Below are 72,089 nucleotides of genomic sequence, written 5' to 3' on the forward strand. Positions count from 1 at the left end.
GGACACACTAAACACAAATGCTTCGTTTGTAAAGTATGTCTGACTGTTTGAGTCTGCCCCTGGCTATCCGCCAATAAATTAATAAATTAATAAATTGTGCCGTCTGGTTTGCTTATTAAAATACATTTGAAATGGTTTATACTTGTACTTTTACTTTTGATACTTAAGTACATTTTTGCAATTCCAGTTACATTTGATACTTAAGTATATTTAAAACCAAATACTTTTAGACTTTTACCCAAGTAGTATTTTACTGGGTGACTTTCATTTTACTTGAGTCATTTTCTATTAAGGTATCTTTACTTTTACTCAAGTATGACAATTGAGTACTTTTTCCACCACTGGTTATAGATTGTTCCTGGTTTTGTCTAGATGCAAGCTGAAGAGCTCCTGATGGGGGATTTGCTGTTGTTAACTGATGTCTGGTCACATTCTACCTTTTGTTTCCCCGGTGAAGAATACTTTCGTTAGGATCATTTAGAACTCTGGCCTTTAATCCTTAAGAGTCTATTGAAGCAAACGTGCATCAATCTAAGTAACATAATAAAAATAATCCCCATCAAATTCCGTCAGTTTAAGCTAGAGATACACTACCGGTCAAAAGTTTTAGAACACCTACTCATTCAAGGGTTTTTCTTTATTTTTACTATTTTCTACATTGTAGAATAATTGTTACTACATCAAAACTATGAAATAACACATATGGAATCATGTAGTAACCAAAAAAGGCACACCTTCATGTCTTAAAGTAATGATGGACTGTCATTTCTCTTTGCTTATTTGAGCTGTTCTTGGCATAATATGGACTTGGTCTTTTACCAAATAGGGCTATATTCTGTATACCCCCCTACCTTGTCACAACACAACTGATTGGCTCAAATGCATTAAGAAGGAAAGAAATTACACAAATTAACTTTTAAGAAGGCACACCTGTTAATTTAAATGCATTCCAGGTAACTACCTCATGAAGCTGGTTGAGTGAATGCCAAGAGTGTGCAAAGCTGTGAGCTACAGTGGTGTTTGTCAGACCATGAGACATTCTGAAAGTCAGAACGTCTGTAGCATCCGAATGGTTTGGCCTACAAACTAATATGACCACTCTATTGAAAGATGAGTCGCTTACGAACACGTTTTTTAAGAACGGGACTAATCTGAAGGTAAAATTAATGAGAGTATTGAGGTAGTTTTGTGCCCACCGAAAAATAGGTTAAATACAGTATGTGTCCAAAACAGAAAAATATTTCCGGAGCTTTCTTATATGTCCTAGATATAGGACAGACGCTTCAAAACCTTGTTCCTTATGACGTCTTTTTATGTGTGATCATTTATATGAATGTGGTCCTCTGTAGCTCAATTGGTAGAGCATGGCGCTTGTAACGCCAGGGTAGTGGGTTTGATCCCCGGGACCATCCATACGTAAAAATGTATGCGCACATGACTGTAAGTCGCTTTGGCTAAAAGCGTCTGCTAAATGGTATATTATTATTATTCAATACATTTCTATGGGCTATAATAGTAAAGGCTAAATTCAATATTCTTAGACTTTTAGAGGTTAAGGCGGGACAGCGTGTGTTCATGGTCAGAGTGTTAAGTCGTGGATAGATAGCGAGCTGTGTTTCTGCTGCTCTGGCTGACCTTACACACCTGAAAGAGATGCCAACTTCCAGGCCTTGTCAGAGAAGGGACATTTAAATGTATTTAGCCAATCTGCTATATACCCTCCGCATGATTCTACCACACCGCACTCATTCCCATCTCAGTTAAGCCTGCTCAAGATTAAGAAATATCAAATCAAGAAGAAAACACATGCAATAAACTGTAGTAGGGTACAGAACTGTGTGTGTGTGTGTGTGTGTGTGTGTGCATGCGTGATCCTTCAGCCCCTCTTCTATGATCACTACCTTTGTAGTTAGATAATTATCATGCTGCACAACCAGGGGGGTCTCAGACACAGCTTGACTGAGGTGAAATATTGTGTAATGGTCAAGTGTAATGGATACCTGTACTTCTTATAGCCCTCACATGGTGTGTCAGGCAGGATAGCATGATGAAACCGTCAAGAAACTAGCTACAGTTGATATACATAAATCAAACAAAACATGGTTTTCTCCTTGGAAAGTCTGCTACCAGTGGGATTTCAGTGTTTCCACACATCCCATCCACCTGCAGGTAGAGGAAAATTATCATACATCTGGAAAAACCTATCGTCATCAAAATTTAAACAGAAGGAAAGGTGCAGCTCTATATGAAGATAGCGAAAGTTTGAAATAGAAAGATAAAGACAAAATCAAAGCACGATAACTTGAGAGGCTCTCGCCAAGAAGAGTCCTGATGTTGGCTGTGATTTAATGAGTCTCTACACATCTCTTATTTCACATCTCAAATTTTTGTTGTGTTATTATTGTGTATCCTTTAAGAACAGGTGTGTGTATGTCTGTCGTTGGGATATTTGTAGGACCATGACAAGGCAATGCCCTAACAGATCTATAGTGTGCGGAGAGGCTGCCCTGTCTAATCCCCTCACACACACACAAAAACACTATAAATACATTAAGGTAGTTGACGTCAGATGGCACTCCAAAAATGAGATAAAAAAGTAGCCTTACCTTTCATCTTTTCATCTGATGTCAGAATAATGATGAGGATGGTAATACGTGAGCGCTGGTCATTTTCTTTGCATCAGAATAAACGTCTGCCTGCCTGCCTGTCTATCTATAAGGGAGAGAGAGTGTGTGTGTGTGTATATGTGTATCCTTCAAAGCAAAAATCTGCCTCAGCTAGTTTATTTCTGCTGCATGCTATCCTGAATGCATGCAGCTACACCCTATACACCTCTCCATTCTCTCCCCTCCCTCTTTCCTTAACTCTGACCAGCTCCAGAACCCTTCCTCAGGCTCCCCTCATCCCCCTCTATAATCACTGGCTGTTCAGCACTTTTTCCTCTGTGAAATGCTTTTGCTTTGAGAGATAATCCTAAACAGAGTTACCTGGGATTCAGATAGTTCAGGAACAGGGTTCTAAGGTTTCTATCCTCCAGGTTTCAATGGCCAGTAGATATCCCACCGCTCGCTTTGTCGCTCAGCAGTTTCCTGTGTGTGTACATATTTAAACAGTTGTGGGGCACTGGCCTGAATTTAGTTGGCTAGACAAAAACATTAAACTCAACTTTCAGTGCTCCTGTTAATTTATTTCACCCATCACATCCGGTTTTCTTATGTGTGTTTATCATTGACATCATCATTGTTATTTTAATCATCAACATCATTGTCATCGCATTGTTATGCTCATCATCTTCATCATCACAATCATTTTGTACAGGACCAGTAGGCTCATTGAGTTGATTTCCAATCTGCTTATTAACAAGGCTACACTCTTAGAAAAGATGTGTTGTTGAACAACACAATTTACAGTGAGGGAAAAAAGTATTTGATCCCCTGCTGATTTTGTACGTTTGTCCACTGACAAAGAAATGATCAGTCTATAATTTTAATGGTAGGTTTATTTGAACAGTGAGAGACAGAATAAATAAATAAAAATCCAGAAAAAAGCATGTAAAAAATGTTATACATTTATTTGCATTTTAATGAGGGAAATAAGTATTTGACCCCTCTGCAAAACATTACTTAGTACTTGGTGGCAAAACCCTTGTTGGCAATCACAGAGGTCAGACGTTTCTTGTAGTTGGCCACCAGGTTTGCACACATCTCAGGAGGGATTTTGTCCCCCCAGATCTTCTCCAAGTCATTAAGGTTTCGAGGCTGATGTTTGGCAACTCGAACCTTCAGCTCCCTCTACAGATTTTCTATGGGATTAAGGTCTGGAGACTGGCTAGGCCACTCCAGGATCTTAATGTGCTTCTTCTTGAGCCACTCCTTTGTTGCCTTGGCCGTGTGTTTTGGGTCATTGTCATGCTGGAATACCCATCCACGACCCATTTTCAATGCCCTGGCTGAGGGAAGGAGGTTCTCACCCAAGATTTGACGGTACATGGCCCCATCCATCGTCCCTTTTGATGCAGTGAAGTTGTCCTGTCCCCTTAGCAGAAAAACACCCCCAAAGCATAATGTTTCCACCTCCATGTTTGACGGTGGGGATGGTGTTCTTGGGGTTATAGGCATCATTCCTCCTCCTCCAAACACGGCGAGTTGAGTTGATGCCAAAGAGCTCCATTTTGGTCTCATCTGACCACAACACTTTCACCCAGTTCTCCTCTGAATCATTCAGATGTTCATTGGCAAACTTCAGACGGGCCTGTATATGTGCTTTCTTGAGCAGGGGGACCTTGAGGGCGCTGCAGGATTTCAGTCCTTCACGGCATAGTGTGTTACCAATTGTTTTCTTGGTGACAATGGTCCCAGCTGCCTTGAGATCATTGACAAGATCCTCCCGTGAAGTTCTGGGCTGATTCCTCACCGTTCTCATGATCATTGCAACTCCATGAGGTGAGATATTGCATGGAGCCCCAGGCTGAGGGAGATTGACAGTTATTTTGTGTTTCTTCCATTTGCGAATAATCGCAACAACTGTTGTCACCTTCTCACCAATCTGCTTGGCGATGGTCTTGTAGCCCATTCCAGCCTTGTGTAGGTCTACAATCTTGTCCCTGACATCCTTGGAGAGCTCTTTGGTCTTGGCCATGGTGGTGATTTTTGGATCTGATTGATTGATTGCTTCTGTGGACAGGTGTCTTTTATACTGGTAACAAGCTGAGATTAGGAGCTCTCCCTTTAGGAGTGTGCTCCTAATCTCAACTCGTTACCTGTATAAAAGACACCTGGAAGCCAGAAATCTTTCTGATTGAGAGGGGGTCAAATACTTATTTCCCTCATTAAAATGCAAATCAATTTATAACATTTTTGACATGCGTTTTTCTGGATTGTTTTGTTGTTATTCTGTCTCTCACTGTTCAAATAAACCTACCATTAAAATTTAGACTGATCATTTCTTTGTCAGTGGGCAAATGTACAAAATCCGCAGGGGATCAAAAACTTTTCCCCCTCACTGAATGTATAATGTCTAGTCTGACACATGTTGTGTCAGTTCTTGCAATTAATGTGTTAAAAGCTGAAAACCATACAACACACCCTAAATGTGTTATATTATTGACCAATCACATTGCGGCTCTGACCTCATTGTGCATCTATGCCACGCCCCCACACTGTGGCCCACATGCAGCACACTGAAGTTCAACTGACAGCCTGGAGTAAGCCAGCTACCAAGAGGAATATGAAACAAGAACAAGGTAACTCTTTATCAGAATGAGGTGAACATTTGATAAGGCTAATGTTTTAGCCCTGTTTTATAAAAATATTAGGTGTCTCAGATGAATTTCAACCTGTCTTCCTCCATAATGCACTAGCAGGTAGGTTAGCCAAGTTAGCTAGCTTGATTGGACTGTTTGACTGGCACCGATACTCTCATAAATGTGAGGCTGACACAACTTGGCTAACTCTCAATAAGTATACATTTCTGAGGCGTCCCAGTAAATGTATTTTAATAGCTTTACTTTCATTCTTGTCTGAAGGTACTGGGACTTATCTAGCTAGCTTGGTAGCTAGCTAGCAACATGATGAGGAACAGAGCTGCATGTGTCTCAAATCAAATTGTATTTGCCACATGTGCCGAATACAACAGGTGTAGACATTACTGTGAAATGCTTACTTACAGCCCTTAACCAACAATGCATTTATTTCTTAATAAAAAAGTAAAATAAAACAACAACAACAAAAAAGTGTTGAGAGAAAAAAAAGAGCAGAGGCACCGGCTAGTTGAGGAAGTTGAGGTAATATGTACATGTGGGTAGAGTTAAAGTGACTATGCATAAATCATTAACAGAGTAGCAGCAACGTAAAAAGATGGGGTGAGGGTGCAAATAGTCTGGGTAGCCATGATTAGCTGTTCAGGAGCCTTATGGCTTGGGGGTAGAAGCTGTTGAGACGCCTTTTGGACCTAGACTTGGCGCTCCGGTACCGCTTGCCGTGCGGTAGCAGAGAGAACAGTCTATGACTAGGGTGGCTGGAGTCTTTGACAATTTTGAGGGTCTTCCTCTGACACTGCCTGGTATAGAGGTCCTGGATGGCAGGAAGCTTGGCCCCAGTGATGTACTGGGCCGTACGCACTACCCTCTATAGTGCCTTGCGGTCGGAGGCAATTATAGTCCACAATTATCTCCTTTGTCTTGGTCACGTTGAGGGAGAGGTTGTTATCCTGGCACCACACGGCCAGGTCTCTGACCTCCTCCCTATAGGTTGTCTCATCGTTGTCGGTGATCAGGCCTACCACTGTTGTGTCGTCGACAAACTTAATGATGGTGTTGGAGTTGTGCCTGGCCATGCAGTCATGGGTGAACAGGGAGTACAGGAGGGGACTGAGCATGCACCCCTGAGGGGCCCCCGTGTTGAGGATCAGTGTGGCAGATGTGTTGTTACCTACCCTTACCACCTGGGGGCGGCCCGTCAGGAAGTCCAGGATCCAGTTGCAGAGGGAGGTGTTAAGTCCCAGGATCCTTAGCTTAGTGATGAGCTTTGAGGGCACTATGGTGTTGAACGCTGAGCTGTAGTCAATTAATAGCATTCTCACGTAGGTGTTCCTCTTGTCCAGGTGGGAAAGGGCAGTGTGGAGTGCAATAGAGATTTCATCATATAATATAATATGCCATTTAGCAGACGCTTTTATCCAAAGCGACTTACAGTCATGCGTGCATACATTTTTTGTGTATGGGTGGTCCCGGGGATCGAACCCACTACCTTGGCGTTACAAGCGCCGTGCTCTACCAGCTGAGCTACAGAGGACCACATCCGTGGATCTGTTGGTGCGGTATGCAAATTGGAGTGGGTCTAGGGTTTCTGGGATAATGGTGTTGATGTGAGCCATGACCAACCTTTTAAAGCACTTCATGGCTACAGATGTCAGTGCTACGGGTTGGTAGTCATTTAGGCAGGTTATATTAGTGTCCTTGGGCACGGTCTGCTTGAAACATGTTGGTATTACAGCCTCAGTCAGGGACATGTTGAACATTTCGGTGAAGACACTTGCCAGTTGGTCAGCACATGCTCGGAGTACATGTCCTGGTAAACCGTCTGGCCCTGCGGCCTTGTGAATGTTGACCTGCATAACCCTCCCGTTGTCCTCGTATTCTGTACACACGCCATCCCACCCGGGTCTAACTGTCCTGTTTTGACTTAAGGCCCAATTGGAACAGGTGGGACAGTATGCATGCGAACAGCCTCTGCAAATGTATTTGTTACACCTGGAGCACACAGTGTGTGTTTTACAGTCCTTCTTTGTTGGGCAGATCTGACACCTCTTCCTCTTACTCGCCCCAGCTGCGGGGGCTGCAGCGGGGGCTGCGTCCAGACCATCGGGTTGATCTCGAGATCGGGCCCTCTGCTGAACAGCTTTGACAACCACCGCAGACGCTTCCGTGCGAGGGAGTTGAGCCCTTCTTTGGATGAGGGGAGTCACAAGTGCCTTTCCCAGCTGCTCAAGGAACACCCTCCTCTTGTTGCGCTTACCAGCCTTCCAGCCCGGGTTGGTCTCTCTCCATATCACAAAGGCATTGTAGGAGGACACGTCGATGATGTTGTGGACGACGACCAGGGGCCAGCTGCGGGTCATCGTCCGGCAGCTGTACGTTCCAATGACCTTATCCAGGTTGTCCACTCCTCCTTTGTTGCGGTTGTAGTCTAGTATGATGGCTGGCTTCTTGTCCTGGCGCCAGCTGATTTGAGCCTCTGTGTGCAGTATGCTCAGGAGTAAGACGTTCTTGTTTTTATTTGGGAGGTAGGACACTAGAGCGGTGATGCACGTGAAGGTGAACTTGGACGATAACACCCGTCTGTCCTTTGAGGCAAGCAGTGCCGGAGGGAGCTCGGGCTTGTTCTTTTCGAACCATGCCAACCATGGTGACGTTCCTCCTCAGGAGCTGCCATGCCAGTTCATAAGAGGTGAAGAAATTGTCACACGTGACATTGTGGCCACTACCGAGTCCCTGTGTACAGGCGAGCACAACCCGCATGCCCTGGTTCTTCTCTGGAGCTCCGCTGGTGTCATTCCCGGTGTACACTTGCATCTTCCAGGCGTAGCTGGATTTGGAGTCGCAGGCCACCCACAACTTGATCTCGTATTTGGCTGGCTTGCTGGGTACGTACTTCCGGAACGGGCAACAACCTTTTAGGGTTTATTTGTTTGTGTGTGTTTTTGTTTGGAGGAGAACATAAACCCCCCCCCCCAAAAAAAAAGAACTTAGCACATTGCCCTGGTGCAAATTACACGCTATTTGGTGTGGTGTTTTATTTATTTTTATTTTTACTACACATGTGCCAAAATAATGACTTGTACACCCCACCTCTGAATGGAACCAGTTGCTCGTCCACCGTCACTTCGGGCCCGGGGTTGTAGAGGTACGGCAGCCGCTCAACCCACGTGTCCCAGACCTCTCTTACAGCTGCCAGTTTGTCAGTGGCGCGTCTCTTAGGTCTGGTCTCCCGGTCGTCGAATCGAAGGAGTCTCGTAAGTGTGAAACACTTTGAGCGGCATGGTGGCACAGAAAATGGTCCTCCCGCTCTCCGCGTCCCACAGACTGGCTGCTGCCTCGCCTCGGGACCTGTACACGCCGGCTAGGATGAGCAGCCCCACGTAGGCGCGCAGTACGGTGCCGTCCATCTCTTTCCAGCCGTCTCTGTATTTTCGAACGCCCTCCAGATTTGTCATCTCCAGGACGATGTCATCTATTGCCGTTGTGACAAACAAGCCGAACGTAGAGACGATGTCGCGGGCCTGGCCGACGGCGTGCCACGTAGGCCCTGGCCTCATGTCCTCCGGCAACGGCCTATTACTTTCTGCCACACTGCCCCGGTTGTTGTCGTAGGCCACGGAGGCCCATTCGATTTGGTCATTTCTCGACATGAGTCTCTCTTTCCACTTAAGCCATTTCATGTTGTCGCTCTCCTCCATCTTCGTCTCCGTCTCCATCTTCGTCCCCGTCTTCACCTTGTCCTTCTCCTCGGGCTCCTTCTCCTCGGTCTCCTTCTTCGTCCGAGGTTGCCGCACCGTCCCCGTAGCCGTCCCTGTCGTCATCTGGAGTGTATTCCTTGCCGTCTTCTTCTTCTGACACATCCTCGGCTTCCTCTTCGCAGTCAGAGTAGTCTTCCTGGTAGTCATCGGCCAGGATCTATTCTAGGACCTGTTTGGCAATGAAACGAGTACTCATGGCTTTTGGAGGGGCACCTGCGTTGTGGGAGCGGTGGGCCCAGATTTACATTTACATTTTACATTTTAGTCATTTAGCAGACGCTCTTAACCAGAGCGACTTACAGGAGCAATTAGGGTTAAGTGCCTTGCTCAAGGGCACATTAACGTCATTTAGCAGACGCTCTTAGCCAGAGCGACTCACAAATTGGTGCGTTCACCCTATAGCCAGTGGGATAACCACTTTACAATTTGGGGGGGGGGGGTTAGAAGGAATACTTTATCCTATCCCAGGTATTCCTTAAAGAGGTGGGGTTTCAAATGTCTCCGGAAGGTGGTGAGTGACTCCGCTGTCCTGGCGTCGTGAGGGAGCTTGTTCCACCATTGGGGTGCCAGAGCAGCGAACAGTTTTGACTGGGCTGAGCGGGAGCTATGCTTCCGCAGAGGAAGGGGAGCCAGCAGGCCAGAGGTGGATGAACGCAATGTCCTCGTTTGGGTGTAGGGACTGATCAGAGTCCAGACAGGCCCAGACACAGGTCTGGGCCTGTCTGGACATGCTACCGCAACAATATTAAGTAGCTTGTTGTTTTCCAACAGCCTACCTGGCCACTGCACTCAGTGGTCTAGACCTCTGGCTCTTAGATATTCATGTCGCTCTACAACCTCTCGCTCTAACACATGTGTGGGTCATCCTGACCCTCACAAGGATAACGGGGAGGGTTAGATAGCCACGGGAAAGTCAATATGACCCCCGAGGACAGATGCGCTCATGTTGCTTTACAACCTCTCGCTCTAACACGTGTGGGTCATCCTGACCCAGCGAGGACAACGGGAGGGTTATAAGTCTTACTCACATCGGCTACGGAGAGCGTGACCACATAGTCATCCGGAACAGCTGGTGCTCTCATGCATGCTTCAGTGTTGCTTGCCTCGAAGCGAGCATAGAAGTGGTTTAGCTCGTCTGGTAGGCTTGTGTCACTGGGCAGCTCGCGGCTGTGCTTCCCTTTGTAGTCTGTAATAGTTTTCAAGCCCTGCCACATCCGACGAGCATCAGAGCCGGTGTAGTACGATTCAATCTTAGCCCTGTATTGACTCTTTGCCTGTTTGATGGTTCGTTGGAGGGCATAGCTGGATTTCTTATAAGCGTCCGGGTTAGAGTCCTGCTCCTTGAAAGCAGCAGCTCTACCCTTTAGCTCAGTGTGGATGTTGCCTGTAATACATGGCTTCTGGTTGGGGTATGTACGTACGGTCACTGTGGGGACGACGTCATCGATGCACTTATTGATGAAGCCAGTGACTGATGTGGTGTACTCCTCAATGCTATCTGAAGAATCCCGGAACATGTTCCAGTCTGTGCTAGCAAAATAGTCCTGTAGCTTAGCATCTGCGTCATCTGACCACTTTTTTATTAACCGAGTCACTGGTGCTTCCTGCTTTAGTTTGTGCTTATAAGCAGGAATCAGGAGGATAGAGTTATGGTCAGATTTGCCAAATGGAGGGCGAGGGAAAGCTTTGTATGTGTCTCTGTGTGTGGAGTAAAGGTGGTCTAGAGTTTTTTTTCCTCTGGTTGCACATTTAACATGCTGGTAGAAATTAGGTAGAACAGATTTAAGTTTCCCTGCATTAAAGTCCCCGGCCACTAGGAGCGCTGCCTCTGGATGAGCGTTTTCCTGTTTAGTTATGGCCTTATACAGCTCATTGAGTGTAATCTTAATGTAAATAGACAGCTATGAAAAATATATAGATGAAAACTCTCTTGGTAAATAGTGTGGTCTACAGCTTATCATAAGGTACTCTACCTCAGGCGAGCAAACCCTAGAGACTTCCTTAGTATTTGATTTTGTGCACCAGCTGTTGTTTACAAATATACACAGACCGCAACCCCTTGTCTTACCGGAGTCAGCCATTCTATCCTGCCGATGTAGCGTATAGCCCGTTAGCTTATGTTGTCCATGTCGTCGTTCAGCCACGACTCGGTGAAACATAAGATATTACAGTTTTTAATGTCCCGTTGGTAGGATAAGGGTAATCGTAGGTCATCTAATTTATTTTCCAATGATTAAAGATTGGCTAATAGGATTGATGGAAGAGGCAGTTTACTCGCTCGCCATCGGATCCTTATGAGGCACCCCGACCTACGTCCACAATATCTCTGTCTCTTTCTCCTGGGAGTGACGGGGATTTGGGCCTTGTCGGGTGTCTGTAGGATATCCTTTGCGGCCGCCTCGTTGAAGAAAAATTATTTGTCCAATACGAGGTGAGTAATCGCTGTCCTGATATCCAGAAGCTCTTTTTGGTTATTAGAGACGATGGCAGAAACATTATGTACAGAATAAATTACAAATAACGCGAATAAACACACAATAGTACAATTGGTTAGAGGGCTGTAAAACGGCAGGCATCTTCTCCGGCGCCAAGACATCTGAGGTAAGTTTTCTGTACCTAAGCTAGCAGTTGGCTAATATTAACCAAAGTAAATGAGTGGGCAACTTTTCAGTTTTCCTCATGTTTTATTTTAAATACATTTTGTGTACATTTGTTTTCAGCCTGGAACTAGCATCTACTCCTCTGTACGGTGTGCCTTGGCCTTCCGAACAGAGCAGCCCGCCAGTATGTGAACGTTGCAAGGAACAATAATGTCACCATCCCCCTTGAGGATGAGGGTGTAAACTGCGCAATGACAAACTCTTCTAAATGTATTGGGTTAAAGCCGATTTATGGTCAAATCGTCATCTACATTATTTACGGCGATGAGGCCTCCGCAGAAGTCAGAGAATTCATACTTCTTGCTCTTCGGGGAGCTGTTATGCGCATCCAATAAATTGGTCTGCACCACTTAACGCACCACTCGTAGTGATTCAGGGCTAATCTCTATAGCCACCCAGCTAATTACGAGCAACTGGATATACGAAAAGAGTTGTTGGAGTCCATTTCCCGGTGCTTGGCCAAGATAACATTAAGTTAAATGGCGGCACCATTTTCCCACCTGCATCTCCACTTCAAACCTTCATTTATCTTTATGAGCTTGTCCCGCAACTGCCTCCACTTCTTGTGGCAAGCTTCCCATTCCCAATGGATGTGGTAAAGAGGTCAATGGAACTTGACCAAAACAATGGAAATGCCATGGAATCGCGATGGGGAAAGATGGCGTAGGGCCAGTTCCTAGCAGTGGGGGAAAGATCCTGAATCTCCTCATTGCACCCCAGCAAAATTAGTCTACGTTTAGGCTATTGTTTATATGTGTATTTCACACTATGTTGAGACAAAAAGTGGAGTATAATACTTGTATGGATGTCAACCCCAATACATGTTCATGTCATTGTCATCAATCAACTGCATTACAGTTAAAAACGACTTTGACTACCACCACCGATTTTCTGTACGCTAGCTATGTTACCAGCTTATACGAAGGTGAGTTAGCATTTAGCAGTGACTTCTTCTAAACCTGAAAAGGGACAACTTCTAAATGTTATGCAGCAAAAACAGCCAAATATATCCAAATCTGACTTTAGTAACCACATAGTGGGCCTGTTACAATACATCCATCATGACGGATTTGACGAATGTCCACTTTGTTAGATCAGATTTGTTGAATGTGCGCCAATCCAGTGTCCTTTTATCCCCCACAGTCTGCATTCCATTGACTTCTTTACCGCATCTATCCCCATTACCTCCCCGATTTCTTTCCAGGAGTTCAAACACATTTTAGTGTCTTTGAAATCCCTACACGAGGTATCATAAAGATGTTTATATTTGTGAACTTGTTCTGATAGCCTTCCATCAAAGTTCTGCATATTTGTTGTGAAGGAAGTTGTCAAGGAAGTAAGTTTGTGTTTATACAGGATGTACCGCCCCCACCTACCGTCAACCAATCACGTCAATGTGGAGTTATGCAGAGATCTCAAAATTTGGGAGGCGCACGGCATCGGCGTACGGAGCTCGATTTGGCCTCCACAAGCTTCCAGATGGCTACGCAATTGCGTCAAACCCTCCGTACGGAGCCTCCAGATTCGGATCAAGCATAAATCGTCTTTTAGCAATTTATCATACTCTATCCAACTTCAGTTCGTTCTCCTGTGTCCCGGGTACAACATTTTCTGAGTTAGTCTCTCTGGACTGCATATCTGACTGGCTGACATAATAAATAACTTGTTTGAAGTGTTTAAAAATGTGTTTCATGTAAGATTTTGTATATGGAGCACTGTATGAATTGAATAAATGACCAATGTTTTTTTAGACATGTCTTTCCCAGTCATTTACAGAATTGTAAAGTGGGTTTAAGTGGAGTATAACACAATGTGTAAAAAAAAAACTACAGATTTTGACCCACTCCTGTGTCTAGTTAGGGACGACAGGTGTTACTTTTAACGTAATCACTATGTTAAATGTGCCAACACGGTGATTGTTTTAAAAGTAACACAACGTGTCGTCCCTAACTAGACACATGAATGTGTGTAGTAAGGGAAAGCGATAGGGGGAAAGTGATAGTGGAGAACACACAGTCCAACCAACACAAACAGACTGCTGCTTTGTGCATGCAGCCACACTGCTCTCTCTGACCCTACTGTAGACTTAGCATTCAGCCCATAGCCACAGTCACACCCTGCCCCTCACCCATACACACACAGGCTGGAACGGCACAGCTGCCCTATCTCCACATGACAAACGTTGTTTACTGAGATCACAGAGGAGGCTAACACTGTAACAGCAGAGAAAGAGGAGTGAGAGAGGAGTGTGCGTGCTTGTGCGTATACGTGTGTGTGCACGACTGCATCTGTGTGTGTGTCATGTGAGTGTTTATTTTCCACCCTCTGTTATTTTATTTATTGTCCCTTGAAACCAGGGAGGAATGGCGTTCACCGCACTGGCTACTGACTTCTCTCACAGCGCTCTCTGTCTGCCGGCTAACCCTGGGCCTCACGCTTCATCACTGTCACGGCCTAAGAGCACCTCTGGGCCCAACATAAAATACAGCTGAGAGGAGAGTTAGAGCTCCATGCTCGCTTGCTACCTCAGACTAGCGTGGACAGACTGACCAATCTTCACACTCTCTACTTGTTCCGAGGCCCCTCCAGGACTGCAGGGAGCATCAAAGTTCACAATGTGGGTGAACATGATGGAGTGAGGTGAGACAGGAGGGAGAGATTAATAAAGAGGTGAGCTCCTGTGAGCAGTGGTGGGGGCTGGTAGGGAGGGCAGAGGTGGCTCTCAATCAATAGACAGCTATGAGCCTCAGATTATGGCTCTCTGCCAACAGTGATTATTAAGTCCTATAGTGGTAAAGGTAACAAGACTTATGGTCATGTGACTTCACTAATGTATAGATTAGGTCATTAGTGAACTCAATGTGAGTAATCAGGGTAATTTATCTCTATTAGCTTGTCATATGTCATTACCTCATCCCTTTGACTGAGTTGGAAAGGGCCGATCTGTAGGTCAATGAAAAGGCACCTTTTAAGATGATCTGAAAGGTAGCTCATTCTATACTCCCCCTCATTAGACTGGTTGCAGGGATTCTTAAGCGTGTCATCCAATTTGAATAAACGTTTAAGTTATTTTCTAATCTAAACTTCATTTCCACTTATTAGAATAATTCTAGAGAGATGAGGAGCCAGACGTCACGCCTGTCAGAACCAAGCCTCTTGAGTGTGTGTGTGTGTGTGTGTGTGTGTGTGTGTGTGTGTGTGTGTGTGTGTGTGTGTGTGTGTGTGTGTGTGTGTGTGTGTGTGTGTGTGTGTGTGTGTGTGTGTGTGTGTGTGTGTGTGTGTGTGTGTGTGTGTGTGTGTGTGTGTGTGTGTGTGTGTGTGTGTGTGTGTTGACAGATGGATGTCTTCCTTTTGGGCGGCAGGTAGCTTAGTGGTTAAGAGCGTTGTGCCAGTAACCGAAAGGTTGCTGGTTCTAATCCCCGAGCCGACTAAGTGAAAAATCTGTCGATGTGCCCTTGAGCAAGGCACTTAACCCTAATTGCTCCTGTAAGTCGCTCTGGATAAGAGTGTCTGCTAAATGACCTATTATTATTATTAATTATTATTTTGTGTTTAGAAGGAGAAAGAGAATACATCTTGGTTAAGTTCGTGAAGAGAATTGGAGATGAGGGAGGGAGGGAGGGAGGGAGAGAGAGCGGTAGAGACGAGAGAGTGAAATGCATTTTAGACATTAATAACAGTAATTAGTGTGTGATTGAAATGGACTAAAGGCTGCTCAAGGCATTCACTATGATTTAATAATTCACTGCAAATTACAAACTGCAGATATATTGGTGGGTCTGCTGCATTGTGAATGAAAACACTGTTTTGAGAGGTGATTTTGGTTTCTACATTGCAGCTATTTATACTGGTATGAATGAAGCTTAGTCATGCAGACTGTTGTGAATTATGCATCTATGAAATATATGATTGTGCCATTATTTACAATTGAATCAAATAAGTAGGCTAATGAATATATTGGCTAAGAGATTGGTGTAGTTTAAGTGGTTCTTTGAATATTGACTGGATAATATGGTAGACAGAGTAATTGGAGACAGAACCCAATTAGGTAGAAGTAATCAAACCATTCACACGACCACCTTAGACTTACAGTGGGGGAAAAAAGTATTTAGTCAGCCACCAATTGTGCAAGTTCTCCCACTTAAAAAGATGAGAGAGGCCTGTAATTTTCATCATAGGTACACGTCAACTATGACAGACAAAATGAGAAATCCAGAAAATCACATTGTAGGATTTTTAATGAATTTATTTGCAAATTATGGTGGAAAATAAGTATTTGGTCAATAACAAAAGTTTCTCAATACTTTGTTATATACCCTTTGTTGGCAATGACACAGGTCAAACGTTTTCTGTAAATCTTCACAAGGTTTTCACACACTGTTGCTGGTATTTTGGCCCATTCCTCCATGCAGATCTCCTCTAGAGCAGTGATGTTTTGGGGCTGTCGCTGGGCAACACAGACTTTCAACTCCCTCCAAAGATTTTCTATGGGGTTGAGATCTGGAGACTGGCTAGGCCACTCCAGGACCTTGAAATGCTTCTTACGAAGCCACTCCTTCGTTGCCCGGGCGGTGTGTTTGGGATCATTGTCATGCTGAAAGACCCAGCCACGTTTCATCTTCAATGCCCTTGCTGATGGAAGGAGGTTTTCACTCAAAATCTCACGATACATGGCCCCATTCATTCTTTCCTTTACACAGATCAGTCGTCCTGGTCCCTTTGCAGAAAAACAGCCCCAAAGCATGATGTTTCCACCCCCATGCTTCACAGTAGGTATGGTGTTCTTTGGATGCAACTCAGCATTCTTTGTCCTCCAAACACGACGAGTTGAGTTTTTACCAAAAAGTTATATTTTGGTTTCATCTGACCATATGACATTCTCCCAATCCTCTTCTGGATCATCGAAATGCACTCTAGCAAACTTCAGATGGGCCTGGACATGTACTGGCTTAAGCAGGGGGACACGTCTGGCACAGCAGGATTTGAGTCCCTGGCGGCGTAGTGTGTTACTGATGGTAGGCTTTGTTACTTTGGTCCCAGCTCTCTGCAGGTCATTCACAAGGTCCCCCCGTGTGGTTCTGGGATTTTTGCTCACCATTCTTGTGATCATTTTGACCCCACGGGGTGAGATCTTGCGTGGAGCCCCAGATCGAGGGAGATTATCAGTGGTCTTGTATGTCTTCCATTTCCTAATAATTGCTCCCACAGTTGATTTCTTCAAACCAAGCTGCTTACCTATTGCAGATTCAGTCTTCCCAGCCTGGTGCAGGTCTAAAATTTTGTTTCTGGTGTCCTTTGACAGCTGTTTGGTCTTGGCCATAGTGGAGTTTGGAGTATGACTGTTTGAGGTTGTGGACAGGTGTCTTTTATACTGATAACAAGTTCAAACAGGTGCCAGTAATACAGGTAACGAGTGGAGGACAGAGGAGCATCTTAAAGAAGTTGTTACAGGTCTGTGAGAGCCAGAAATCTTGCTTGTTTGTAGGTGACCAAATACTTATTTTCCACCATAATTTGCAAATAAATTCATAAAAAATCCTACAATGTGATTTTATGGATTTTTTTTTCTCAATTTGGCTGTCATAGTTGACGTGTACCTATGATGAAAATTACAGGCATTTCTCATCTTTTTAAGTGGGAGAACTTGCACAATTGGTGGGCTGACTAAATACTTTTTTTCCCCACTGTACTTACTGTTTCAATCAAACTTGTTAGACATAGGTAAAGCTCTGTCCAATCAGAATACAGATCATAAAATATTTGTGTAACACTGGCCCTTAATGTTTCAGCACTGGCTGCCGGCCTCCTCGCTTGGAGGCAGTTGAAAGATCTAAACGACAACGACCACATAAAAAAACTCATTCCTTTTTAATTTAGTCTCTGCTCTGTCCCCCCAAAAATGTCATCCTGAATCCAAAAAGCCATCCTTTTGAATATAAGATATTGAGATAAGGCTGCTTCCTACCATTTAACAGGGCTGGCTTGGAAGAATCTAATCAGTGGGGTACCAAGAAGTCAATCTCAGTGAAACCTTGTGGCAGAGAAGTAGGAAGATGTCCGTGTCACTGTGGCCTTATTAAACCACACAGCCCTGCAGTAATGGAGTTAGGACCGATAGTAAACCCAGCTTTTACTGTTCGGCTTGACTTTTATGTCTCCTGTGGGTGTGTCACCCTAAACACCTTCCCCCCAGAAACAATGGTGAGGAAGTGATGTCACATTGATAAAAGCTAGTCTGATTGTTGACCTGAATTTTTAACCACTATTAGACAATATCATGCATGATTAATGTTCCGTGACTGGAAAACCGCTGCTGTTAGTGCCCTCAAAGTGGAAAACGGAAATCACACAAGTCTTTTCTGACAGAGAATCACATTTGGCTCAGATCAGATCAGCCTCTTCTGAGCACTTTAATTTACAACTAAAATAAGGCCCACCTAGCAACAGTGGCAGCACTGCCTGCCTAAACAGAGAATTTAATTAAACTCAGTTACTGGGTACTCAACCATGCAAGATCTACCCCTCTATCCCTCCCTCTTCCACATCTCTCTCCTCGCTCTCTCTTTCTCTCTCAAAGTTTTGCCGGTAGCTTTTTGTCACCATCACAAGCAGTCTCCCCACTAATTCCACAGCATAGTTTGGAATATCCACCAAAACACATCGGTTACATTTTTTAAGTTTAAAGAAGTGAGATTTTTATTCACCCAAAGGATATTAAAGCTGGAATCCTTAATTGAAACAATAACAAAGCGGCCACCCACCTGTGTTTTGGTTAAAGCTGAGGGATGGGCCTGGAGAAACGTAACCACTCTCAAATTCAAAGCAAGACCTATAAGGACTGACCATCCATGATATCACAATTATAGTTTTAACCATGTTTTGAGGCTATACAGTGTTTGTTTACATTTAATTTGTTTACAAACATTGGAGTATGACAAGCTTATGTTTTGGTTTCTGATGAGATATGACAGTTGAACTAAGCTCATGAGGCATTTATTAGTTATTTTCTTCAAGAACCAATGGGTATACATCATTAATTAATAAGTCCAAAAATGGATGTAGCAATTAAGGATTCTAGCTTTAATATACAGTTCATGGTGCACATAATAATTTAATTTTTGCCAATTGATGAAAAGACTAGTAATGGAAAATTCAAGTATTACTGTAGAATATATACCTCAGAATATATTCCCCTTTATTCAGTATGCACTGTACCATTGTCACAGCCTGAATATTTATTTGGATTATCCCAACCACTTCAGCGTGGTATGCCGGTTTACATTGAGCCCTGCTCGTGCTTGGTGTTTCATGCTGGCTCTCATGTCTGGCTTTTAGTTGCAGGTGTTAGGGTTGCTTCTGTAGTGTGAGTGTACGTGTGAGGCAGATGCTCTCTGATCTTTGGTCCCTGCGTACTTTCGCAGTATGTATCCATGCCTGTGTTCCCGGGAGGCTTGTCAACATTACATCTCTGTTTACCCTGCCACTCTGCCCACACAATGAAATTAATTATTTACCAGAACCAATCAACACAGGGCTGCTCAGGCTTCCCACAATACAGCAGCATTGCTTTTAGCCAAGCCCTATTTATTATTTACATCCCAGGTTGACTTCCTCAGGCACACATAGAAAGACCACTGGCGGATTGTAATACAAACAAGTTCAAACTCCCAGCTGTCACTCAACGCTGTGTGGACATGCTCTGAAGTTGAAGATGTGTGGGTTTTTTATTCACTCACTTTACTTTTTCTCTTCTTTTACTTTCCTTAGATGAGTTTGATGACTAGGTTACCATTTGCCACAATATACAGTATTTCCCTCCATATACACAGAACAACTGTTTCCCACCTCAACACAACATTAACAATTTACTAAACAATGTAAAGATCTTTACTTATGGCATGACAGGAAACCTTGACACACTTTGTCTGTAGCAGAAGAAGCATCTCTCACAGCTAGGATCTTCTATGTGGTGAAGTATGAGTCAGTGTCGGCAGCATGATGGAGTTGGACTGAGGTAAAACTTACCTCAGGACAAATTTTATTAAATGGCCAGGCGCAGTCAGAGGCAGGAGACAGGAGAATAAACAACAAAGGACATCAATCTCTTCTAGCTATGGGAGGAGAAAGGAGTGTAGGGAACGGAGTGATCGAGTGAGGGATCCAGATGAGTGCTTGTGCAGAAACGTTGCGAGAAGAAGGAAGCAGAGTGTGAACAGAAATCGTTCCTGATGGAGAGCCAGACGCGATCACCAGGAAGGAACACAGGAGCCTCACTGCGGTGGCGATCTGCCTGCTCCTTCTGGCGGCAGACGGCGAGTTGGAGCCTCACATCCTCGGCGCGATGGAACCACTCGTCCACCGCAGGGGCATCGGTCTGGCTCGGGGTCCACGGCGGGCTGGTACACCAGAACACACTGGAAGGGAGACAGCCCGGTGGAGGAGTGACGAAGTGAGTTCTTGGCGTACTCCGCCCAGGGAAGTAACCGGGCCAGTCATGCCAAATAATGTTCCCCAGCCAAATAGTGTCCCCTCTGCGTCACAATAGGATTCGATAAACTATTAGTGTCCGTTGCTATATCAACGGTGTGATGACCTAATGATTTGAATTGTGGAGATCATTACAGCCTAAATGACGTTATTTTCAAGGCTGATTTCCGCGACAATTTCGCTTTTTAAACAAGTTTTGTTTAGCGAATAAAATTGTTAACATTACAACATTAAATCCATGTGTCACGCCCTGACTCAGGGGACTCTGATATGTTGAGTCAGGGTGTGTATATTCTTTGTTATCTAGATTATATGTTGTAGGTCTATTATGTGTAGATCTATGTTGGCTGGTGTGTTTCCCAATCAGAGGCAGCTGTAGCTCGTTGTCTCTGATTGGGGACCATACTTAAGCAGCCTTTTATAATATATAATAATATAATATGCCATTTAGCAGACGCTTTTATCCAAAGCGACTTACAGTCATGCGTGCATAATTTTTTTTTGTGTATGGGTGGTCCCGGGGATCGAACCCACTACCTTGGCGTTACAAGCGCCGTGCTCTACCAGCTGAGCTACAGAGGACCGCACTAGTGGGTTGTGGGATCTTGTTCCGTATAAGGTATGTTGTTTGTGTCTACCTTGGACTTCACGTTTCGTTTCGTTTATTGTTTTGTCAAGTGTTTATTAAGTTTAAATAAACATGTATGCATATCACGCTGCGCCTTGGTTCGACCAGTCCTTATACGAACGTGACAGAAGATCCCACCAGACCTGGACCAAGCAGTGTGCCGAGGAGGAGCAGAGAGGATGGACTTGGCAGGAGATAAGAGAGGATCTGGCAAGAAAGATGGAGGCCCTGATCAGGGTGGAGAGGCAACCCCAAGAAAAATCATTGCACCAAGCCAGTGGTGCGCGTCGCCAGCCCGGCCCGGCCTGTTCCTGCTCCTCGCACCAAGTCAGTGGTGCGCGTCGCCAGCCCGGCCCGGCCTGTTCCTGCTCCTCGCACAAAGCCAGTGGTGCGCGTCGCCAGCCCGGCCCGGCCTGTTCCTGCTCCTCGCACCAAGCCAGTGGTGCGTGTCGCCAGCCCGGCCCGGCCTGTTGCTGCTCCTCGCACCAAGCCAGTGGTGCGTGTCGCCAGCCCGGCCCGGCCTGTTCCTGCTCCTCGCACCAAGCCAGTGGTGCGCGTCGCCAGCCCGTACCGGCCTGTGCCTACTCCTCGCACCAGACCAGTGGTGCGTTTGTCCAGTCCGGCACGGCCCGTGCCCGTTCCACCGGTGCCTGATCCGGCACCGGTCAGCTGCTCCACTCCGGAGCCAGAGCAGTCTGCTCCACCGGTGCCTGATCCATCTCCGGTCAGCGGCTCCACTCCGGAGCCAGAGCAGTCCGCTCCACCGGTGCCTAGTCCAGCTCCGGTCAGCGGATCCAGTCCAGACCATGACGTCAGCCCCTCTCCAGGTTCGGGGTCTCCCACACCAGGGTCCAGACAGGGCCTGGCGTATCGTGGGAGGAAGGAGAGGGGAAGTAGCGCGCTGAGGTCCAGACCAGACCAGGGGCGCAACAGGGAGGTGGAGAGTGAGAGGTCGTCACGCCCCGAGCCGGATCCGCCTCCGGGGCGGAATGCCCACCCGGCCCCTACCCTGTTATGTTTATGTTGTGCGGTCGGAGTCCGCACCTTTGGGGGGGGGGGGTACTGTCACGCCCTGACTCAGGGGACTCTGATATGTTGAGTCAGGGTGTGTATATTCTTTGTTATCTAGATTCTATGTTGTAGGTCTATTATGTGTAGATCTATGTTGGTCGGTGTGGTTCCCAATCAGAGGCAGCTGTAGCTCGTTGTCTCTGATTGGGGACCATACTTAGGCAGCCTTTTGGCACTAGTGGGTTGTGGGATCTTGTTCCGTATAAGGTATGTTGTTTGTGTCTACCTTGGACTTCACATTTCGTTTCGTTTATTGTTTTGTCGAGTGTTTATTAAGTTTAAATAAACATATATGCATATCACGCTGCGCCTTGGTTCGACCAGTCCTTCAACGAACGTGACACCATGTCTTAAACGTTGCTACGTTTTGGAAATGGCAAAGAAAACTTGTAATCTGCTTGACACGTTAAAGTTACTTACCTTACAGATCATGAAGTCAGCTAATTTCCACTCCATTCATATGCAAATCCGTTTGATTCAAACACTGGCTTGTCTGGCTGTCATGGTTTTATTTTAACCTGCCCTTCCCTGGTCTACACTGAAATAATATAATTTCAGTAGTCCTGCGCCATGGTGGGCCTCTATTATGATTCATTTTTTTCTATCTCGCATAGCTCATTAGTACACCCTTGTGATTTAATATTTGTGTATCTATTGTAGGTACTCGGATACAAAAATGAATAATGTGGAACAAATAAATACCACCAAAGGATACCTTACAACTTACAGTAATGAACACCTTGTGAAACAGCTGTGAAAACCAACCTGCCAATATTTAACTTTCATATTTTTTGGTACAGTTGTGTCATTAATATATTTTCAGATTTTTTGTACACTCACATGTCAATCATAGACTAAAATACTGAATTCTGGTGTGTGGAATATTGAGGAGGTGGTTGCTGTGTGGGTGGGAGGTTCTGCCTGTCAATTGTTCTCAACAGGCAGCCAGTCTCGGAAGGGAGACTTGAAGAGGGAGACTGCAAAGTCCAGGCACTGCTGCTCTCTTTCTTCTGAGTGTTTGCAGTGCTAATGTTTTTAGTTAATTTGTGTATCTCACATATTATGTGCCCAGTATGATAGAGCAAGAAAACTTCCTTAGCAGATAATGACAACATGACAATAACAGTGGACTGCAAAAGTATTCACCTCCCTTGGTATTTTTCCTATTTTGTTGCCTGGAATTAAAATGGATTTTTGGGGGGTTTGTATCATTTGATTTACACAACATGCCTACCACTTTGAAGATACAAAATATTTTTTCTTGTGAAACAAACAAAAAACAGAAACCTTGAGCGTGCATAAACTTCCCTGTATTTAGCCCCATCCACTATTCCTTCAATTCTGACCAGTTTCCCAGTCCCTGCCGATTAAAAACATTCCCACAGCATGATGCCGCCACCACCATGCTTCACTGTGGGGGTGGTGTTCTAGGGGTGATGAGAGGTGTTGGGCTCCAGACATAGCGTTTTCCTTGACGGCCAAAAAGCTCAATTTTAGTCTCATCTGACCAGAGTACATTCTTCCATATGTTTGGGGAGTCTCCCACATGACTTTTGGCATGTGGGAGATGTTTTTTTTTGGTGCAGGTCTACAATTTTGTTTCTGGTGTCCTTTGACAGCTCTTTGGTCTTGGCCATAGTGGAGTTTGGAGTGTGACTGTTTGAGGTTGTGGACAGGTGTCTTTTATACTGATAACAAGTTCAAACAGGTGCCATTAATACAGGTAACGAGTGGAGGACAGAGGAGCCTCTTAAAGAAGAAGTTATAGGTCTGTGAGAGCCAGAAATCTTGCTTGTTTGTAGGTGACCAAATACTTATATTCCACCATAATTTGCAAATAAATTCATTAAAAATCCTACAATGTGATTATCTGGATTTTTTTTTCTCATTTTGTCTGTCATAGTTAACGTGTACCTATGATGAAAATTACAGGCCTCTCTCATCTTTTTAAGTGGGAGAACTTGCACAATTGGTGGCTGACTAAATACTTTTTTCCCCCACTGTAGATATATTGAAGCAACATCTCAAGACATCAGTAAGGGAGTTAAAGCTTGGTCGCAAATGGGTCATCCAAATGGACAATGACCCCAAGCATACTTCCAAAGTTGTGGCAAAATGGCTTAAGGACAACAAAGTCAAGGTATTGGGGTGGCCATCACAAAGCCCTGACCTCAATCCTATAGAAAACTTGTGGGCAGAACTGAAAAGGCGTGTGCGAGCAAGGAGGCCTACAAACCTGGACTCAGTTACACCAGCTCTGTCAGGAGGAATGGGCCACAATTCACCCAACTTATTATGGGAAGCTTGTGGAAGGCTACCCGAAATGTTTGAGCCAAGTTAAACAATTGAAAGGCAATGCTACCAAATACTAATTGATGTAAACTTCTGACCCCTTGGGAATGTGATGAAATAAATAAAAGCTGAAATAAATAATTCTCTACTATTATTCTGACATTTCACATTCTTAAAATAAAGTGGTGGTCCTAACTGACCTAAGAGAGGGAATTTTACTAGGATTATATGTCAGGAATTGTGGAAAACTGAGGTTACATGTATTTGGCTAAGGTGTATGTAAACTTCCGATTTCAACTGTAAGTAACGTTACAGTAGCTAGCAACGTCAATCTAAGAACAGCTTAAATTATTTATTCCTATTTATTTTCTTATATAAATACAAATCTATGGTAAAGAAAGAGTTTTCTCTTTCAAGTCTTTTCTGTCCTCTGAAGCAGCAGGTAGTCAGCAGGTTGTCACCATCAAAAACACGGCCCTTGGAGAGCAATTCTGAGGTAGTAATTTTGCGCGGACTGAGCGAGCGCTTACGAGGTGAAATAGAACTGTCCTCGTTCCTTTGCTACGAGGTCAAATAGAGCCAGTTAGCCTGCATAGCAATGGGCACTTTGGTCCATTATGTAATCCGGTCAGAATGTTGCAAGTTCTAGCAACAGAAGCTAGAACTCATCGAATCCCATTGTGACGCGCGGGGGACACTATTTGGCCGGAGGACACTATTTGGCATGACAGGCCCACTCCACCTGCCGGTCCTGACAGTGACTCCTCAGGAACCTCCTCAGCTCCTGGTTGGTCCTCTCCACCTGGCCGTTGGACTGAGGCCGGTACCCGGATTTGAGGCTGAACGTGACCCCCAGCTTCTCCATTAAGGCTTTCATATTCGTGATGTGAACTGGGGACCTCAGTCGGAGACAATGTCCTCCGGAAGGCCATAGTGCCTGAAGACCTGCAGGAACAATGCCTCAGCGACCTGGAGAGCGGTAGGGAGACCATAGAGAGGGATAAAAACAGCAGGATTTGGAGAATCTGTCCACAACCACCATAACAGTGGTGAAACCATCAGACAGGGAAAGATCAGTAACACAATCTATAGACAAATGGGACCAAGGCCGCTGAGGCATGGGGAGGGGAAGGAGTTTCCCCTGCTGGGGCGTGCCGGGGAGACTTGGTTTGAGCACATACGGAGCAGGAGTTGACCTAGCGGGCGACGTCCTGGCCAAGGTGGGCCACCAGTACTTAACGGAGATGGATTGAATGGTGCGGGTGATACCTTGGTGTCCAGCGGAAAAGGATGTGTGCGCCTAGGTCAATAGCCAATCCCTTACCGCCATGGGAACATAGGTGTGCGCCGAAGGACAGGTTGCAGGCGCAGGTTCCCTCTGCAGAGCCTGGCGTATGTCCAAAAGGAGAGGCGATGGAACTGAAGTTCCTAATGAAGCGGCGGTAGAAGTTGGCAAACCCCAAAAACCATGTAGTCCCTTTATGGTGGTTGGGACTGGCCATGACCTGACTGCATCTACCTTCCTCTCCTCCATAACTACTCCCTGTGGGCTGATCCGATATCCCAAGAACGAGACGGTGGCTTGATGGAACTGGCACTTCTCCACTTTGACTTACAGATGGTTCTCCAGGAGGCGTTCCAGGACTACCCGGACGTGGGCGATTTGCTCCTCCAAGGTGGCCGAGTAGATCAGGATGTCGTCGATATACAAGACCACCTGACGCCCAAGCATGTCCCATAACACCTCACTCACAAATGTCTGGAACACTGACGGAGCATTGGCTAATCCATAAGGCATCACCAAGTACTTATAGTGCTGAAGGCAGTCTTCCATTCATCCCCCTCCCAGATGCGGATCAAATTCTAGGCACTCCGCAGGTCCAGCTTGGTAAAAAAAAACGTGCCCTGCAGAGCTGTTCAATGGTGGCCGGCACCAACGGGAGGGGGTAGCGGTACTTGGTGGTGATGGCAATGAGACCTCTGTAGTCAATACATGACCCCCCCCCACCCCCTTCTTGGCCACGAAGAAGAAACTTGCCGACGCAGGGGAGGTGGATGAGCGGATGAAACCCTGTTGGAGAGCCTCCTGGACGTATTCCTCCGTAGCCTTGGTTTCAGCCACAGACAGGGGGTAGATGCAGCTGCACGGAGGCGCAGAGTCTGTTAGCAGGTCGATGGCACATTCCCAGGGGCGATGAGGAGGTAGACAGGTGGCGCGGGTCTTGGAGAAAACCTCCCGGAGATCCTGGTAAACCTCTGGGATGGCGGCCTGGAGGGCAACCACAGGACTCTCAACCAACGTGGAACCACATGGTAAGGGAAAGCAGGTCTTCCGACATCCGGGTGCCCAGGCCTTGATCTCCATCCTCGACCAGGAGATGGTGGGGTCATGGCATTGGAGCCACGGGAGGCTGAGGATGACTTTGTGTACGGGTGCCTGGATGATAAGGAAGGGAAGGTTTTCTTGGTGCTGGGGTCCCACGGTGATGGTGAGTGGTGCTGTGATTGTCCCAGATCCCAGTGGTCGGTTATCCAGCGCTTGAACCGGAAACGGAGAGGAGAGTGGGTATGATGTTATGTTCAGGGAGGAGGCAAGGGCCTGGTCAACAAAATTGCCCGCGGCACCGGAGTCCACTAGAGCTGTAGAAACAACACGAGGGACAGCTAGCTAGTGAAATCGGTGCTAAAAAGGGTTTGGTGGAGAGTGATGATGAAATACTCACACCTACCCCAGGAGACGGATGATCACGGGGCCATCCCTGCTCTAGTGGCTCTCGGGTTGGGATGTAGCGGAGAAGCTGGTGCCCCTCTTGACCACAATAGGGACAGAGCCCCTGCTGTCTCCGATGGCATCGCTCAGCCGCGGGGAGGCATGTGGCCCCTACCCATGGGTTCAGACTGACTCAGATCGGTCAACGAAGGAGGGAAAGAGGCGATGGGAGTGTCGACGCTCACAAACGAGGTTATCCAAACGGATGACCATCGCAATGAGTGCGTCCAATGAGAGGGTGTCGTCTCGGCATGCCAACTCCGTCTGGACCTCCTTGCGCAATCCTCTTCTGAATAAGGTGCGGAGCGCCGGCTCATTCCATCCGCTGGATACTGCCACTGTACGGAAGGTGAGGGCGTACTCCGCAGCGGTCTGGTCCTCCTGCCGTAGTTGGAGTAGGTGCTCACCCCCCTCTCTGCCCTCCGGTGGATGATTGAAGACTCCTCTGAACAGAGCCATGAACCTCCCATAGGAACCCAGCTCCTCCTCTCCCCTCTTCCAGACGAACGTAGCCCACTCCAACGCCCGCCCGGTCAGCAGGGAAATAACCATGGCAACCTTGGACTGCTTGGTGGTGGGGGCTCCCGTTTGATGAGAAAAAATGAGGGAGCACTGGAGGAGGAAGCCACGGCATTTGGATGGAGTCCCGTCATATTTGTCCGGAAGGGACAAACAGGCATCGCTGACCTGGGCAGACTGCTGAATGGGCTGGGGGGCTGGCTCGACTAATGGTAGAAGATCCTCCGCTCGTTGGGGGTGACGTCCCTCAAGGAAGATCTAGACGTTGAATAACGCAGAGGACCTCATCCATAGCTGTCCCCAGTTGCGCCAGCTGGTCGTGGAGTTGGCGAAGGAGGTCCCCTGTTCACCGACCATCTGGGAGATGTCTGACTGCTGCTTCCATTCTGTGAGGTAGTATTCTGTAACGGAGACGCAAGGAGTCAGGAAGCAGGTGCAGTCGGTGAGTTTAATAGGAACAAACATGGCATGAATACAAAACAGGAGTAGCATCTAAACATGAAAACAGGAAACAATACTACCTAATGGGTGATACAACGGAGTGCTAGATAAAGGGGAAGTAATCAGGGAGTCCAGGTGTGCCTCATGATGAGGCGCAGGTGTGCGTAATGATGGTTGCCAGGTATGCGTAATGATGAGTTGCCAGGACCGGTGGTTAGTAGACCGGCGACGTCGAGCGCCGGAGTGGGGGAGTGGGAGTAGACGTGACAGTAGGCTTGTTTACATTTTAAAAATATGATTTTTCTACCATGTACACTCTAGAATTAAAGGTGCTATCTAGAACCTAAAAGGGTTCTTCGGCCGTCCCCATAGGAGAACCGTTTGAAGAACCCTTTTTGGTTCTAGGTTGAACCCTTTTGGGTTCCATGTTGAACCCTTTCCACAGAGCTCTACATGGAACCCAAAAGGGTTCTACCTGGAGCCAAGAAGGGTTCTACCTGGAACCAAAAGGGTTCTCCTATGGAGACAGCCGAAGAACCCTTTTGTAACCTTTTTTTCCAAGAGTGTATATTTAATCAGTTTTGGGAAAGCAGTAAGAACTGGAGGTCCTCCTCTCCCATCTTCCTCTCAGAATGTTACATCTACAGTCAGCAGTCTGTCAGTTTCTAATGGACACATAGTGGACTTCTGCAGTCCCTGATGACTCACCATGTCCATAGCCAGCAATCTCTCTCTCAGTGGTCACACACACACGCACACATGCACACATTCCACTCTTATTTGCAATGCAGTAGCACTGTCTAGCATGAGGAAAAAAGTTACAATTTCAGGGCTGTCAAACTATCTGATGTTCTCACTTACTCATAATTCTAGAGAGGGAGAAAGGAAGGAGTGATCAACATGATGAAAACCAACTGTTCCTCCCATATGAAAACCTCTGAATCTCTGTCCCTGCAGCTCTCAACTTCCACACATCTACTTAGGATCTCATTAGAGACACATTGTTTGGATCAGCTCAAAACCACATGATTGATGATTCCATGAGTCCACATGCATTGACATGAAACCTGTTTTGGTCACGATGTATCACATATTACTATACTGGTTTAGGTGTAACATTTAGTTGCACCAGCTATGACATAATCTAAGTGCTATTATTGACATTTGTTGAGCTTTCTGGCCATGTTTGTTTTATAGGATGGAAAACTGCTTTGAGTATATGGTTTGTATAATAACTAGGGTCATATGAGCTCTGATGCTTGACTTGTCACTTGCCCCAACAATCACACAGATCTCAGTGTTTGTGTGTGTGTGTTTACTGTTTATATACGAGTTTAATCTCAGTCAGTATAGACAGTGGGGTGTGTGATGTGATTGGGCCTCGCAAACAAGAAGGCAGGTGTGTTCTCTCTCCTATCCATGGGCTGTGCTGAGGGGGAGACAGTGACCCCCGTGGAGAGTGTGTCAGACACACAGTTGTGTCCCGCTCTGAACCCCACAGACAGCACTCTGCTCTGATTACAATCACTAGCACTAATCACCCCAGCAACAGTGTGTTGGTGCAGTAGCAATAGCCTTCTCAATGGGGATCATCATAATCATAGTGTTAATTGTTGGCAGGTGGGTCAGATTGTACAGTACTTATTTGATTCTCTCTATGAGTTCGTGTGTGCTATTCAAAGTGAACATTTATATATTAGTGTATATGCAGGGACTGGGCCCCAAAGGTCTTCATTTTGTTGACTCAAAACAATTACAGGCAGTGATATTAGTATTAGACAGTGATAGTGTCCGTTAGGGTGTTATGTATCTTTTACTTGTAAATCAAGATAACTTATTCTCTCAGTAAAGAGTTTATATGCCTCTAAACTACAGGTATATCTCTATAGACTATCCTACTTGGTTTACTGTCAAGGTTGGCTATCATAACTCACAGCTAGCACCTGCCTGGCACATGGCAATTTGAGGCCCTCCTTTACAACGGAACAAGATACACATCTCAGGTTTTATGGGCAAACTCAGCGTCGTAACATTTTAATAATAATCGGTGGCATTCACTCAGAGCCTCTATCACAGAGAGTAATTAAAATGTTCCTTTTCATCAATGCTTGTTTTATGTCCTCGTTTGACACCAAAGGCAGTCAGAGCGCCTTCCCGGGAGTGCCCCACAGCAGCCGACCGAACACCTGGATATTGGATGTGGGATTGATTTCTCTGGGAAAGAGGGAAATCCTCTCGTCTCCTCACCTCGTCGTTCACAATCTGTTGTTCTCTCCTCAGACTCCCCGAATTGACAATAAATCAAATATTTTAATGAGTTTTCCCGGAGAATGGAGATCAGACAGAGAGGATTCTTGAAAATAGGTTATTTATGTAATTGCCCAAGGAGCCTGCATTTCACAGCAGCCTGGCAAGTAGTTAGGTATTCTTTATGATGGATCGGCATATTTACACAGTGGCCTCTGTATAATGATTAATGCAGGTGACTCAATGAGCTTTCGCCTATATCTAATCTCTCCCCCCCCCCCTCCCGGAGGAACTGAGCCCTAGGATCAGGACTACCTGGCCTGATGACTCCTGGCTGTCCCCAGTACACCTGGTCGTGCTACTGCTCCAGTTTCAACTGTTCTGCCTGCGGCTAGGGAACCCTGACCTATTCACCGGACGTGCTACCTTGTCCCGGACCTGATGTTTTTGACTATCTCTCTCTACCGCACCTGCTGTCTCGACCTTCTGAATTACTCGGCAATGAAAAGCCAACTGACATTTACTCCTGAGGTACTGACCTGTTGCACCCTCTACAACCACTGTGATTATTATTTGACCCTGCTGGTTATCTATGAAAGTTTGATCATCTTGAAGAACAATCTGGCCTTAAATGGCCATGTACTCTTATAATCTCCACAAGGGACAGCCAGAAGAGGACTGTTCACCGCTCAGAGCCTGGTTCCTCTCTAGGTTTCTTCCTAGGTTCCTGCCTTTATAGGGAGTTTTTCCTATCCACCGTGCTTCTACATCTACATTGCTTGCTGTTTGGGGTTTTAGGCTGGGTTTCTGTATAGCACTTTGTGACATCTGCTGATGTAAAAAGGCCTTCATAAATAACTGTGATTGATATGAGACAAATGTTTAATCCGGTTAAAATCGGTGTGCTTTTAATTATTAGCTGTTGACTGGTGAAAATATTGTGAGCCAAAGGCAATCTTTGTACTGTACTCATAAGCTCTGTTATTTTATCCCTTGCACTCCTGCTGAGGTCTGTAACGCTGCCTGACAGTTTACTGGAAAGAGACTCTAGCTCTTTGATTGAGCGCAGTGCTTTGACAGAATCTCTGTAGAACTTTTTCTCCTGTAGAGTATTGGGTCTGGTAATATACACTGAATAAAAATATAAACGCAACATGCAAAAATTTTAAAGATTTTACTGAGTTACAGTTCATATAAGGAAATCAGTCAATTGAAATAAATTCATTACGCCCTAATCTATGGACACATCAGCTTCGCATAGAGTTGATCAGGCTGTTGATTGTGGCCTGTGGAATGTTGCATCCCAAACATGCTCAATGGGTGACATGTCTGGTGAATGTGCAGGCCAAGGAATTGTGTACAGATCATTGCGACATGGGGCTGTGTATTATCATGCTGAAACATGAGGTGATGGCGACGGATGAATGGCACGACAATGGGCCTCAGGATCTCGTCACGGTATCTCTGGGCATTCAAATTCCCATCAATAAAATGTAATTGTGTTTATTGTCCGTAGCTTATGCCTGCCCATACCATAACCCCACTACCACCATGGGGCACTCTGTTCACAACGTTGACATCAGCAAACCGTTTGCCAATATGACGCCAAACACGCTGTCTGCGATCTGCCCGGTACAGTTGAAACCAGGAGTCATCTGTGAAGAGCACACTTCTCCAGCATGCCAGTGGTCATCGAAGGAGAGCATTTGCCCACTGAAGTCAGTTACGACGCTGAACTGCAGTCAGGTCAAGCCCCTGGTGAGGACGACGAACAAGCAGATGAGCTTCCCTGAGACGGTTTCTGACAGTTTGTGCAGAAATTATTTGGTTGTGCAAACTCAGTTTCATCACCTGTCTGGGTGGCTGATCTCATATGATCCCGCAGGTGAAGAAGCCGGATGTGGAGGTCCTGGGCTGGTGTGGTTACACGTGGTCTGCAGTTGTGAAGCCGGTTGGATGTACTGCCAAATTCTCTAAAACGATGTTGGAGACGGCTTATGGTAGACATTATATTCTCCGGAAACATCTCTGGTGGACATTCCTGCAGCCAGCATGCCAATTGCACGCTCCCTCAAAATTTGAGACGTCTGTGGCATTGTGTTGTGTGACGAAACTGCACGTTTTAGAGTGGCCTTTTATTGTCCCCAGCACAAGGTGCACCTGTGTAATGATCCTGCTGTTTAATCAGTTTATTTATATTCCCCACCTATCAGGTGGATGGATTATCTCGGCAAAGGAGAAATGCGCACTAAAAGGGATGTAAACAAATTTGTGCACCAAATTTGAGATAAATAAGCTTTTTGTGCAAATGGAAAACTTCTGGGAAAATTATTGGTCCCATGTTTCAGCTCACGTTTATATTTTTGTTCAGTATAATTACTCGTGATGACTCAAATCAATGTGTTCGTCTGTAGAGATGAAGGACAACGTAATGTTTCCATTGATGAGGAGTGCATGTGGTATCCCATAAGAGCTTCATCAAACCTCCTCAAGACAGCTTCAAATGATCTTCATTCACCACTAACTGATTAACCTCTCTCTCTCTCTCTCTCTCTCTCTCTCTCTCTCTCTCTCTCTCTCTCTCTCTCTCTCTCTCTCTCTCTCTCTCTCTCTCTCTCTCTCTCTCTCTCTCTCTCTCTCTCTCTCTCTCTCTCTCTCTCTCTCTCTCTCTCTCTCTCTCTCTCTCTCTGTGTGTTTTTATCTATCTTTTTCAGTGTGTGGTGGTACTTTATTTCACAGCAAATGAGGCAATGTTCAGCTAGGTCAATGGAAATATCTGCCATAATTGACAAAATGCTGTAATTCGCTTTTATTATTATTATTATTATTATTATTATTATTATTATTATTTTTATTTTATTTTTTCTGGGGGAATGCATCAGCTTAAATGCTGTCATTCGCTTTGTTATCAAAGGGGTGTGTCGCTTGCATTTCCATGTTTCCCTCAGATCATCTGCAGACCTGCGGCATTGTCTTCTATTTCATATTGACACCACTTTCCTTTATTGATTCAGTTAACCCCAGGGACCCATGAGCTCCTGCCATAATGCCAGCCTGTCCTCCTAATTAACCAGCAGCAGCCTGGCTGTATACCAACTCATATAGTGGCTATATGACTCTAGTGGAGCAGAGGGCAGCTGTGGGTCTTCTCAGTGTGACTGACTGGCTGTTATATTTCCTGGCCAGGCCAGCCTGTTGACCAGGAGCTGAAGTGACGGCCGGCTACGGTCAGTCATGAGGATGCGCTTATTAAAGAGATAATCGTTTGATCCGTGGAAATCTCATTCGTAATTACTTTGGTGGATTGCCTGTAGGTGGTCGTATGCTGAGTTTAGATAAATCCAAGATGTATTTATTTATATTAATGCGATGGAAATCTGTTGAGTGTTTCATGAGCAAACCACGTTATTAATGTTGTTTGAGGTAATTAACTGTTAGATTGTTATGAAACTATGGTAATGAATTAACATTAATTGAAATCAATCACAAATTCACACATTTTCTAATAAGTATGGTTTAGAATTATTTTGTTTATTTCTCTTGCTTGGCTTTAAGCTGATGAAAGCACTAGTCAGCAAATGTTGACGGTAGACAGATCCATTGATGCTCCTTGTGCTGTACTGTTAAATTGACAACCCATTCCATTCCACTGAGGGAGTCCCTGCGCTACTGGCCTGGTTAACATGGTTCAAAAGGGGAAGAGAAAGTAGAGAGTGGAGATGAAGTCGAAAATGACAAAGTTAAAGTGTATGGTGCTATCCTGAACACAGTAGTACATCCAATACCTACTGTGTTAATATCTGCCTTCCTACATGTGTTTTGTTCTTACTTGGGGGCAGCCTAGTGTTCTAAACGTAATTGACAAGATTGATTTCACTGACAGCACAGGATATGATAGAAAATGAAACAATGCCAGTCATATTAATAACAAAAGGAGCATCTGAAGATCACACATGTAGGTTGCAGTCAGTGGAAAATCTATTTGTTATTGTTTTGATGGGGTTTTAAGCCTTTTAAGTCTTAAAAGGCTTATTTTAAGTCTTAATTCCAATTTCTTTAATGTTCACAGCAGTGTTTTAGGAGAGTGGTTCCGGGTTTTTTGTTCCTTTTCATGTTGCAACAATAATCCTCCAAAAAATACTTCTGTATGATTTCCACATGACTATGCAAATGTGTATTTCTATGCCATGACATTTCAGCACAGTACCTCTCAGGTAGTGTGTGTGTGTGTGTGTGTGTTTGTGTATGTGCAAATGCATGTGTATTTGTATATAGCAGTGGTCATCCCTTTGTTGATTATAGTGACAGGCAAATAACCAAAGATTCTGTATGGATTTGACACCTTTTTGATTCCCACAAACAGGAGGATTATGTATCCAAATTAGGCTACTCTTCCTGTTTGCAAAGCATGCTCCAAGAAGAAAGAAAGAGCCCATCTTGAAAGACATGGGTCCGGGGTGAGATCCCTTTTTGAAGTAAAATGGAAATATCTAATTCAGCTGAGACAAGATTAATCCGGTGTCTGTGTCTGTGTATTTGAAGTGTATAGGAGAGGAAAGTGAACAACTGCGATTGTCTTTCATCTGTCACCTCGCACTGCTGTGCCAAAAGCTCTCACGCTGTATCACATACTCCACATCAAGGCTTTTGTGAATCAGGCAATCTCGGCATCACACAGGTTACACACACACACACACACACACACACACACACACACACACACACACACACACACACTGTTGGTTCGCAAAGAAATAATTGAATTCAGAATAAGTAATCCAGTCATTTTGTCACCAGTCTCCATTGACCAAGGTATTGTGTCAGATCCCTGTATCCGACCCTGTTAGTTTACATCTTAATTGCACTTATATTCAGTGTTGAGAAGTTTTTGCAAATGTATTATGAATAAAAAACTGAAATATTACATTTAAATAAGTATTCAGACCCTTTACTCAGTACTATGTTGAAGCACCATTGGCAGCAATTACAGCCTTGAGTCTTCTTGGGTATGACGCTACAAGTTTGGCACACCTGTATTAGAATAGTTTCTCCCATTCTTCTCTGCAGATCCTCTCAAGCTCTGTCAGGTTGGATGGGGAGCGTCGCTGCACAGCTATGTTCAGGTCTCTCCAGAGATGTTCGATCGGAAGGTGAACCTTCGCCCAAGTCCAGATCATGTCCAATCAATTGAATTTACCACAGGTGGACTCCAATCAAGTTGTAGAAACATCTCAAGGATGATCAATGGAAACAGGATGCAGCTGAGCTCAATTTCGAGTCTCATAGCAAAAGGTCTGAATACTTATATAAATAAGGTATTTCTGCTTTCTAATATCATTACATTTGCAAAAATGTTTTTGCTTTGTCATTATGGGGTATTGTGTGTAGATTGATGAGGGAAAAAATATTTTTATACATTTTAGAATAAGGCTGTAACGTAACAAAATGTGGAAAAAGTCAAGGGGTCTGAATACTTTACGAATGCACTGTATATAATCTATTTAAAGTCTTTAATTTCGAACTAATCATTATTGGGCTAAATCTGAATGATCCTGCCTCATTAGACTAACTACATATTTAAGGATCGGATATGGCATTAATAAGGCAGTGTTAAAAAAAAGAAACACATCTTCAGTCCTGCTCTCTCTGGTTTTTTATTTGAGGAAAAGTTGCAGGCTGTCTGTTATTTCCACTTCTCTGAGCATTGACATTTATGGAAGGTATGTAAGCCTGTGAGAGAAGAAGGAGAGAGAGTAGCCTCTTAAGTTTGACACATCATTTCATCCCCATCTCACTGCATTTTCCACCAGGTGGTCACATGGAGTGCGTGTGCAGTGTGTGTGTGTGTGTGTGTGTGTGTGTGTGTGTGTGGACGTGTTTAACTATTATTGTGGGGACCAGAAGCCCCACAAGAATAGTAAACAAACAAAAATGTGAACAATTGGGGACATTTTGTTAGTCCCCACGAGGTCAAATGCTATTTCTAGGGGGTTTGGGTTAAGGTTAGAATTACGTTAAGGGTTAGGGTTAGGAGCTAGGGTTAGTTTTAGGGTTAGGGTTAGGAGCTAGGGTTAGTTTTAGGGTTAAGGTTTTGGGTTAGGGGTTAGGGAAAATAGGATTTTGAATGGGACTGAATTGTGTGTCCCCACAAGGTCAGCTCTGTGTGTGTGTGTGTGTGTGTGTGTGTGTGTGTGTGTGTGTGTGTGTGTGTGTGTGTGTGTGTGTGTGTGTGTGTGTGTGTGTGTGTGTGCTCATGATTGTGGAGCATAGATTTCTCCACTGGCCAGTTCTCTGATGGTTACCTGCCTGTCTTCCTGTCAATGTCTCTTCCTTCATGATGAGGTAAGATGCAAGAATCAATTGCATATCCCCACACACTTTTCCAGGTCCAAGCCTGATTGATCAAAACACAAGGGTGACTTTTTACATCCTCATCCTTCCTCATAGTCGATCGGCTGAGACACTAAAATCAGTAACACATTCTCATTTCCCACCAGACAGAACTGTTCCCTGCCTCTTCCTCACTCTCTGAGGTTAGTTGGCTCACTGCACTGGCGCACCTACAGAGAATGAACCACTGTTGGTATTTTTACCACTACTTGAGAGATACAGGAAAGGTTTGTTGTGACTAAAGGCAGCCTCATACTTATTTATTACTGGTTAAATTGTTTCTACAGCTCTGTAGCAGCATCACATGTTTGTCCCTGGTAGACAGGGCATATCTTTATTTTCCAAGGATCCCCTTGCAACTCGCAGTAATATAAAGGAGATGAGAAGCAAGAGGCAGCATTCTCTGGTTTGGGACTCCAATGAATATCATAATGCAGGAAAGGTACATTTACATTTTACATTTTAGTCATTTAGCAGACGCTCTTATCCAGAGCGACTTACAGTTAGTGAATACATTTTTTTTATTTTGTGTTTTTATATTTTATTATTATTATTATTATTATTTTTATTTATTTTTTATACTGGCCCCCCGTGGGAATCAAACCCACAACCCTGGCGTTGCAAACGCCATGCTCTATCAACTGAGCTACATCCCTGCCGGCCATTCCCTCCCCTACCCTGGACGACGCTGGGCCAATTGTGCGCCACCCATGAGTCTCCCGGTCGCGGCCGGCTGCGACAGAGCCAGAGCATATAATTATAGCTGAATGTTACAGGCCCCAGAGAATAAAATCCCACCACTTACCATAATCACCTGAAGGTGAACAGGGTCTGTCTATGTATTCATGTTTCCTGTATTGCCCCTTCTCTGTCCCTGTCTAGCTGACACTGCTACACGGTAACACTACTCCTCTTCTGCTGCTTCCGTAAATGGGCGTTAAGTGCCACTGCTCCCAACAAGGACTCCAACGTAGCTGAGGCCATTCCACAGGCTGAATTATAGCATGAATTAGTAAGCAAACATAGTGGGAAAACAAAAAAATAATTAGTTGGTAGTTTTAGTGGTGGTTCACAAAGGAATTGTGGAATACAACTTCAAATGAGTGAAGAGCTATAGTGAAATGCAATCAAAACACTAAAGAGAGGTTTTCTACATGGCTTCCTCTCAGAGGCTGATCTTATTCTGTGTTTACAACCACTCTGTGTAGGCCTCATTGGGTCACATTAAAGAGCAGTAAGCATGATGTGTATCGACATGTAAACAATAGAAGAACTGGAAGTTTAGTAATTGTTCACTCCAGGCAACAGAACTCCAACTGATTATAGGGAGAGTGGGGTAAGTTGAGCCAAAGTGGTAAGTTGAGCCACCCTTATTTCTAGGAAACCATACGATTGCATATTTTTTTAAACCAAATATTTAGGAACAGGTCATCATTTCATGGAATCTGTGAAGGAAGAAACCACATGGAAAAAGTGGTTAGCAAGTTAGGTCCAAAAAACGGATTTTCACCAAGTCAAATTGATTTGTGTTAGATGATGCTTGTATCTAAACCAAAGTAGATCATGTTAATATTGTTCTATACATCAGTTGGGGTCTCTATAAGCTTCAATATGAGGTCCTAAACCTAGCATGAAAGTGCATCCTTGTAGCTGTGTGGGCTAATATAGTCAAAATGTTTTCCTTGGGTTAAGTTAATGGTTGAGCCAATGGCAAGTTGAGCAAATTGAAGTGTTTTCTTCCCAGCCGTAATGCCTTGCATTACGGCTGGGATATTTGTTTATTTTGATCCCCATTAGCTTTTTCAGAAGCAGGGCCTGGGCTATATTAAAAGTGTTTGTTAGGTGCTAAGCCTGTGTTAAAAGAAGATTTAAAATGATTAAAATACAAAAACGCAATTGTGATTGTGATTGTGTTGAGTTGTGTTTAGTTTAAAAAAAGGTAATATTTCATTCAGTACAGAAATGTATAGGCGGCTTAACTTACCCTGTCCCGCGGCTCAACTTTCCCCATACCCGGGGTAAGTTGTGCAGAGGGACCACTTTTTTTGAACATGCTATGTTTTCAACAAAGTAATGTTTACATGAATTCAGATTATTTCCAGGGATACACAACATCCTAAAATATATGTAGATATCTTTGTTAGAAATAATACTATATTTCCCTTGATGGAGTGATGCTGAATGTAAAACATTTTACCCCACTCTCCCCTACAATTGCATCCCATGGTTGTAAACAGACATCATTCATCTTTTTTGGAACACAACAAAACAGTGGCAGACAGTGTAAGGGAGCCCTATCTACAGTTTAACTGTTTTTCAGACACATTAGTTTAAACAATTGCTTGTCTGTGAGGGACATATGGTCAAACTTTATATTTTTAATGGAGCCAATCGTAGTCCTGGCTCAAGCCTGTGCTCTTTCTCATCTCCTCTACTGCTTCCAAGCTCTCTATAAACGCTACCAAGCGCTCTACAAATTCTGCTAGACCTGATTGATGTCAGTGTCATCATAATGGTATTGATCATAATAACCATCATCATCGTAGAGATGAATTTGCGTTCATTATAAAGATTGGGCCCCATTTTTTTCTCAGGATATGATGCCATATCCAGATGACTCATCTCATTCTGGTTGATTAATCTGCAGTAAGATGCTAATAACATGCTCCAGGTCACGTCCTTCCATCTCAGCCTTTGTCTGGCGTATTAACCTCGGCCAGGCCAGGGTGAACCATCACTCACCACTGAAGGCTGGTGTCCCAGACCTGGGTCTGTCTCTGGCCAGGCTGACTCATCAGTCTTAACAGCCTGTATCTCCCTCTGTGTGTGTCTGGCGTTACTGCAGTACAGTTGTACTGATGACCTACACTACAGTATAAGACCCTGTGGTGGGGATGAGGGGGTTGAGTCAGAGCAGGCTCTACTGTACTGCACTGACTGTACTGGGCGTTGTCACTGTTAATGAAAAGGCCAATGTAGTATTAACCTAGAGTAGCACTGACCTAGAGTATAGGACCCTGTGGGGGAGAATGCTATACTGTACTGCACTGCACTATAGGCAGTGTTAAGGGAGAAAAAACTGAGAAAAAAATTGAAATTGGAATGGACATTTTTAGAACAATTAGCTAAGTGTATTATGTGCTTACAAGTGCTGATATGTTTGTCTTCACTTCCTCTTCTTTATTTATCTCGTAATCTCAAGCACACTGAGACATGCAAATAACCCAAGTAGACTGGTTCACCTTGGGCCCAGACAGAAGAAGATAAACATTGAGAATAATGCCTGGTTGATGTGTAACATGGCAAAATGAGTCTGACAGGATGCAGAAGGACTGGGGATGATATAAAGACAAGTGGGCAAGTGACCTTTCAAGCATGTCATGATGAGTCATACATGCATGAAACCCCTGTGGACTTCAGCACTTGGCCTCAAAGGCCTGCTGAATATATCTCTCTATGGAGATATAGCAATATCAGTGCCTGCTTTTGCCATTCCATCCCAGCGCTAATACACAGCTCCGTTTTAGTGTGGAGTCTGTACAGTTGTTAGACAGGAGACAGGATTTGGCTGAAATAGATATTGCGTGACCTCCGGCTTCCCAGTCTTATTAAAACTATTAAAAAGTCAGCTTTCAGTCTCGCTCTTAATGTCATTCTATTCCATTTGTGAGGTTCACAGATCACAGTCGGGAATCATCCCTAAAGGAGAATAAATGGAAAGAAAGTAAACAAAGAAAATAATTCAGACTTGCCTGCCTAACAAGAAGGTAATCAGTTGATTAATATCAATTTGTCGGTCAGTTGCTTATACTGACAGGAATTTAGACACATTCAGTGTAAACTCTTCTGAACCATATTCTCATTGCTTGGACAAAATGAAAAGATATGAGATTACATTGATTCAATTTCATTTTGTGAAGACAACTAAAAAGGCAGGGCATACCTTGATCTGACTGCACACCGAAAGTGCTGAGAAGATGATTCAATCTGCAATTCATAAGACTGCAACAAGGGAATCCTTGACAAAAATTGATATGAATATGGGTATAAAGTTACTGAGTGTTTTTCAATGATAAGAAAGAGACAGAATGGTGTTTATAAAGCACTAGGCAATATGGCATAATATTTTCATCATGACAGAGTTTATCAACTTTAACAATTAGTTTGCTGTCTAGATATAAATATGATTCATTTTATTTTCAGAATGTCAGAGTTCTAGAGTTCATAGTGTATTATGGTGGTAAACAAATTATTAAACTGGTATTTTACTGTCTTTTTCCAATAATTTACATTTCATAAAAATACGTTTTCACACTGTCCAGTAAGTCCCACTAAATATTACAGACAGCAGTTAGTACTGAGACTGTTATTGACATTCTGCGTGTGGCAATGCAGAGTCATAGCTAAGCAGGCTGAAAGTAACTCTCAATAGGCATGAGGGCCATTTATGCCATATTTACACTGAATAATGTAGAGGAATGGACCTTACAATGTGTCTACATTATAAGTCACAGGATGTGTACAAGCTTTTGTTCGAAGCATCCAAGCCACTTATCACTTCAGAGTGAAATCCTTTTATCGAGGTCTACAATTAATTTCATGCTCAAATAATCTCACAAAAAACGTTTCACCTAAACTTCTATTACAAGTACACTGAACAAAAATATAAACAACATTCAACAATTTCAAAGATTTTACTGAGTTACAGTTTGTAAAAGGAAATAAATAGATTTGGCCCTATTATATGGATTTCACATGACTGGGAATATAGATATGCATATGTTGGTCACAGATACCTTTAAAAAAAAGAAGGCCGTGGATCAGAAAACCGGTCAGTATCTGCCTCATGCAGCGCGACACATCTCCTTCGCATAGAGTTGATCAGGCTGTTGACTGTGGCCTGTGGAATGCTGTCCCACTCCTCTTCAATGGCTGTGCAAAGTTGCTGGATATTGGCGGGAACTGGAACGCGTTGCCGTACACGTCGATCCAGAGCATCCCAAACATGCTCAATGGGTGACATGTCTGGTGAGTATGCAGGCCATGGAAGAACTGGGGCATTTTCAGCGTCCAGGAATTGTGTACAGATCCTTACAACATGGAGCCGTGCATTATCAGGCTGAAACATGAGGAGATGGTGGCGGATGAATGGCACAACAATGGGCCTCAGGATCCATCACGGTATCTCTGTGCATTCAACTTGCCATTGATAAAATGCAATTGTGTTCGTTGTCCGTAGCTTATGCCTGCCCATACAATAACCCTACCACCACCACGGGGCACTCTGTTCACAACGTTGAACATACTGCCATCTGACCGGTACAGTTCAAACCGGGATTCATCAGTGAAGAGCACACTTCTCGAGAGCACCAGCGGCCATCGAAGGTGAGCATTTGCTCAATGAAGTCGATTACGACGCCGAACTGCAGTCAGGTCAAGACCCTGGTGAGGACGACGAGCATGCAGATTAGCTTCCCTGAGATGGTTTCTGACAGTTGTGCAGAAATTCTTTCATTGTGCAAACCCACAGTTTCATCAGCTGTCCGGGTGGCTGGTCTCAGACGATCCCGCAGGTGAAGAAGCCGGATGTGGAGGTCCTGGGCTGGCATGGTTACATGTGGTCTGTGGTTTTGAGGCCGGTTGGACGTACTGCCAAATTGTCTAAAACGATGTTGGAGGCAGTTTATGGTAGAGAAAAAACCTTAGATTCTCTGGCAACAGCTCTGGTGGATATTCCTTCAGTCAGCATGCCAATTGCACGCTCCCTCAAAGCTTGAGACATCTGTGGCATTGTGTTGTGTGACAAAACTGCACATTTTAGAGTGGCCTTTTATTGTCCCCAGCACAAGGTGCACCTGTGTAATGATCATGCTATTTAATCAGCTTCTTGATATGCTACACCTGTCAAGTGTATGGATTGTCTTGGCAAAGGAGAAATGCTCCCTAACAGGGATGTAAACAAATGTGCCAAACATTTGAGAGAAAAAGCTTTTTGTGCGTCTGGAAATTTCTGGGATCTTTAATTTCAGCTCATGAAACATGGGACCAACACTTTACATGTTGCGTTTATATTTTTGTTCATTATAGTTTATTCTGCCATGAGCAATTTTAGCAATCTCAGGTTTTATCCTGTGGCATATAATGTCCATCAAACTTGTGGCGCTTGGCTTATTCTTTCCTTGTAAACTGCCAATCTTCACTCTCTGGAATGGCAGTTTAGGGTAGACAAAGATGGCAAAACAATTTAAAGAGATTAAGAGAATGCGATCCAATCTCCTGCACATGGAGGACCACTCACCCACCAGTGCTTAATAACAGTATGAAGACCTATTCGCCTAAAACTTTCCATCAAGCCCTAACTAGCTAAGATTACATACAGTGCCTTCAGAAATGATTCACACCCCTTGACTTATCCACATTTTGTGTGTGTTATGATGAGTTTCTCGGGTATTCAAGTAATCAAGGATGTAAGAATATAGTTAGACACTTTGTAGAAAGTTAATGCAAATGTTTTATTAGTCGGTACCGGGTTAGATACAACAATGGACAGAGCTTTGCCTTTTGCTGTTCCCAACTATCGAACAAAGGTCCACTCTCCCTTTATATACCCTTGGTTATCCTTCCTTTCACATACATCTGGCAACCATCATAGGCACTCCCTTTCTCTGTTGTTATTACCCTTTGCCCCAAGTCATTATATCCTGTCCATCAATCATACTACCATAAACATCACTAATCTCCTTTGACATAAGGAATGTAGACTTCATGGCCCCAAACCAATTATCTCGTAACTCTACCTCGGTCCTCAAGATTCTATGCCCTAACATCATAACAGTGTGTTACAGCCTGAATTTAAAATGGAATACAGGACACTGGCCTACACACAATACCCCATAATGTCAAAGTGGAATAATGTTTTTTCTTTCTCAAATTAATAAAAAATGAAAAGCTGAAATATCTTGAGTCAATAAGTATTCAGCCCCTTTGTTATGGCAAGCCTAAATATGTTCAGGAGTAAGAATACCTGCGTTTTCTGTTTGTCTTGTTTTGCCAGTTCGTCTTGTTTTGTCAGGTCTTACCAGTGTGTTTTCTCCAGTTCTCTAGTTCTTGTTTTCTACTCTTCCCAATTCCGACCTTTCTGCCTGCCCTGACCCGGAGCCTGCCTGCCGTTCTGTCCATTTTTGACTCTGCCTTGGACTACGAACCTCTGCCTGCCCTCGACCTGCACTTTTGCCTGCCCCTTGGTTATAATAAATATTCAGAGAACCGAACCATCCGCCTCCTGTGTCTGCATCTGGGTCATATCCTGAGTCGTGATAGTACGAACTGGCCTTGACTGACCCAGCAGACTCAGACAAGCTCCACAATGCTGTCTCCCTGCAAGGAGCCACCATTGGAAGACACGAGGAGCTACTTCAGAACCTTACGGAGGAACTCCATACCTTGGAGGAATGGCATGACCATATGTTCAACTCATTACTGGAGCAAGCCCCAACGGAAACCTCCCGGTTGCTCAGTAACCTTGCTACTAGTGATGCTTCTCCCCAGCCTACTCCGGCTTTCCGAGAACCCCGCTTACCTCCTCCGGAGCGCTACGCTGGAGATCCTAGAACCTGCCGGGCATTTCTCTCCTCATCTTTGAGCTACAGCCCTCTTTGTTTCCTTCGGATCGGTCAAAGATAGTGTATCTTATAACGCGGATGTCTGGAAGGATGCTCCCTTGGGCTACGGCGGTGTGGGATCAACAATCTGCCGTTTGCCTTAGTCTGGGGGATTTCGTGGCGGAGGCAAGGAAGGTGTTCGATTCCCCGGTGTCCAGGAGAGAGGCGGCTTGGAAGCTACTTCGGCTGCATCAAGACTCCAGCAGTGTGGCAGACTAAGTGGTAGGCTTTCGCACGCTGGCCGCTGAGAGTGCCTGGAACCCGGAGTGCCTGTTCGACACTTTCCTTCATGGATTATCGGAGGGAATCAAAGATGAACTCACAGACCGGGAGTTACCCAGGGACCTCAATTCCCTCATAGCCTTGACTATAAGGATCGATGGGCGCCACCGGACTCCGGCTCCCCGCTATCCACCCGTGATCTGCCCCTCCGGGTGGAGTCTCAAAAACTTTCTCTAAAGTCCTTAGCCCCTCTGCTGTTCATCTTCTGTTGCCCCGTACCCTCCGTATACATCCCACTTTCCATGTGTCTAGGATTAAACCTATGTCTCACAGCCCTTTGTCTCCTGTATAGACGCTTCTGTCTATAAAATTAGCTGCTTAATATGTGTAGGTAATCCTTTCTAAAGCGGCTTTTTTGAAAGATATCACAAATAACTGCAAAAGTGTTGCTAAGGCTCTCTACTTTCTGGAGGACCGAGTTTTGAAATCATTGGAATTCCCGGTGGAAGCAGAGTATGGTAGCTAAGGAGATGGAGAAAATTCAGGCGTTTGATTGCAAAAGCGGAGGGAGTCGAAAAGAGAACACAGAAGGCTGTTGTATTAAACACCTGTTTCTGGATGGCGTTTATCCATGTATACGGGTAAGAGAGTCTAGCTAGCTACATTATCAGATATTATACGTTTCTAATTTTGACCGAAAATTGTTTTCATTGCAAGTTAAAGAACACTGTTAGCTAGCTAGCTAACGTTAGCTGGCTGGCTGGCTGGCTGGCTGGCTTGCTAGCTAACGTTATGTGCATGATATTTGTAGTAATATTATTCATATCTCAGAGCCATTTGCATTGCTAGGTATAGCCTAATGTTAGCTAGCTAGCTAACATTGAACCTAGCTAGTTGGTTAGCTTTAGCCACGTGTAGATTCATGCAGGGTAGTAACATTGTGAGTTGGGATTATGGTTCATTGTTTAGCTAGCTAGCTAGCTACATGTCTAAACAAAAGACCGCTATGCAAGTAACCTTTTCACTGAACTGTTTGCACCTTCTGTATCCTGTGCATGTGACAAATAAACTTTTATTCTATTTGAAATAGTGTGTGTTTACCAGAGACAGTAATGTGAAAAACAACATGACCTGCACCAAAGTCAATTTAGGATATAACGTTAGGCCAACGAGACAGTGTCCAAGTTCAAAAATTATCCGGTAGAATGCCCTGCTTTTATTTAGTTACACTCACAACCATAAGCAATTTTTTGTTAATTAGCTCACTATTAAAGTGTAAATAATGATCTTGAGAGTTTACTTTCCTGTAATAATGAATAAGAATTAACTAAAGTTAAGACATTGTCAGCTATATGATATGGTCATTATTTGAACTGGCTGGCTAGCTAACTTAATGTTAGCTAGCTAGCTAACAAGCTAGAAACTAACCAAAACATTGTTTAGATAGTCACTTTTAGTTGCATGGTTTGCTAGATTGACTTATACTAAATTCCTTTTTAAACAGATGGGTTTATTGGTGTTAAAATACACCAGTTATTTTGGACCACCAGGCTGCTGTGGTTTTTTTCTATTTTTGTAATCGAATCCACAATTGCTGATGCTCCAGATACTCAACTAGTCTCAAGAAGGCCAGTTTTATTGCTTCTTTAATCAGCACAACAGTTTTTCAGCTGTGCTAACATAATTGCAAAATGATTTTCTAATGATCAATTAGCCTTTTAAAATGATAAACTTGGATTAGCAAACACAACGTGCCATTGGAACACAGGACTGATGGTTGCTGTTAATGGCCCTCTCTACGCCTATGTAGATATTCCATTAAAATTAGCAGTTTCCAGCTACAATAGCCATTTACAACATTAACAATGTCTACACTGTATTCTGATCAATTTGATGTTATTTTAATGGACAAACAAAATGCTTTTCTTTCGAAAACAAGGACATTTCTAAGTGACCCCAAACTTTTGAACGGTAGTGTACATTTTACGGACACAATGTATTTTACAATACTTATCTTTCATTTGTTTTTAAATCCCATCCTTCAGCTACCCTCACCCCTCCCATCTATCTCTGAAGACCATCCAGTTTTGATTTGTATTTGCCATATATTTTTAACTGTGCTGTTTCACAAAAGTTCTCAATTTTATGGACCCAGTATATTTTACATTAGTTATCTTGTTGTTTTTAGTCTCACCCTTCAGCTCCACTCAACACCTCCCATTTATCTCTTAACACTCTCCAGTTTTGATTCCTATTTGCCATATATTTTTCAACTGTGCTGTGATGTTTCACAAAAGTTGTGAACCTTTCTATTCTCATAGTTTCTACAGATTGTAAATTAAAGATAAACATTTTAGCAAAAGGTATTATTATATTATAGATCGTTTGACTATGACTTTTCAAATCACCCAGCAGTGCTATTTGCAGAGTTAGCTCCAGGTAAATGTTGCAATTCGTCAGCCATTCCTGAATCTGCGACCAAAAACAAGCTACAAATGGACAGTACCAAAACAAATGATCTAATGATTCTGTCTCTTCACAGCAGAATCAGCAGAGCTGGGATGGTTGTATCCCCCATATATATATATACAGTGCCCTCCACAATTATTGGCACCCCTGTTTAAGATGTGGTCGAGGACTTCCAAAAATTCTCCTTTTTTTTAAACAACATAGAACCCAAATGCAAAAAAAGAGAAAAATCCAACATTTTATTTAAGTACATTATTTTGGTGTAAAAAAGAAAAATCACACATTTAGGAAAAAAATACTTGAAATCATGTGTCCCACAATTATTGGCACCCCTGATGTTAATACTTTGTACAACCCCCTTTTGCCAACAAGACAGCACTTAATCTCCTCCTATAACATTTCACAAGATTGGAGAACACAGAGAGAGGGATCTTTGACCATTCTTCTTTGCACAATCTTTCTAGATCATCCAGTGTCCTGGGTCCTCTCTTATGCACTCTCCTCTTTAGCTCGCCCCACAGGTTTCCGATTGGGTTGAGGTCTGGGGACTGAGATGGCCATGGGAGGACCTTGAGTTTGTGACTGCTGAACCATTTTTGTGTAGATTTTGCCACATGTTTTGGATCATTATCCTGCTGAAAGACCCAATGACGACCCATCTTCAGCTTTCTGGCAGAGGCCATCAGGTTTTTATTTAAAATGTCCTGGTAGTTCAAAGCGTTCATAATGCCATGCACCCTAACAAGGTTCCCAGGGCCTTTGGAAGAGAAACAGGCCCACAGCATCACAGATCCTCCACCATACTTCACGGTGGGCATGAGGTGCTTTTCGGCATACTCATCTTTTGTTTTACGCCAGACCCACTTAGTGTTTGTTGCCAAAAAGCTCAATCTTAGTCTCATCTGACCAAAGCACACGATCCCAGTTGAAGTCCCAGTGCCGCTTAGCAAACTCCAGACGTTTACGTTTGTGAGTGTTAGTGAGAAAAGGCTTTTTCCTTGCATGCCTCCCAAACAGCTTGTTGGCATGTAGAGAGCGTCTGATGGTTGTTTTGGAGACTTTGTGACCCCAAGATGCCACTCTTTGATGCAATTCTGTGACAGTGAGCTTAGGACTTTTTTTTACTTCTCTTACCATCCTCCTCACTGTGCGTTGTGGCAAGATAAACTTGGGACCTCTTCCAGCCTTGTTTGTCACTGTTCCAGTTGTTTTAAACTTCTTAATGATTCCTCTGACTGTAGATATGGGCAAGTTAAGGCGAGTGGCTATTTTCTTGTAGCCATTGCCTGACTTATGAAGGTCGACACAAATCTGCCTTACTTGAATGGTGTGTTCTCTTGTCTTTGCCATGTTGACAAATGGGTTAGAGAATTAGGCCTCTGTGTCACGTCATATTTATACCCCAGGGAAACAGGAAGTCATGAATTACTAATTAAAAGTTCCTAGATACCCTGACCAACTTTAGCAACTACAGAAAAATATATTTAAAAAAAAATCAATAAAAATTTTCAGCGGAATTGTTAGGGGTGCCAATAATTGTGGGACACATGATTTCAAGTTTTTATTTTTCTAAAAGTGTGATTTTTTTTTTACCACCAAAGTAATGTACTTAAATAAAAGGTTGGATTTTTCTCTTTTTTTGCATTTGGGTTCTATGTTGTTTAAAAAAAATGAGAATTTTTGGAAGTCCTCAACCACATCTTAAACAGGGGTGCCAATAATAGTGGAGGGCACTGTATACAGTGGGGAGAACAAGTATTTGATACACTGCCGATTTTGCATGTTTTCCTACTTACAAAGCATGTAGAGGTCTGTAATTTTTATCATAGGTACACTTCAACTGTGAGAGACGGAATCTAAAACAAAAATCCAGAAAATCACATTGTATGATTTTTAAGTAATTAATTTGCATTTTATTGCATGACATAAGTATTTGATCACCTACCAACCAGTAAGAATTCCGGCTCTCACAGACCTGTTAGTTTTTTAAGAAGCCCTCCTGTTCTCCACTCATTACCTGTATTAACTGCACCTGTTTGAACTCGTTACCTGTATAAAAGACACCTGTCCACACACTCAATCAAACAGACTCCAACCTCTCCACAATGGCCAAGACCAGAGAGCTGTGTAAGGACATCAGGGATAAAATTGTAGACCTGCACAAGGCTGGGATGGGCTACAGGACAATAGGCAAGCAGATTGGTGAGAAGGCAACAACTGTTGGCGCAATTATTAGAAAATGGAAGAAGTTCAAGATGACGGTCAATCACCCTCGGTCTGGGGCTCCATGCAAGATCTCACGTGGGGCATCAATGATCATGAGGAAGGTGAGGGATCAGCCCAGAACTACACGGCAGGACCTGGCCAATGACCTGAAGAGAGCTGGGACCACAGTCTCAAAGAAAACCATTAGTAACACACTACGCCGTCATGGATTAAAATCCTGGAGCGCACGCAAGGTCCCCCTGCTCAAGCCAGCGCATGTCCAGGCCCGTCTGAAGTTTGCCAATGACCATCTGGATGATCCAGAGGAGGAATGGGAGAAGGTCATGTGGTCTGATGAGACAAAAATAGAGCTTTTTGGTCTAAACTCCACTCGCCGTGTTTGGAGGAAGAAGAAGGATGAGTACAACCCCAAGAACATCATCCCAACCGTGAAGCATGGAGGTGGAAACATCATTCTTTGGGGATGCTTTTCTGCAAAGGGGACAGGACGACTGCACCGTATTGAGGGGAGGATGGATGGGGCCATGTATCGCGAGATCTTGGCCAACAACCTCCTTCCCTCAGTAAGAGCATTGAAGATGGTCCTGGCTGGGTCTTCCAGCATGACAACGACCCGAAACACACAGCCAGGGCAACTAAGGAGTGGCTCCGTAAGAAGCATCTCAAGGTCCTGGTTTGGCCTAGCCAGTCTCCAGACCTGAACCCAATAGAAAATCTTTGGAGGGAGCTGAAAGTCCGTATTGCCCAGCGACAGCCCCGAAACCTGAAGGATCTGGAGAAAGTCTGTATGGAGGAGTGGGCCAAAATCCCTGCTGCAGTGTGTGCAAACCTGGTCAAGACCTACAGGAAACGTATGATCTCTGTAATTGCAAACAAAGGTTTCTGTACCAAAAATTAAGTTCTGCTTTTCTGATGTATCAAATACTTATGTCATGCAATAAAATGCAAATTAATTACTTAAAAATCATACAATGTGATTTTCTGGATTTTTGTTTTAGATTCCGTCTCTCACAGTTGAAGTGTACCTATGATAAAAAAAATTACAGACCTCTACATGCTTTGTAAGTAGGAAAACCTGCAAAATCGGCAGTGTATCAAATACTTGTTCTCCCCACTGTATGTATACATATAGAAAACATTCTATTGGTTGCAAGAATTGAGTATAATAATTTAAATTTAGAAAAAGTATACGTTTTGAATCCGCCGTCATTTTGTGAATCAGTTCATAAACCACGTGCCATGGAATCAGTACATCGAACATTTATTTCGAACTATTTTGCAATCTATATGGCACAGCTGTCAATTATTTGGTCCGTAAATGAAACTGGCATGCTTTTTTATTCATCAGAATTTTCTTTAACCAATTCTGGTCTTTTAATGCAGTTTCTTACTTTTTCCCACTTCCACTTGCCTCTTCTATTTTTGCGGTAATGCTGCAATTAGTTGGTTTTGGTTTTGGGTAGAGCAGAAATGTCCAAAATCAAGCTGCTTGGCGATGGTGTTGTAGCCCATTCCAGCTTTGTGTAGGTCTACAATCTTGTCCCTGACATCCTTGGAGAGCTCTTTGGTCTTGGCCATGGTGTAGAGTTTGGAATCTGATTGATTGATTGCTTCTTTGGACAGGTGTCTTATCAAATGAAATCAAATGAAATCAAATTTTATTGGTCACATGCGCTGAATACAACAGGTGCAGACATTGCAGTGAAATGCTTACTTACAGCCCTTAACCAACAGTGCATTTATTTTAAACAAAAAAAGTAAGAATAAAACAACAACAACAAAAAAGTGTTGAGAAAAAAAGAGCAGAAGTAAAATAAAGTGACAGTAGGGAGGCTATATATACAGTAAAATAAAGTGACAGTAGGGAGGCTATATATACAGGGGGGTACCGTTGCAGAGTCAATGTGCGGGGGCACCGGCTAGTTGAGGTAGTTGAGGTAATATGTACATGTGGGTAGAGTTAAAGTGACTATGCATAAATACTTAACAGAGTAGCAGCAGCGTAAAAAGGATGGGGTGGGGGGGCAGTGCAAATAGTCCGGGTAGCCATGATTAGCTGTTCAGGAGTCTTATGGCTTGGGGGTAGAAGCTGTTGAGAAGTCTTTTGGACCTAGACTTGGCACTCCGGTACCGCTTGCCGTGCGGTAGCAGAGAGAACAGTCTATGACTAGGGTGGCTGGAGTCTTTGACAATTTTGAGGGCCTTCCTCTGACACCGCCTGGTATAGAGGTCCTGGATGGCAGGGAGCTTTGCCCCAGTGATGTACTGGGCCGTACGCACTACCCTCTGTAGTGCCTTGCGGTCAGAGGCCAAGCAGTTGCCATACCAGGCGGTGATGCAACCAGTCAGGATGCTCTCGATGGTGCAGCTGTAGAATTTTTTGAGGATCTGAGGACCCATGCCAAATCTTTTTAGTCTCCTGAGGGGGAATAGGCTTTGTCGTATATACAGGTAACAAACTGAGATTAGGAGCACTCCCTTTAAGAGTGTGCTCCTAATCTCAGCTCGGTACCTGTATAAAAGACACCTGGGAGCCAGAAATCTTAATGATTGAGAGGGGGTGAAATACTTATTTCCCTCATTAAAATGCAAATCAATTTATAACATTTTTGACAAGCGTTTTTCTGGATTTTTTTGTTGTTATTCTGTCTCTCACTGTTCAAATAAACCTACCATTAAAATTATAGACTGATCATTTCTTTGTCAGTGGGCAAACGTACAAAATCAGCATGGGATCAAATACTTTTTTCCCTCACTGTAAGCCTCCGTATATCCACTAGTTCCAATATATCCATGATATTCATGATTTCCTTAAGTGCACGATGGTGATAGTTTGTAGTGTGATTTCCTTTATGTCCATTGAGGTTAAAACCGTATTATAATCTCCCACCTGTCATTTTTGTCTTTATACTTTTTCATAACGACAACGACAAGTTTGATGTCAGACGACAATGGAATGTTCATGACGTCACAGTGACAACTGTATACAGACATGTCGATAGACGTAGTATAAACCAGCCTTTAGTCTTGAAATCTTTGGTTTTACACTACCGTACTCACTGTTTAGCACATAGCCTCAACTGTGGTCCTCTGTAGCTCATCTGGTAGAGCACAGCGCTTGTAACGCGAAGGTAGTGTGTTCGATCCCCGGGACCACCCATAAAAAAGATAAAAATTTATGCACGCATGACTGTAAGTTGCTTTGGATAGAAGCGTGTGCTAAATGGCATATTATTATTACATGTGAATCCTTAAAGAGATGGGTGGGGCTAAGGCTTAAGAGGGTGTGAACTATGCTGAATAGGTGTAGACAAAGAAGAGCTCTCCAGTAGGTGTACCAAAACATTCAAGGGCCATTTTCTCAAAAGTGAGGTTACACGTTTATCAACATTCAAAGCAGAATTACTCTACCTTTGTTCCTCAACTGTAGTGTATGATATACCATTTTCTAGCCCTGAGTCTCTACTTTTGTCCAATGTAAAAAACACAATTTCAAAATATGCTACACAAGAACAAATCGAGCCGGTCGGTCACATATTACAGAGCAAGCGGTAAATCTTCATATGACCGTAATATTTGGTGAAACATTATGGAGTCTTAAAGGAAGCCTGGGTAAGGCCAAAATGTTATAAATATGCTAACTTTAATTAATTATTTCTCAATGCTTTTAGATAAAAATGTCAAATATATATCAACAATCCTTCCTCCAAAGAACTAAAGGATTAAATGTAGTGAAAATTCCCAAAATCATAGTATTTTTTTGTCCTGATTTCGTGAGAAGCCAGAAATCTTTCTGATTGAGAGGGGGTCAAATACTTATTTTCCTCATTAAAATGCAAATCAATTTATAACATTTTTGACATGCGTTTTTCTGGATGTTTTTGTTGTTATTCTGTCTCTCACTGTTCAAATAAACCTACCATTAAAATTATAGACTGATCATTTCTTTGTCAGTGGGCAAACGTACAAAATCAGCAGGGGATCAAATACTTTTTTCCCTCACTTGTGTCTGCCAACACCCCTGGGATAATGTTCATTTGCAGCAGCACTACGACAACTCAGCGACACAATGGTAGGGATTATCTGCGTGGACAGAGTCTAAGAGCCATGTTGATTTGGATGGATGCAGTCATTCCTGTAAAGCATCTTCTGTTTCCAGAAGGTGTCAAAGTTATCTAGAAAAGTGATTCCAGCAGAGTTAATGTGACGAGTACTGAGGATACGAAGAGGCAAGACGCAGGAATCAACAATGTAAAGGTTTAGACTGGGAGACTGGGATGCTGACGGGAGAGGTTGTGTTTTCTCTAGCAGGAGGTAAGCTTGGCTTCTTATATGGTGTTGAGTAAAGCTTAAACCATGTATTTAGATTGTAGGTAGGTATTGTAGTTAGGTATTATAGGTAGTTTACTCAGGTAGTTATTGAAGGTTATTGTAGGTAATTATTGTAGGTAAGGACTGTATTCGGCGGACTCCGGCGAAGCACGAGGCTAGCCTACCCACTACTTGGACCAACAAAGCTAGCTAGCTAGCGGGTAGCTACCGGTAACTTTTAGCAACTGTGGTTAGCTGTTTCCAATGTTATTTCACGCTTAAGAGTACCTGTAATTGAGCCAGCTAGCTGCCACCTTCAGCTGTTTTTCTAACCTCATTATCATTAACGTTAGGTGGTTGGTAGCTGCTGTACTTAATTTCGGCTACTGATTGCAGTCTGCCAGTTTGGCTTTATACATAGCTTGGGCTTTGTCGAGTAAGGCTTAAACTATGTATTTAGATTGTAGTTAGGTACTATAGGTAGGCATCGTGGGCTGTATATTATTAAGTAGTATAGGTAGGCATCGTGGGCTGTTGTGGGTAGCTGTTGTGTAGTTATTGTAGGTTACTTTTGTATTCGGCGGTGCCGGATGTAGCACGAAGCTAGCTAGCTAACTCACCTCCTGGATTAGCTGGCGAGTTGCTATTAGCAACGGTTGCAACTAAAAACAATATCCTTTTAGCCAGCTACATTCGTTCGCAGCGACGCCGTTTTTCAAACAAAGTCAACACAGTAGCCATTGCTAGCCAGCCAACACTACCAGCAGGCTGTGGTAGCTAAATACAATATCTTTGTGCTAGCTACCCAACGTTTAATCGTTGCTGCGTTATGAAAGGTAAGCTTGGCTTCTTATATGGTATTGAGTTAAGCTTAAACCATGTATTTAGATTGTAGGTAGGTATTGTAGTTTGGTATTATAGGTAGCTTACTCAGGTAGTTATTGAAGGTTATTGTAGGTAATTATTGTAGGTAAGGACTGTATTCGGCGGACTCCGGCGAAGCACGAGGCTAGCCTACCCACTACTTGGACCAACAAAGCTAGCTAGCTAGCGGGTAGCTACTGGTAACTTTTTGCAACTATGGTTAATTGTTTCCAATGTTATTTCATGCTTAAGAGTACCTGTGATTGAGCCAGCTAGCTGCTACCATTCAGCTGTTTTTCTAACCTCATCCGAGGCATTAACGTTAGGTGGTTGGTAGCTGCTGTACTTAATTACAGCTACTGATAACAGTCTGCTGTAGTTTACAACAATTCTAATTTCTAAAGTGGAAGTTGAGAGAGTTTTACTCGGGTGGTTCAGTGAAACAATTATAGTTTCTGAGGTGGAAGTTGGGAGAGTTATATATATATATTTTTTTTTGGTGAGGGAGGCCTGCTCTCTCCTTTCCCTGATGTTTAGTTCATTTCATCCCGATCTCCTCTGCATTATTGTAGCCATCTGCTGCAGCCTGTCACTATGCCTCTGCCTATCCCTGTTCTCTCCTCTCCGCACAGGCTACACAAACGCCTCACACCGCGTGGCTGCTGCCTCTCTAACCTGGTGGTCCCTGCACGCACCACACACCTGGAGTTCCAGGTCTCAGGCAGCCTCTGGAACTGCCGTTCTGCCGCCAACAAGGCTGACTTCATCCCAGCCTATGCCACCCTCCAGTCCCTCGACTTCCTGGCACTGACGGAAACATGGATTACCACTGAAAACACTGCTACTCCTACTGCTCTCTCCTCGTCTGACCATGTGTTCTCGCATACCCCGAGAGCATCTGGTCAGAGGGGTGGTGGCACAGGAATCATCATCTCTCCCAAGTGGTCATTCTCAATTTTTCCCCTAACCCATCTGTCTATCTCCTCATTTGAATTCCACGCTGTCACAGTCACTAGCCCATTTAAGCTTAATATCCTTGTCATCTATCGCCCTCCAGGTTCCCTTGGAGAGTTCATCAATGAGCTTGACGCCTTGATAAGTTCCTTTCCTGAGGATGGCTCACCCTTCACAGTCTTGGGGGATTTCAACCTCCCCACGTCTACATTTGACTCATTTCTCTCTGCCTCCTTCTTTCCACTCCTCTCCTCTTTTGACCTCACCCTCTCACCATCCCCCCCCCCCACTCACAAGGCAGGCAATACGCTTGACTTCATCTTTACTAGATGTTGCTCTTCTACTAATCTCACTGCAACTCCCCTCCATGTCTCCGACCACTACTTTGTATCCTTTTCTCTCTCGCTCTCCTCCAACACTACTCACTCTGCCCCTACACAGATGGTAACGCGCCGCCGCAACCTTCGCTCTCTCTCTCCCACTACTCTCTCCTCTTCCATCCTATCATCTCTTCCCTCTGCTCAATCCTTCTCCCTCCAATCTCCTGATTCTGCCTCCTCAACCCTCCTCTCCTCACTTTCTGCATCCTTTGACTCCCTGTGTCCCCTATCCTCCCGGCCGGCTCGGTCCTCCCCTCCAGCTCTGTGGCTTGATGACTCATTGCGAGCTCACAGAACAGAGCTCCGGGCAGCTGAGCGGAAATGGAAGAAAACTAAACTCCCTGCCGACCTGGCATCTTTTCACTCCCTCCTCTCTACATTTTCTTCATCTGTTTCTGCTGCTAAGGCCACTTTCTACCACTCTAAATTCCAAGCATCTGCCTCTAACCCTAGGAAGCTCTTTGCCACATTCTCCTCACTGCTGAATCCTCCCCCCCCCCCCCCCCCTCCTCCCTCTCTGTGGATGACTTTGTCAACCACTTTGAAAAGAAGGTTGACGACATCCGATCCTCGTTTGTTAAGTCTAATGACACTGCTGGACCTGCTCACACTGCCCTACCCTATGCTTTGACTTCTTTCTCCCCTCTCTCTCCAGATAAAATCTTGCGACTAGTGACTGCAGGCCACCCAACAACCTGCCCGCTTGACCCCATCCCCTCCTCTCTTCTCCAGACCATCTCCGGTGACCTTCTCCCCTACCTCACCTCGCTGATCAACTCATCCTTGACCGCTGGCCATGTCCCTTCCGTCTTCAAGAGAGCGAGAGTTGCACCCCTTCTCAAAAAACCAACACTCGATCCCACTGATGTCAACAACTACAGACCAGTATCCCTTCTTTCTTTTCTTTCCAAAACTATTGAGCGTGCCGTCTTTAGCCAACTCTCTTGCTATCTCTCTCAGAATGACCTTCTTGATCCAAACCAGTCAGGTTTCAGGACTGGTCATTCAACTGAGACTGCTCTTCTCTGTGTCACGGAGGCTCTCCGCACTGCTAAAGCTAACTCTCTCTCCTCTGCTCTTGTCCTTCTAGACCTGTCTGCTGCCTTTGATACAGTGAACCATCAGATCCTCCTCTCCACCCTCTCCGAGCTGGGCATCTCCGGCGCGGCTCACTCCTGGATTGCGTCCTACCTGACCGGTCGCTCCTACCAAGTGGCGTGGCGAGAAGCTGTCTCCGCACCACGTGCTCTCACCACTGGTGTCCCCCAGGGCTCAGTTCTAGGCCCTCTCCTTTTCTCCCTATACACCAAGTCACTTGGCTCTGTCATATCCTCACATGGCCTCTCCTATCATTGCTACGCTGACGATACACAACTAATCTTCTCCTTTCCCCCTTCTGATAACCAAAAAAAAAAAAAAAAAGTATAATTGTAAAGTGGTTATCCCACTGGCTATAGGGTGAATGCACCAATTTGTAGTCGCTCTGGATAAGAGCGTCTGCTAAATGACGTAAATGTGCCCTTGAGCAAGGCACTTAACCCTAATTGCTCCTGTAAGTCGCTCTGGATAAGAGCGTCTGCTAAATGACTAAAATGTAAATGTAAATGTTTACTTAACACTGAGTAAGAGAACAACAAAGAGCGAGTACACAACAAGAAACTAACAATCACACACAACACAACACTGAACAGTCCAGGGCTATATAGGGGTGCGCTGGAGGTGATTAGGGTGTGCTGGGTTTCCATTCCGGTGTTGCCGAGGTGGTGCGCTCAGACTTGTGGCTCAGTAGACCAGCGAATCAGAGCGCCTGAGGGGAGCAACGGGAGGAGACGTGACAGCTACAGTGATCTTTTAGCCAGGTGTGTTTTGCCACTAGCCAGATGAATATTTTACGTCCGCGGCCCAATGATGGTACCGGACCTGAAATAATTGGCCCCTTTCAGTGCTAGAATCAGTTATTTAAAATCCCTTTTCAGCAGTTCCGAGCTAGCCCTCCTTATGTCGTTTGACCCCACATGGACTACAACAGCGTCAGCTCCTGGCATCTGTCGTAGAACGGTTGGAAGCAGTCTTGTAATGTCCTGTACTCGTGTTCCAGGATAGCACAGGGTTTTTGCCCTTGGAACGATTATGTTTCTTACCACAGAACTGCCGATGACGAAAGCTGGTGGAATGGATTAAGAGGTCTGGCTGCTTTTTTAAATCTTTCAGTGCTAGAATCAGTAATTTAAAATCAATTTTCAGAAGTTCCGAGCTAGCCCTCCTTATGTCGGTTGACCCCACATGGACTACAACAGCGTCAGCTCCTGGCATGTGTCGTAGAACGGTCGGAAGCAGTCTTGTAATGTCCTGTACTCATGTTCCAGGATAGCACAGGGTTTTTGCCCTTGGAACCATGACATATCTTACCATAGAACTGCCGATGACGACAGCTGTTGGAATGGCTGAGGAGGTCCAGCCGTTCTTTCGCCTCGAGTGGTCTTGCAAACCCCTCGTGGAGCCCGCTGGACACGAGCCAGCTGTAGTATCCATTGTAGATGATGAATGGGCCGGAGTCTCGGACAGCCTCACTGTCTGATGAGGGTGGGAGCTCTGAGCCTCTGAACCCGAGGTAGAAGCCACCGGAGAGGGAGACAGAACAGAGGATGAAGGCTCAGGGAAGAAGGTGTCGGAACCTCTGGATCCAGGGTGGCGAAGCTGTTTCTGTTCTGTGTCCAGTCCGGGCTTAACATCTCCAAGGAGGCCCCCGTTACCAGAAGTCGCTGTTTTTTACTTCTTTGGCGAGTGACATATCTCCATGGCTGGTTGGTTCGATCGAGAACAGGATCATCCAGGAGCATCCTGCTAGCTCCATTCTCCAGCGAAGGGGGAGACCCCTTCGGGGAGGGATCCCTGCAGAGTACCGGCCAGTCAGCTGTGGAGAGCCAACATGGTGGCGACACTTCCACCAGGCCAGAGCGGCGTCTGGCTACCGGGGTGAAAGAGAAAGAAAAATGTAGGCGGATGTCGATTCCCCAGTAGCTTGTGTATATTCGCTACTTCTTTGCTGAGAGTAGCCACTTCGCCCTTGTAGTCCTCTGCAAGCAAACAGTTGCTACATTGAAAGTCTGGGCGGTACACATTGTCCCGGAATAAAGCAAAATAAACACAGATCTTGCAGCTTTGAAAACGTTTGTTAGCGTCCTCCATTTGAGGCTCCAGGCTAGCTAGGCTAGCTAAGCCAGCCGGGCCTCCGTGTCTCTCCTCTTGAAAAGAAACTCCCAATTTGTCCGAGAGAGAACCACACAGCTATCAAAAACTTCAGGCCAAGGTAAGCCTAGACCAATCACATAATTAATTATAATTTTTGTAAAATTCACAATCTGAAAAATGTATGGCGGTGTACATTATTATAACCCAGGCTAGTAAAACACGTTTCGTCAACAACACACTCAGTAACGAAATGCTGTGGTTAGGGTAGGAAGTGAATGTATCCTGAGGAAGACGGAAAATATCTGTCCGCCGGCTACACCATGGTGCTACCCTACAGAGTGCTATTGAGGCTACTATAGACCTTAATTGCAAAACAGTGTGTTTTAATAAGTTATTTGATGACGTGAATATATTTAGTGTAGTTTTATCTAAAAAGGATAACTTTTTTAATGTTTCCCTATTTTTATTTTTATGAAATTCAGGATGGTCGTCCCCTTCCTCCTCTGAGGAGCCTCCACTGCTGATGAGTGTCTCTATATGAATATCTGTGTCATTTTCGGTACTAGTAATCTTCTTACTGTGATGAATTAGTTCAGGTATCTCTAAGATTCATCTTTCTCTGTCCTGTGACCTCTTCCTGTGTTGCAGAGGAGCAATGCTTTTTGAACCGTTCTGTTTCCAATGGAGACAGCTAGGGATAATAATGTGGTCAAGGACAATCTTCCAGCCGTTCTCCTGAGGTTCTGTTTACTACTGAACTATGACCCTCCTTTGGGCTGAAATTTGAATGAGGGTTAAATGTAAGAGTTTAGCATGTTTCTCACTGTTAGAAATGCAGAATGATCGCACTGGGCACAAACAAGTTGAATCAACATTGTTTCCACGTCATTTCAACAAAGATATTCAATCTGATGATGTGGAAAACTGATTGGATTTGCAAAATGTCCTCAATGAACATGAATTTAGGGAATTTGTGTCCTTTTTAATCCAACTTTTAACCTAAATTCATGTCATGGTTATAATTTTTGTTGATTTCACTTTGAATTCCCGTTAGTTGACAACTCAATCAAATATAAATCAAAACTAGATGTTGAACTGATGTCTGTGCCCAATGGGGTGAATTATTGTAGAACTTGTCATGACAAGTTGTGGTTAAATCCTGTGGTCAGCAGGGTCTTCATCTATACGGCTCTGGAGACCTACAAATGCATCTGTTAACAGTGCTGTTTAACGCTGCTTGTGAAGAAACAAGAAAGGAGATCTCTGAATATTTCATGAAGTTTGTATCTCTAACATAAATGAAATATTAGAATTATAAAAGAAAGAAGAAAAAAACACTGGAGACTCACTCTCTTTCTCTCTCTTTCTCTCTCTTTCTCTCTCTCCATCTCACCTCAATAATCCAGAGTCTGAATAATATTCGTTCAAGGTAAGCCAGCACAGCCAACTCCCTGAGAGAGAAAGACTTACCACGTTTTAAACAGACACGCATTTCATTCCTCCACTGTAAAAGAGCGGTTGATGAAGGGAGCAGGTGATTAGAAGTTACATGCATGATTCACCTTCTGGTATCCTTTTCCAATTAAGATGGGCTCGTCCCAGGAGGGACTCGAGACACATCACTCAGATACTGCATGATAATCCGGAGAGTTTATCCGGAATTAATCCGGCAGGGCTGTCTTTTGCCCTACAAGCGACAGCAGAGACACTCACAGGTTGGGTACTAATTCGGTTTCTGTGGCTCGTGCATCTTTAACTAACACCTCGTAAGTACACAGAGATTTATGACAAATCCCCATCCATTCACTCTGTTACTCAGGGACCCACCATTGCCAGGCAATGGGAACAGTAAAGTACAATCACCAAGCACTGGTAGCGTTAAGACACCTGCCCACCGCCTATGGGAGGATGCCTTGAGTTTGTGTGTGTGTGTGCCTGTGGGTGTGAGTCTGTGTGTACTTGCATGCGTGTGTGTGCATGCAGTGTGTGTCTGTGTGTGCGTGCTTGCTTGCATGTGTCCATGCTTGTATGAGTAGTAAAATATCAACTAATTACACTAATTACTGCAGTTTATTTAAGTGCCATTTTGATTTCCATACTGGGTAAATAGCATGTAATTTCATAAATGTATTGTGGGCACCACTGATAATCAGCTCTTTGATATTAACATTTTGTCCTACTCCAATACACTGCTAGTCATGGAGCATTGGTGAAGATAGGAAACAACACCTCCACTTCGCTGATCCTAAACACTGGGGCCCCACAAGGGTGTGTGCTCAGCCCACTCCTGTACTCCCTGTTCACCCTTGACTGCATGGCCAAGCACGCCTCCAACTCAATCATCAAGTTTGCAGATGACACAACAGTAGTAGGCTTGATTACCAACAATGACGAGACAGCCTACAGGGAGGAGGTGAGGGCTCTGGGAGTGTGGTCCCAGGAAAATTACCTCTCACTCAACGTCAACAAAACAAAGGAGATTATCGTGGACTTCAGGAAACAGCAGAGGGTGCACCCCCCTATCCACATCGATGGGACCGCAGTGGAGAAGGTGGAAAGCTTCAAGTTCCTTGGCGTACACATCACTGACAAACTGAACTGGACCACCCACACAGACAGTGTGGTGAAGAAGGCGCAACAGAGCCTCTTCAACCTCAGGAGGCTAAACAAATTTGGCTTGGCACCTACAACCCTCACAAACTTTTACAGATGCACAATTGAGAGCATCCTGTCGGGCTGTATCACTGCCTGGTATGGCGACTGCACCGCCCGCAACCGCAAGGCTCTCCAGAGGGTGGTGCGGTCTGCCCAACGCATTACCGGGGGCATACTACCTGCCCTCCAGGACAACTACAGCACCCGATGTCAAAGGAAGGCCAAAAAGATCATCAAGGACATCAACCACCCGAGCCACTGCCTGTTCACCCCACTATCATCCAGAAGGCGAGGTCAGCACATGTGCATCAAAGCTGGGACCGAGAGACTGAAAAACAGCTTCTATCTCAAGGCCATCAGACTGTTAAACAGCCATCACGAGCATATTAGAGGCTGCTGCCTATAGAAATAGATTAGAAATCACTGGCCACTTTAAGAAATGGAACACTAGCCACTTTAATAATGTTTACATATCTTGCATTACTCATCTCATATGTACATACTGTATTCTATACTATTCTACTGTATCTTAGTCCATGCCGCTCTGACATCGCTCATCCATATATGTACACTACCGGTCAAAGGTTTTAGAACACCTACTCATTCAAGGGTTTTTCTTATTTTTACTATTTTCTACATTGTAGCATAATAGCAAATACATCAACTATGAAATAACACATATGGAATCATGTAGTAACCAAAAAAGTGTTAAACAAATCAAAATATATTTTATATTTGAGATTCTTCAACTAGCCACCCTTTGCCTTGATGACAGCTTTGCACACTCTTGGTATTCTCTCAACCAGCTTCACCTGGAATTATTTTCCAACAGTCTTGAAGGAGTTCCCACATATGCTGAGCACTTGTTGGCTGCTTTTCCTTCACTCTGCGGTCCGACTCATCCCAAACCATCTCAATTGGGTTGAGGTCGGGGGAATGTGGAGGCCAGGTCATCTGATGCAGCACTCCATCACTCTCCTTCTTGGTAAAATAGCCCTTACACAGCCTGGAGGTGTGTTGGGTCATTGTCCTGTTGAAAAACAAATGATAGTCCCATTAAGCCAAAACCAGATGGGATGGCGTATCGCTGCAGAATGCTGTGGTAGCCATGCTTGTTAAGTGTACCTTGAAATCTACAGACAGTGTCACCATTAAAGCACCCCCACACCATCACACCTCCCCCTCCATGCTTTACGGTGGGAAATACACATGCGGAGATCATCCGTTCACCCACACGCGTCTTACAAAGACACGGCGGTTGGAACCAAAAATGTCAAATTTGGACTCCAGACCAAAGGACACATTTCCACCGGTCTAATGTCCATTGCTCATTTTTCTTGGCCCAAGCAGGTCTCTTCTTCTTATTGGTGTCCTTTAGTAGTGGTTTCTTTGCAGCAATTCGACCATAAAGACCTGATTCACACAGTCTCCTCTGAACAGTTGATGTTGCGATGTGTCTGTTACTTGAACTCTCTGAAGCATTTATTTGGGCTGCAATTTCTGAGGCTGGTAACTCTAATGACCTTATCCTCTGCAGCAGAGGTAACTCTGGGTCTTCCATTCCTGTGGTGGTCCTCATGAGAGCCAGTTTCATCATAGCGCTTGATGGTTTTTGTGACTGCACTTGAAGAAAGGTTCTTGACATTTTCCATATTGACTGACCATCATGTCTTAAAGTAATGAAGGACTGTCATTTTTCTTTGCTTATTTGAACTGTTCTTGCCATAAAATGGACTTGGTATTTTACCAAATAGGGCTATCATCTGTATACCATCCCTACCTTGTCACAACACAACTGATTGGCCCAAACGCATTAAGACGGAAATAAATTCCACAAATTAACTTTTCACAAGGCACACCTGTTAATTGAAATGCATTCCAGGTGACTACCTCATGAAGCTGGTTGAGAGAATGCCAAGGGTGTGCAAAGCTGTCATCAAGGCAAAGGGTGGCTATTTGAAGAATCTCAAATATAAAATATATTTTGATTTGTTTAACACTTTTTTGGTTACTACATGATTCCATATGTGTTACGTCATAGTTTTGATGTATTTACAATGTAGAAAATAATAAAAATAAAGAAAAACCTTTGAATGAGTAGGTGTTCTAAAACTTTTGACCAGTAGTCTATATATTCTTAATTCATTCCTTAGATTAGTGTGTATTGGGTATATTTTACATTTTAGTCATTTAGCAGACGCTCTTATCCAGAGCGACTTACAGTTAGTGAATACATATATTTTTTTGCATACTGGCCTCCCGTGGGAATCAAACCCACAACCCTGGCGTTGCAAACGCCATGCTCTATCAACTGAGCTACATCCCTGCCGGCCATTCCCTCCCCTACCCTGGACGACGCTGGGCCAATTGTGCGCCGCCCATGAGTCTCCCGGTCGCGGCCGGCTGCGACAGAGCCTGGATTCGAACCAGGATCTCTAGTGGCACAGTTAGCACTGCGGTGCAGTGCCTTTAGACCACTGCGCCACTCAGGAGTGATATATGTATATATGTTGTGAAATTGTTAGATATTACTTGTTAGATATTACTGCAACGTCGGAGCTAGAAGCACAAGCATTTCGCTACACCCGCAATAACATCTGCTAAACACGTGTATGTGACCAATACAATTTGATTTGATTTAATTTGATTGTGACAGCAGATGATATATTTGGTTGTTTGAGAAAATAATAATCTTTCTGAAATGTCAATGGGATCTGGTATCAGCAATAGAATCTCACTCGGCAGATTGAATTCAGCATTACCCAACGGATTTTGATCCAATTTACCTCTGTTGTATATGTTTCCAGCAGCCTTATTTGTTTCTATTGAGGATTGGATTTCTATCAATACTCCAACAGAGTTTTCTATTCACTTCCTGTCCTCCCTTCTCAATGAGGGTTCAGTCTATGTTGTATCACATTACATGAATTGCCATGCAGACGCTCTTACGCTGGGTGACCATTCAATCACCTTCAACCTTTTCATGCTACACCGGTGAAGGAAACAATCAAATATCACTTTTATCTCGCCTCCCTCTCAGCCCATTATTTCTGCATCCATCTGGATGTGATGTCATTAATTAATATACAGTAAGCTTTACAAATAAATAAAGAGAGTCGCACACTCTATAAATAAACTCCCAGTAATTTATTGGGTAAAACACCAATGTTTCGGCATCAATTAATATTATTAATTAATATACACCCATTCTCAGAACACAATCGACCTCCCTATGAAAATGAGCACAGTACACCTCAACTACTGCGCTTGCTCTCCTTCTCCTCTCAAACAAACAGCTGCCATATTGAACAAGACTAGTGTACAATGTCATTAGGGTAGTCTTAAATTAACCAGAACTACTTGGCAGATATTGATTTAGTTTAATACCGCTTCTCATTACAACATTTCACCGCAGACTAACAATGATGCCGCTCTCGAGCTCTGCATCTCAGTAGTGAATTCTAGCATGACACGTCACTCGTGCTACGTCAGTAACTTCAAATATTAATACAACACCACCGTCAAAATGAATAATTCAGAGGTTTAGACAGAATCTGATTGCATAAAGAGAAGGAGTTCTCAAGTTTTCATATTGGTGGGATGAGGAGTTTGAGAAATGCACTCTGCTTGGGGGTTCAGCTGTTTGATAAATGACCCTCTCTGAATGGAGGAAACCCACACATGACACCAGCTTCACTTCTCACCCTGGTGGGCTCACAGGACGAAACAATCCATAACCCAGCCAGGCTGTGGCCATCATTACACTGAGAGATTGCACTGTGGGAAGGTGTGGGCGTGCACCACCCTTTGATTACATGCCAGGGTCAATAAGCGGTTGGACCGTCAGTCCATAATCCCTGGCCATTAGCTGCATGCTTTGTTGAAGCTTCCTCAGCTTTGCTCACAATGGCCATCTGTATTAAGTGCTTGTGAGGATGTTTTATGTAAATGCACAATAAATGCTCCTCAGCCATTTGTTATTGTAACTTTCTATGTGAAAATGCCGAGTAATAAGCGACCAAAGGACAATACATCCACATCGGAGGCCTACTCCCCACCAAACAACGAGACAGACATGGCGGAAGGCACAGGTAACAACGTGACACTTACAGAACTTACCCGGGCTTTGGGAGAACTACGTGTTGCTATAGCGGAGGATCTTAAGGCTACTATTGCTGAACTGGACACTAAAATCGAGAGCACCATTCGAACTCCTGAGTGGCGCAGTGGTCTAAGGCACTGCATCGCAGTGCTAGCTGTGCCACTAGAGATCCTGGTTCGAATCCAGGCTCTGTCGCAGCCGGCCGCGACCGGGAGACTCATGGGCGGCGCACAATTGGCCCAGCGTCGTCCAGGGTAGGGGAGGGAATGGCCGGCAGGGATGTAGCTCAGTTGATAGAGCATGGCGTTTGCAACGCCAGGGTTGTGGGTTTGATTCCCACGGGGGGCCAGTATAAAAAAAACAAATATGTATTCCCTAACTGTAAGTCGCTCTGGATAAGAGCGTCTGCTAAATGACTAAAATGTAAATGTAAAATGAACGGTCGCTTCGCAGGGCCAGAGTATTGTGGACCTTGAGAAAGCTTCTGAATTCAACGCTAGTAGGATCGACGAGTTAGAGAAGCTATGCACGTCATTGCAGGAAGGTGTGCAGAGGCTTTCTGTGAAAGTGGTCGACCTGGAGGGCAGATCCAGGCGTCATAACCTTCATGTTGTGGGTCTGGCAGAAGGGGTGGAGGCGGGCTTTCGCCCCACCGACTTCTTCGCCAAGCTACTGAAGGATGCAATGGGACCGGATGTTTTGGCTTCGGATCCCCTACTGGACCGTGCACATCGCGCCCTTGTCCCAGTGCCTGGACCGGGCCAGCGTCCTCGCCCAGTAATCATCTGTTGTCACAGTTTCAAGACCAAGGATCTTATCCTGCGTGAGGCTCGAATGAGGGGCAACCTGTTACATAAAGGGCACCCCTTTCGTGTCTATGAGGATCATGCGCCCGATGTGGCAAAGCACCGCGCTGGCTACAGAGATGTCATGACCAAACTCTACAAACTCCATCTTCGCCCTGCTCTTCCCTGCAAGACTAAGAATTACCCCGCCTTCCGGGGAGAAGATTTGGCTCTCCTCGGTTTTGGACGCAGAGAAGTTTATCTGTGAATATACGCCAATCCCCGTACAGGTTAGAGTGCCTTGTCATTGTGTGTTAGGGTCTGCTCATGGACTCGAATCCATACTTTACCATAACGGGTGAAACCGTATTAAACGGTCTCAGCAAGGGCTACCGAACATGTAATATGCTGAGCTGACCAATGGAGGGCGGTCAGAGCTCTCATTTAACGTTAATTTCACTTTCATTCCGACTGGGTTTAGAGCGATGCCTGTTTGGGAGGCCTTCCAGGTCGGATCATTGACACTTTCGGATGGATATACTTATATTCCCCCATTTTTGTTTTGTTTCGTTATTTATTTTTCAATTCTTACATTATTCCTATTACCATACCATGTATTTATTGCTTGCAGGGGTCTGGGGGTGATGGTTGGGAAGGGGCAGACGCAGACACCTGGATAGCAAGTTGATGCTTTGTGCTGTTCTGCCTTTGTCATAGCCTGGCCCGCTCTCACGATCTGATTCCCACCAGCCCTCCGTGGTGCTTGTGTCTGTGTAGGTGTGCGTACATATAATAATTGTTATTTGTACTTTATTTTATTTATTTTCTTAGCATTTTAGTATTATGTATGTGTATATTTTAAATTAGTATAGATTATTATTCTGGGGTATGAATGTTTGTATGTAGATGTGTGTGTATGGATGTATGTATGTGTATGCGTGTGTATGGATCTGTATATATGTAAGAATATTTATTTTATATGTATATTTTTTATGTATGTGTATGTATACATGTGTTTGTTTGTGTATGTAGGTGTGTGTATTGTATGTGTGTGTGTATGTATGTATATACAGTGGGGGAAAAAAGTATTTAGTCAGCCACCAATTGTGCAAGTTCTCCCACTTGAGAGAGGCCTGTAATTTTCATCATAGGTACACGTCAACTATGACAGACAAAATGAGAAAAAAATATCCAGAAAATCACATTGTAGGATTTTTTATGAATTTATTTGCAAATTATGGTGGAAAATAAATATTTGGTCAATAACAAAAGTTTCTCAATACTTTGTTATATACCCTTTGTTGGCAATGACACAGGTCAAACGTTTTCTGTAAGTCTTCACAAGGTTTTCACACACTCTTGCTGGTATTTTGGCCCATTCCTCCATGCAGATCTCCTCTAGAGCAGTGATGTTTTGGGGTTGTCGCTGGGCAAAACGGACTTTCAACTCCCTCCAAAGATTTTCTATGGGGTTGAGATCTGGAGACTGGCTAGGCCACTCCAGGACCTTGAATTGCTTCTTACGAAGCCACTCCTTCATTGCCCGGGCGGTGTGTTTGGGATCATTGTCATGCTGAAAGACCCAGCCACGTTTCATCTTCAATGCCCTTGCTGATGGAAGGAGGTTTTCATTCAAAATCTCACGATACATGGCCCCATTCATTCTTTCCTTTACACGGATCAGTCGTCCTGGTCCCTTTGCAGAAAAACAGCCCCAAAGCATGATGTTTCCACCCCCATGCATCACAGTAGGTATGGTGTTCTTTGGATGCAACTCAGCATTCTTTGTCCTCCAAACACGACAAGTTTAGTTTTTACCAAAAAGTTCTATTTTGGTTTCATCTGACCATATGACATTGTCCCAATCGTCTTCTGGATCATCCAAATGCACTCTAGCAAACTTCAGATGGGCCTGGACATGTACTGGCTTAAGCAGGGGCACACGTCTGCCACTGCAGGATTTGAGTCCCTGGTGGCGTAGTGTGTTACTGATGGTAGGCTTTGTTACTTTGGTCCCAGCTCTCTGCAGGTCATTCACTAGGTCCCCCCGTGTGGTTCTGGGATTTTTGCTCACCGTTCTTGTGATCATTTTGACCCCACGGGATGAGATCTTGCGTGGAGCCCCAGATCGAGGGAGATTATCAGTGGTCTTGTATGTCTTCCATTTCCTAATAATTGCTCCCACAGTTGATTTCTTCAAACCAAGCTGCTTACCTATTGCAGATTCAGTCTTCCCAGCCTGGTGCAGGTCTACAATTTTGTTTCTGGTGTCCTTTGACAGCTCTTTGGTCTTGGCCATAGTGGAGTTTGGAGTGTGACTGTTTGAGGTTGTGGACAGGTGTCTTTTATACTGATAACAAGTTCAAACAGGTGCCATTAATACAGGTAACGAGTGGAGGACAGAGGAGCCTCTTAAAGAAGAAATTACAGGTCTGTGAGAGCCAGAAATCTTGCTTGTTTGTAGGTGACCAAATACTTATTTTCCACCATAATTTGCAAATAAATTCATAAAAAATCCTACAATGTGATTTTCTGGAGAAAAAAAATCTCATTTTGTCTGTCATAGTTGACGTGTACCTATGATGAAAATTACAGGCCTCTCTCAACTTTTTAAGTGGGAGAACTTGCACAATTGGTGGCTGACTAAATATTTTTTCCCCCACTGTATGTGTGTGTGTGTGGAGGTGTACATGTGTATGTGTGCACATATGTATATATAAATCACTATAAAAATAAAAAAAATAAAAAATTGTTATCAAAATCCTTGTTCCCATCTCCTAACCCACAATATGTAACTGTACTGCTGTCTATGTCAGTTACTGATGGTTTATGTTTAGACCGGCATTGCTTAGCAATAGAATCTTGTGATGATACATCTTGCTTATCTCAGGGATTGACCCAAGATGAACCTTAAGTGCGCAATAGGTTTAAGTTGCAACTTATTCTGTTTAGGTTTATTAGATGCTAATTGAACACTTTAAGCGCAGGAGCCTCCTCAGTTCATATGTTAGTAGAAGTTCTAGGATAGTGAGAGGTGAACGTATAGTTGGGATTTTATTTTTGTTTTACTCTTGTTTTATTCTTGTTCGAGGTCGCGCCGTGATTTTTTGGCATCGGCCAGACAATGTGTTTGTTATCGGCCAGACCGGCTTTATCCCTAACAGAAATTCATTCTTCAATCTCAGGCGCCTCTTCAACATTATGTATTCTCAGAGGTTACCTAACGTGGACCTTGCCGTTATATCTATAATATTGGAGATGGGTTCATAAATTGGATCCAGCTTTTATATAGGAACCCCTGTGCGAGAATACTCACTAACCAATCACTGTCGCCCCGATTTAACCTTTACAGAGGGACAAGGCAGGGTTGTGCGCTGTCGCCTATGCTCTTCACCCTAATTATTGAACCTCTCGCTCAAGCGATCAGATCTCATTCAGCAATACACGGCTATAATACTAAAGATACTCTAAATAAGATTTCCCTATACGCAGAGGATATTCTCCTCTATGTAACAGAACCCCAAGCTAGTATTCCAGCTATTCTTGAGGTGATTAATTTGTTTGGTACCTTCTCGGGATACAGAATAAATTGGAACAAGAGTGAATTAATGCCCATACGGTTGCAAAACACCTCCTGGCTAGAACATCTTATCTTCAGAAAAATGTATCTACCTTGGAATTGTTGTTACCAAACAATACTCCTTCCTATCTAAAGAGAATTTCCCCTCTCTGATGCAAAATCTCAAGGCAAACATACAATTTTGGAGAACTCTCCGAATTACTCTGCTCGGAAGAATTAATGCCATTAAAATGGTCTTCCTCCCACAACTGCTCAACATATACCAGAACATCCCAGTATTCATACCTAAATCCTTTCATAAACAACTGGACTCTATTATCAATCCTTTCATCTGGGATTATAAAACACACAGGATAGGTAAAAAACACCTATGTAAATCCAAGATGGAAGGAGGATTGTCTCTCCCAAATTTTATATTTTACTATTGGGCCGCTAACCTCCGCGCTGTTACGTTTTTGCTGGATGACGCACCCCCGCCATCCAGCTGGCTTAGTATGGAGCGTGAGGAGTGTCACCCCTTCTCTATTGGTGCTGTGATTTTGTCACCTGTCAATCTGGAGATGTCACTTTACCGTAACAATCCTATTATACATAGCACAGTCCGAATCTGGAAGCAAATTAAAGTCCACTTTGAGCTTAGACCAATATCATTCATGCTCCCTGTTGCCAGGAATCCCTCCTTTTCCCCCTCTAACCTTGATAACACCTTTGAGCGATCGGGAGAGTTGGGGATAAGTACCATAGGGGATTTATATATAGGAGGGACCTTTACTTCCTTTGAATCGCTGAGGGAAACTTATAACCTTCCCAGAAGTAACTTTTTCAGATACCTACAAATGAGAGACTATGTTAGAAAACACCTCCCAACCGTTGGGAATGCTAAACCTTCCATGTTTGACGGATGCATAAAAATGTGCCCCACCTCAGACAAACTGATATCTCGTCTATATGACGCTTTTCAATCTGTTAGCGCAGCCTCTACTGATGCCATTAAGGCAAAATGGGAGGAAGAACTAGGGACTGATATTTCGGTGGCAGACTGGGAGGATAGCTTGGAGTATATCCATACCTGCTCCATTAACTCCAGACATCGTCTCATACAATTTAAGGTATTACACAGATTACACTATTCCAAAACTAAACTGCATAGGATATTTCCTGATACATCGCCTATGTGTGATAAATGTCAGGCTGAGCAGGGTACACTACTCCACTGCTTTGCCCTATGCTCTAGCCTGTATGGTTATTGGTGTGGAATTTTTGGGGTCCTCTCTGAAGTCCTGGAGACTTCAATAGACCCAGACCCGCTTCTGATAATCCTGGGAGTGTCCGATTCCCTAAACGGATTAACCAACTCCCAAAAACAACTCATCTCTTACAGTCTCATTTCGGCAAAAAAAATTAATCTTGTTGTTTTGGAAAAGGAGGGAAGCGCCCTCTACCAAATTATGGCTCAGCGAATTGGCAAACACTGTACACTTAGAAAGAATTAGATATATTCTGAACAATAAATTATCAACATTTGATCAAATCTGGCAGCCTTTCCTCTCTTACCTGGACAAGACGGCGCTGTGAATTTGTACTTTTTAACGCACTCTCAATTGTCATTGTAATCTACCTTTGGGCAGCGTGTGCTGGCCCCGCCACCCGAGCAGTCGGGAGGGGAATAGGGTGGAAAAGGGGGGGGGGGGGGGGGGATAAAGGGGGGTATAAGTGGGGGGGTTACATCTACCTGTCCCTGTTTTGTATGTCTTGTTTTGTAATATTTGTTTTGTGCCCAGAACTCTGGGTCTTGTTGTTCATGTCTGTTCTCTTATATTTAGATAAGAACTGTACACGTGTCTTTCATACCTATAAACCATTCTTGTGTGTGTTCAATAAAAAATATTTGAACGAAAACTCTATGGGAACCTACAGTATTAACCAATCAGCATCCAGGATTAGACCCACCAGTTGTATATAACTCTCTTTGACATTTGAATACCAATAAAACGTTTCCTGTAAGTCTATGATTTGAATTAATTCACCTTGGCAGATATGTTATGCATCAACATTCACTCATGACATTAAACCTCTTCCTATTATTATAATTGTTCATTACATCCTCTATTATAGTACCATTGATAGTCTCAGTTGTCATTGTCAAAATCGTTTATTGTTATTTTATT

Source organism: Coregonus lavaretus (genome assembly GCF_964263955.1).
Source record: "Coregonus lavaretus genome assembly, chromosome: 4".
Classification (NCBI taxonomy): domain Eukaryota; kingdom Metazoa; phylum Chordata; class Actinopteri; order Salmoniformes; family Salmonidae; genus Coregonus; species Coregonus lavaretus.